Consider the following 72,089-nt stretch of genomic DNA (forward strand, 5'->3'; position numbering starts at 1 on the left):
AATGGTACCCACTAGTTCATCAGAGACATACAAATGGTACCCACTAGTTCATCAGAGACATACAAATGGTACCCACTAGTTCATCAGAGACATACAAATGGTACCCACTAGTTCATCAGAGACATACAAATGGTACCCACTAGTTCATCAGAGACATACAAATGGTACCCACTAGTTCATCAGACTCCGGGTAAGTAGAACAAAATGCCAGAATGTCGCAGTATCCCTTTAAATAACCAGCATTAAGTTAGGACTTGCCAGAGTAAAAGTGTTTTCAGTTTTTCCCAGCCTATACATTGTCCTGCTGTAAATCCCCAGTATTGTTATTATATAGGAGACTGAACAGCTTGAAGGAAGCCTGACAATAAGGCTAATCCAACAAACTTCATGAACTCTTGAGAGTCTTGTGGGCAAATACCTGTTGACTCTTGTCCTATAATACTGTTATTTTTCTAAATGGAAATAAGCCTAGGTCTACACATTAATTAGCCTGATCCCAGATCTGTTTATGCTCTATAGCCAAGTCCTATTGTCGTTGTCGTTGTCACGCATGGCAGTGACCCTAGCAGTTAGCAAGGCAGCAAACACAGGTCTGGGACCAGGCTTAATTGCACCCAAAAATAAGATGTTAGGAAGAATTGCAACCTTCCTCTTCCAGTACTAGGCCTACATTCGTTCAGACATGGCTGTGTTCTCGACCAGAACCAGGGTCAAACCATCTCAGGATTGTAGCCCTTTTCTCTGTCCTGGTGTCTGCTAGCTAGGCAGTGAGGGGTCTGACACAGGCCCAACAACTCCACCCCCGGGGATGAAGCCCAAACTCACCCATTTATGCTACTGCTAGCTGGTGATCAAGTAGCCTGGTCCCAGATCAGTTTCTTCTGTCTTGCCAACCACTATGGTCATTGTCATACGTGTGAGAATGACCATAGGAGTCGGCAAGACAGCAGAAACTGATCTGGGACCAGACTAGCGCTTGAGAAAAGAATGCGCACAAACACACACACACACCGACCCTCAGCTGCACAGAGCGAGGAACTCACTGAAAGAAGAACTAGTCATGTTCCTGAAAGTCTCTACTAACTCTGCTATTGGCTGCTGTTACATTTCTTCCAGCGCTGCATTCAGCTTGGGAAACGACTCGTACTTCGTCTCATGCTCATTGGGTGCATGGGCCCTAGACGTTTTCCCTATGTCGTGACGGTCTATGTTGACATGGTATATAATAACGGGCAGGACACCGTGGGAACAGCAGGAAGACTAAAGATTGAGAAAAAGAAACTCGGGTTCAGACCTTTTGTTGCTGCGTCAGCAAATTTTTCACTGTTGTGAAATGAAAATATTTGTATGATACAGAACCTTGACCCTAGACAGTTAGGCCTGGGTTGGTGAACATGTTGTATACAAAGTTGTCAAAGCAGGATTTGGGGTGGTTACAGTGCTCTGGAGATAGCATTACATCAATTAGTCCTGTTATTGCCAGGCAGAGGGCCCAAAATATTTAGGCTTACCAAACCACATTACAGAGAGAAGGAGACTAGGCGTCGTCTCAGGTTCCCCTGAAGTTGACATGCGGACATGACAGTTCCAAAATGTGAAACACTATAATTCTACCGTACCAAAACAAATCTAGGTTGGGTGCACCCTCACCTCGCGGTGCTGCGTGCTACGCCACTGCTTATAACTATAAGTTAAGTATAAACTATTAAGAAATCTAAGAAGTGTCAAATAAATGATATCCAGCTCAGGGCTCCAGCTATGTGTTTGGTTTGCTAACTTGCTAGCTAAGTGGCTAGCTGTCAAGATCAAGCTTCTTGGTTACAGCAGAGACATTCAATCCCGTTCTGGATCAAGATCCCGGTTGCATAAAATTGCTTTGTGCGTCAATAACAATTTAAAGCCGTGTCTGACAGACTAGTGGGACACAGTAATGGTTTAGGGTTGAGGAGGTCCTGGGCCATATCTGAGAGAATAGTGGGACACAGTAATGGTTTCATAAGCATGCAGCTGCCCCAGCCACTTACCATAAACACAAAGACCCACCCAGCAAGCCTATGCATGGCAGCCAAGGCAAAGAGGCCTGCTTTTTAGTGGGTTTACTTTCTATAAAGAAGGCCTACAGCCTGCAACAACAACAGCCCTGTATTCATGGGTTAGGAAACAACAGCACCATGGGTTAGGAAACAACAGCACCATGGGTTAGGAAACAACAGCCCTGTATCCATGGGTTAGGAAACAACAGCACCATGGGTTAGGAAACAACAGACCTGTATACATGGGTTAGGAAACAACAGCACCATGGGTTAGGAAACAACAGCCCTGTATTCATGGGTTAGGAAACAACAGCACCATGGGTTAGGAAACAACAGCACCATGGGTTAGGAAACAACAGCCCTGTATCCATGGGTTAGGAAACAACAGCACCATGGGTTAGGAAACAACAGCACCATGGGTTAGGAAACAACAGCCCTGTATACATGGGTTAGGAAACAACAGCCCTGTATACATGGGTTAGGAAACAACAGCCCTGTATACATGGGTTAGGAAACAACAGCACCATGGGTTAGGAAACAACAGCCCTGTATACATGGGTTAGGAAACAACAGCCCTGTATACATGGGTTAGGAAACAACAGCCCTGTATACATGGGTTAGGAAACAACAGCCCTGTATTCATGGGTTAGGAAACAACAGCACCATGGGTTAGGAAACAACAGCACCATGGGTTAGGAAACAACAGCCCTGTATACATGGGTTAGGAAACAACAGCACCATGGGTTAGGAAACAACAGCACCATGGGTTAGGAAACAACAGCCCTGTATACATGGGTTAGGAAACAACAGCACCATGGGTTAGGAAACAACAGCACCATGGGTTAGGAAACAACAGCACCATGGGTTAGGAAACAACAGCCCTGTATACATGGGTTAGGAAACAACAGCACCATGGGTTAGGAAACAACAGCACCATGGGTTAGGAAACAAAAGCTCTGTATTCATGGGTTAGGAAACAACAGCACCATGGGTTAGGAAACAACAGCACCATGGGTTAGGAAACAACATCCCTGTATTCATGGGTTAGAAACAACAGCACCATGGGTTAGGAAACAACAGCCCTGTATACATGGGTTAGGAAACAACAGCCCTGTATACATGGGTTAGGAAACAACAGCCCTGTATACATGGGTTAGGAAACAACAGCCCTGTATTCATGGGTTAGGAAACAACAGCACCATGGGTTAGGAAACAACAGCCCTGTATTCATGGGTTAGGAAACAACAGCACCATGGGTTAGGAAACAACAGCACCATGGGTTAGGAAACAACAGCCCTGTATTCATGGGTTAGGAAACAACAGCCCTGTATCCATGGGTTAGGAAACAACAGCCCTGTATCCATGGGTTAGGAAACAACAGCCCTGTATACATGGGTTAGGAAACAACAGCCCTGTATACATGGGTTAGAAACAACAGCACCATGGGTTAGGAAACAACAGCCCTGTATACATGGGTTAGGGAAACAACAGCACCATGGGTTAGGAAACAACAGCACCATGGGTTAGGAAACAACAGCACCATGGGTTAGGAAACAACAGCCCTGTATACATGGGTTAGGAAACAACAGCACCATGGGTTAGGAAACAACAGCACCATGGGTTAGGAAACAAAAGCTCTGTATTCATGGGTTAGGAAACAACAGCACCATGGGTTAGGAAACAACAGCACCATGGGTTAGGAAACAACATCCCTGTATTCATGGGTTAGGAAACAACAGCACCATGGGTTAGGAAACAACAGCCCTGTATACATGGGTTAGGAAACAACAGCCCTGTATACATGGGTTAGGAAACAACAGCCCTGTATACATGGGTTAGGAAACAACAGCCCTGTATTCATGGGTTAGGAAACAACAGCACCATGGGTTAGGAAACAACAGCCCTGTATTCATGGGTTAGGAAACAACAGCACCATGGGTTAGGAAACAACAGCACCATGGGTTAGGAAACAACAGCCCTGTATTCATGGGTTAGGAAACAACAGCCCTGTATCCATGGGTTAGGAAACAACAGCCCTGTATACATGGGTTAGGAAACAACAGCCCTGTATACATGGGTTAGGAAACAACAGCACCATGGGTTAGGAAACAACAGCCCTGTATTCATGGGTTAGGAAACAACAGCACCATGGGTTAGGAAACAACAGCACCATGGGTTAGGAAACAACAGCCCTGTATACATGGGTTAGGAAACAACAGCCCTGTATACATGGGTTAGGAAACAACAGCCCTGTATTCATGGGTTAGGAAACAACAGCACCATGGGTTAGGAAACAACAGCCCTGTATACATGGGTTAGGAAACAACAGCCCTGTATTCATGGGTTAGGAAACAACAGCACCATGGGTTAGGAAACAACAGCACCATGGGTTAGGAAACAGCACCATGGGTTAGGAAACAACAGCCCTGTGTCCATGGGTTAGGAAACAGCTACAATAGGTTGGTTGATGTCTATATAGGCCTACATGGTTCAGAAACAAGAGAATGGTGGAGGTCTTTAAACAAAATGTATTTCCAGGAACCCTGTCAACGTCCAGAGAGAGAAACGTCTACATGAATATGAATGTCCATTAAAGTAACAGGACCAACCTACACTGCAGGTAGCGCAGGCCTACTGAATGTCATGAGATAACAAGGGAAGAAGCCAGCATCCCAAATGGTACCCTATTCCCTATATAGTCCACCACTTTGGACCAGAGCCCCTCTACGGGCCCAAAAGTAGTGCACTAGAAAGAGAACAGGGTGCCATTTGGGACGCAGTCTAAAGAGAGTCACCTTTCTAGATGTTAGGCTTGTCAGCATTAGGCCACGACTCTTAGTGGTTAGGAGCCTTGTGGCAGTAACCGAAAGGTCGCTGGTTCTAATCCCCGAGCCGACTAGGTGAAAAATATGTCGACGTGCCCTTGAGCAAGTCACTTGACCCTAATTGCTCCTGTAAGTCGCTCTGGATAAGAGCGTCTGCTAAAATGACTAAAATGTAAAAATGTTAAATATCTAGTCCATGGGAAGGTGAGGTACTGTGAGCAATCTAGAGACACTCCCAGTCAACCTTTAACTGCTAACTATATTGTCACCGACCTACTTAGTAGCGTACATGGATAATTACTGCAGGAGTCATCTGTCTCTCAACATCCCGTCACTGCTGCCTCAGCAAAATGGAGCCTTATGACTTTAATAACTAACCACCACTGACAACATATTCTGACATCGAGTTGTGATACAGATCAAGAGGTGTACCACATGTTATAATTGATGACTCAAATGCTGGACTGCCTACCGTGAATGTTTCCCCTCTCTGGTTCCACTTCCTCAATTAATATTATAAAAGGCTTACTACCCAAATACGCCCAAGCAACCCACACAAACTATCTAGCCCCGGCTGTTTCCCAAGTCCCTCTGAAAGGGAAAGGAGCTTGGCAAGCTGGTTGGTGTTGCAGGAGCCCACAGAATGTTACACTCAGGCTACAGAGCAGACAAGTTTTAACCTTTGGGGAAAAGGCCACAAACTGCTAAATACTGTAATAACACAATGTGAATAGACCTGCTTCAAAAAAACTAGTTCGCGTAGCTAACTGCCTTCGAGACCGCCACTGCTAACTGCCTCCGAGACCGCCACTGCTAACTGCCTCCGAGACCTGCCTTCGAGACCGTCACTGCTAACTGCCTTCGAGACCGTCACTGCTAACTGCCTTCGAGACCGTCACTGCTAACTGCCTCCGAGACGCCTGCCTCTCGAGACCGTCACCGCTAACTGCCTCGAGACCGTCACCGCTAACTGCCTTCGAGACCTGCCTCCGAGACGTACGACTGCCTCCGAGACCGTCACTGCTAACTGCCTCCGAGACCGTCACTGCTAACTGCCTCCGAGACCGTCACTGCTAACTGCCTCCGAGACCTGCCTCCGAGACCGTCACCGCTAACTGCCTCCGAGACCGTCACTGCTAACTGCCTCCGAGACCGTCACTGCTAACTGCCTCCGAGACGCTGCCTCCGAGACGCTGCCTCCGAGACCGTCACTGCTAACTGCCTCCGAGACCGCCACTGCTAACTGCCTCCGAGACGTCACTGCTAACTGCCTCCGAGACCTGCCTCCGAGACCTGCCTCCGAGACCGCCACTGCTAACTGCCTCCGAGACCGCCACTGCTAACTGCCTCCGAGACTCTGCCTCGAGACCTGCCTCCGAGACCGTCACTGCTAACTGCCTCCGAGACCTGCCTCCGAGACCTGCCTCCGAGACCTGCCTCCGAGACCGTCACTGCTAACTGCCTCCGAGACCTGCCTCCGAGACCTGCCTCCGAGACCTGCCTCCGAGACCGTCACTGCTAACTGCCTCCGAGACCGTCACCGCTAACTGCCTCCGAGACCGTCACTGCTAACTGCCTCCGAGACCGTCACTGCTAACTGCCTCCGAGACCGTCACTGCTAACTGCCTCCGAGACCGTCACTGCTAACTGCCTTCGAGACCTGCCTCCGAGACCGTCACCGCTAACTGCCTCCGAGACCTGCCTCCGAGACCGTCACCGCTAACTGCCTCCGAGACCTGCCTCCGAGACCGTCACCGCTAACTGCCTCCGAGACCTGCCTTCGAGACCGTCACCGCTAACTGCCTTCGAGACCGTCACTGCTAACTGCCTCCGAGACCGTCACTGCTAACTGCCTCCGAGACCGTCACTGCTAACTGCCTCGAGACCTGCCTCCGAGACCGTCACCGCTAACTGCCTCCGAGACCGTCACTGCTAACTGCCTCCGAGACCTGCCTCCGAGACCGTCACCGCTAACTGCCTCCGAGACCGCCACTGCTAACTGCCTCCGAGACCGTCACTGCTAACTGCCTCCGAGACCGTCACTGCTAACTGCCTCCGAGACCGTCACTGCTAACTGCCTCCGAGACCGTCACTGCTAACTGCCTCCGAGACCGTCACTGCTAACTGCCTCCGAGACCGTCACTGCTAACTGCCTCCGAGACGTCACTGCTAACTGCCTCCGATCCCTCTCTCATCTGACAACTTTGATGTTGATCGGCAAAAAAAAAAAAGTACAGTATTCAGATACAGGGCAAAATATAAAAATGGTGTGATTCATACACATCATTGTTATAGAAAAAGTTGAATAGCAAGCTAACATCCTGTCGTTGACCACATTATGGGTCCAGGTTGGATTGGATAGCGTGTCAACCCGACCTACCTGAGAGGAACATTATGCACATTCTCTTATGGTAACAATAAGTTCTGAATAAGTGGAATGTTGACGTCTATAAAATGCAGCTTGATACACAATATGGACCAAAAATGTAGGTTCCTGCCACAGGATCTGCTTGCCAAACGATGGTAACAATGCGCCCAATTACAACAGCCGTTCAAAAGTTACCAACACCCCCCGTATCTCCCATAGTTGATTCTGGGTTGATTTGCTTGAAGGAACTGCAACCAGCAGTACACATGCTTGAAGGGGACTGCAACGCAGCAGTACACAGCCATGCTTTAAGGGACTGCAACGCAGCAGTACACAGCCATGCTTTAAGGGGACTGCAACGAAACAGATGAAGGACTGAACGTAAGCATAAGGGGACTGCAACGCAGCAGTACACAGCCGTGTTCAGACCGGATACATAAACGCAATTCCATGGTTTTGAGAACAGAAAGGCATCTCTCATAGCAGGACTTTCCAACGTCCCACCTCTATCTAGCAGACTGTTATAGTAGAGGCTAGTCGGTGGTAGTAGGTACCCTAGTTGTCATGTTCAGCCCATTAAAACGAGATACTACAGAGCCATGCTGTTTCCCAGGCCACGACACAACGTTCCTCGAAGGCAGTTAGTTAGTCAACACTTTTTAGTTTGAGAAAAAAACTGAACATTAAAAAAAAAGTGTTATTCGCAGTACAATACAGAACATTCAACCTCGCCTTTCTTTGACAGCTGTGTGAAAATGTTGCTACATTTCATCACATCAATTGTTAAAATTTTACAATGAGGCAATGTTAATCAAACATAGTTACCTCTCATGAACCTCTTCGCTAGTATGCCAGTTGTTTTTCTATGCTTACTAACTAGGCTGCATAACTGCCTAGACAAAGGGAGCAAGTAGAAAACTTTGTAGCTAACTTTTTCTTAAATAATAAACAGCTTCCTTCCTATGCTGTCAGACATAGTTACATAGCAAGCTTTATGGCGGAATAATGACTTGTTAAACCATACAACACGGCACGTTTCCTACTAGTTAGCTAGCTAGTTAACCTAGAATCTCCAAGCTGAAAAAGGTACAAGTGGTTAAACAGTGTTTTAACTCACGAGAATCAGGCTGCACATCTCGACGGTCCAATGCCTGCCTGACTCCCACACCAACTGACAGTTACAAATGCCAAATCATCTTCAAGTTTTTTGCAAAAACATAGCTACCGCAAGAAGGCAACCACTGAGCTCAAAGTTATGCGGGGACTGGGCACAACTACCAAACATCCACTTTCTACATTTGCACGCTGTGACAACATGCACTTTTGAACGAACCATTTATCACTAGTAGGGGTGGTCGGTCATATCACGAACAAGGTTTGTCTATATGACTATATCGTGAACTTGGTTGTCGCGCATTTAGCGATAAGTTATGTGGTTATGAACGTTTTGATACGGCCAATAATCAAAACTATGTCAAGATAGTGATAGATACTGTACCAGATTTTTTTACCAATCAACATAGCGCCCGCCTCACCTAAACTATGGTCTCATCCACACTGCAGTAATCGAAAGCACATAAAAAGAAGCAAGGTTTTAATGTTTGTAATAATTGTTGTCTGGTCATAAACAACTTTGTGAAAAACGAGGTCATATGTACAAGGGTGTAAACCATTATAAAGGACTGGTTAATAGCCATAGACATATTGCCAAAACTACTGAAATATGTTAGATACTTTTTTAGAGTGATTTTCTGAGCAAATAGTCTCACAGTGGTAGTTTTTTTTACAAGTATTTTCAAATGACCTAACAGCATAATGGGTTGGGATGATGTCACTGGAAAACCACCAGATATTTGCATAATGTTATGCAGTATATGTCAATAGAACACTTGTTTTGGTCCAGGAAAAGTTGCAAATGTGTTCCAATTTATTTTAGGGTTAACCGAATTTCACAACTAGACATGTTTCATTACTTATCCTAATTACCAGATTAGAATAGGAAGGTCTTGTGAATGACCAGTTTCTGCTGACCAGAATGATGAGATATGTCCTAATTAATGATTTATATATTACACTAGATTACCTCCAGGGAGCGCTGTTTTGAAGCCTCCATGCCTCCATCTTGGCACTCCCCCACCGTTGTAAAAAATATTTAGAAAACTATAGAAATGCATTCACAAATGTCTACATTTGTTTTTGCCACGTTTATTCAGTTATAGACACCTTAATGCATACTTTAAATTATATTATGTGAGCTAAACATTCAAATAAAATATATAAAAACATTTTCCTTAAAGTTTAATTTTTTGAAAGTACTAATGTTACTGTCCCCACTAAAACAAAAAAAATACTTAAATAAATGTAATTTTATCCTTGAAACATTTAAATGAAATACTGTAGAATTCCATTCATTCCTATGAAGGACTTATTATTATTATATTATAAGGACTGCTTCTACTGGGGAGTGACAATATGGCCGACTAATAGCTTTAAAGCGTGCCATTGGCCAATGCATAGCATCAGCAATCCAGGGTTTATATACATCATTGGTCCTCATGTAGAGCGAGTCATGGGTTAAGTCCAAAATGGCACCCTATTCCCTATGTAGTGCACTACTTTTGACCAGAGCCCATACTTTTGACAGGCAGATGTGTGGCGAGATGCCGGCGGAAGCTTTGAATAGGTCAGTAGCCAACAGAGTTATATGAGAAGAATGAAATTGCTACATTTATGTAGATATTATAAACCGAGTCAATGTGCGGGGGTACAGGTTATTCGAGGTAATTTGTACATGTAGGTAGGGGTAAAGTGACTATGCATAGATAATAAACAGAGAGTAGTAGCATTGTAAAAAAATGTAAATAGTATGGGTGGCCATTTGATTAAATGTTAGGCAGTCTTATGGCTTGGGGGTAGAAGCTGTTAAGGAGCCTTTTGGACCTAGACTTCGCGCTCCGGTACCGCTTGCCGTGCGGTAGCAGAGAGAACAGTCTATGACTTGGGTAACTGGAGTCTTTTTTGGCCTTCCTCTGACACTGCCTAGTATATAGGTCCTGGATGGCAGGAAGCTTGGCCCCAGTGATGTACTGGGCCGTACACACTACCCTCTGTAGCGCCTTACGGAAGGATACCGAGCAGTTGCCATACCAGGCGGTGATGCAACCGGTCAGGATGCTCTCGATGGTGCAGCTGTATAACTTTTTGAGGATCTGGGGACCCATGACAAATCTTTTCAGTCTCCCGAGGGGGAAAAGGTGTTGTCGTGCCCTCTTCACGACTGTCTTGGTGTGTTTGGACCATGATAGTTTGTTGGTAATGTGGACACCAAGGAACAGTGAAACTCTCGACCCGCTCCACTACAGCCCCGTCGATGTGAATGGGTGCGTGCGCGGCCCTCCTTTTCCTGTAGTCCACGATCAGCTCCTTTGTCTTACTCACATTGAGGGAGAGGTTGTTATCCTGGCACCACACTGCCAGGTCTCTGACCTCCTCCCTATAGGCTGTATCATCGATGTCGGTGATCAGGCCTTCCACCGTTGTGTCGTCAGCAAACTTAATGATGGTGTTGGAGTTGTGCTTGGCCACGCAGTCGTGGGTGAACAGAGAGTACAGGAGGGGACTAAGCACGCACCCCTGAGGGGCCCCCGTGTTGAGGATCAGCGTGGCAGATGTGTTGTTGCCTACCCTTACCACCTGGGGGCGGCCCGTCAGGAAGTCCAGGATCCAGTTGCAGAGGGAGGTGTTTATTCCCATGGTCCTTAGCTTAGTGATGAGCTTTGTGGGCGCTATGGTATTGAATGCTGAGCTGTAGTCAATGAATAGCATTCTCACATAGGTGTTCCTTTTGTCCAGGTGGGAAAGGACAGTGTGGAGTGCGATTGAGATTGCGTCATCTGTGGATCTGTTGGGGCGGTATGCGAATTGGAGTGGGTCTAGGGTTTCCGGGATGACGGTGTTGATGTGAGCCATGACCAGCCTTTCAAAGCACTTCATGGCTACCGAAGTGAGTGCTACGGGGCGGTAGTCATTTAGGCAGGTTACCTTTGCTTTCTTGGGCACAGGGACTATGGTGGTCTGCTTGAAACATGTAGGTATTACAGACTCGGTCAGGGAGAGGTTGAAAATGTCAGTGAAGACGCTTGCCAGTTGGTCCACGCATGCTCTGAGTACACGTCCTGGTAATCCATCTGGCCCCGCAGCCTTGTGAATGTTGACCTGTTTAAAGGTCTTACTCACATCGGCTACGGAGAGCGTGATCACACAGTCGTCTGGAACAGCTGGTGCTCTCATGCATGCTTCAGTGTTGCTTGCCTCGAAGCGAGCATAAAAGGCATTTAGCTCATCTGGTAGGCTCGCGTCACTGGGCAGCTCGCGGCTGGGTTTCCCTTTGTAGCAGTTAGTATAGGTAACATCTGAAACACAAACAGGTACTATGTTGAAGTTTGAACAAGTCAGACTAAACCTACCTAATTCCTAATTCTGTTCTCCCCGTCGACGACTGTTGGTGAGCAGGCAAGAGGTGAGGCTGGAGGTGAGGTCTTTGCCAGAGCCCGTCACCAAAGATACTGGTTGGTCACACACACACACACACGCATTACATTATCAATAGTGGTTATGATTAGCCTGGTGGAGCCAACCTGATCGCTGCGGTCACCTTTCTATTTCACTTCAAATATCATCAAATGTTACGTGAAATAGAATGGTGAACACAGCAATCAGGCTGGTTCTACCAGGCTAGGTTATGCCCTGGAGATTATATGCATCTTTAGAGAAATGGCAACGTTGCCATTACTGTTACTCGCAAAGTTAGTCAAAAATAGCTAGCAATGCTGATGTTAGCTAGCCAAATACAGTTGTCCCCTCAATCTTAGTTAGCTAGCTCTAAAGTTATACCGCATCTAAGGTCAATCTGGCGACATCACAATCATGACAAACGGGGGTAGGCTAATAATATTGAGATAGGCTAATAATGATTATCAAAATATACATAACCAGATACATAAGCAGCAGTCGTTTGTCTAGCTAGCAGTATACTCACCACCACTGGGGACCAACCAACTCCAGGAAGTAATGGTCCTAGCTCCAGAACCCCACACAGGAAGTAATGGTCCTAGCTCCAGAACCCCACGCAGGAAGTAATGGTCCTAGCTCCAGAACCCCTTGCAGGAAGTAATGGTCCTAGCTCCAGAACCCCTTGCAGGAAGTAATGGTCCTAGCTCCAGAACCCCTTGCAGGATGTAATGGTCCTAGCTCCAGAACCCCACGCAGGAAGTAATGGTCCTAGCTCCAGAACCCCATGCAGGAAGTAATGGTCCTAGCTCCAGAACCCCATGCAGGAAGTAATGGTGTGAGCTCCAGAAACCCTTGCAGGAAGTAATGGTCCTAGCTCCAGAACCCCATGCAGGGAGTAATGGTCCTAGCTCCAGAACCCCTTGCAGGAAGTAATGGTCCTAGCTCCAGAACCCCTTGCAGGAAGTAATGGTCCTAGCTCCAGAACCCCTTGCAGGATGTAATGGTCCTAGCTCCAGAACCCCTTGCAGGATGTAATGGTCCTAGCTCCAGAACCCCTTGCAGGATGTAATGGTCCTAGCTCCAGAACCCCACACAGGAAGTAATGGTCCTAGCTCCAGAACCCCATGCAGGAAGTAATGGTCCTAGCTCCAGAACCCCTTGCAGGAAGTAATGGTCCTAGCTCCAGAACCCCTTGCAGGATGTAATGGTCCTAGCTCCAGAACCCCACACAGGAAGCAATGGTCCTTGCTCCAGAACCCCACACAGGAAGTAATGGTCCTAGCTCCAGAACCCCATGCAGGAAGTAATGGTCCTAGCTCCAGAACCCAATGCAGATGTAATGGTCCTAGCTCCAGAACCCCATGCAGGAAGTAATGGTCCTAGCTCCAGAACCCCACACAGGAAGTAATGGTCCTAGCTCCAGAACCCCACGCAGGAAGTAATGGTCCTAGCTCCAGAACCCCATGCAGGAAGTAATGGTGTGAGCTCCAGAAACCCTTGCAGGAAGTAATGGTCCTAGCTCCAGAACCCCATGCAGGAAGTAATGGTCCTAGCTCCAGAACCCCATGCAGGGAGTAATGGTCCTAGCTCCAGAACCCCATGCAGGGAGTAATGGTCCTAGCTCCAGAACCCCACACAGGAAGTAATGGTCCTAGCTCCAGAACCCCATGAGGAAGTAATGGTCCTAGCTCCAGAACCCCATGCAGGGAGTAATGGTCCTAGCTCCAGAACCCCACACAGGAAGTAATGGTCCTAGCTCCAGAACCCCATGAGGAAGTAATGGTCCTAGCTCCAGAACCCCATGCAGGAAGTAATGGTCCTAGCTCCAGAACCCAATGCAGGGAGTAATGGTCCTAGCTCCAGAACCCAATGCAGGAAGTAATGGTCCTAGCTCCAGAACCCAATGCAGGAAGTAATGGTCCTAGCTCCAGAACCCCATGCAGGAAGTATCAGTCCTAGCTCCAGAACCCAATGCAGGGAGTAATGGTCCTAGCTCCAGAACCCCATACAGGAAGTAATGGTCCTAGCTCCAGAACCCTATGCAGGGGATTTGTGCAGCCAGGGAACTGTATGCATGCCATCTGGGTTTCTAATTAAATGGATAATTAATTAAAACATACAGTAGCCTATGTTTAATCTAAAAGCTCTCAAAAAAATACAACCCACCTCTCATTTAAACTTATTTGACATATAATTTCAATAAAACAAAAGCAAAAACAAAAATGTAGCCGGAAGTTCAGAAAACAAGTTGATACAATTCTACACTATTTCTTTCATGGTCATTCAAGTCATTTTGTGTCTGTCTTGGTGTCTGTCTTTGCTGTAACAAACATTTTATTGCATTGTAAGTAAATTTGTGGTTCAGGTTACAAACTTTGAATGCACTGTCCCTGGCTGAATTCACAAAACTGTCACAAATGTTCACTACCGTAGCGGGTATAGAGGTGCTAACTGAGGATTGTGTGTTGCAGTAACCCAACTACTGATAAAGGGCCCTTGCCCCTAGAACATCAAAGCTAAGTATAATCTATTTTGACAGTTATATTTATTACAAATCAAGACAAGGCATGCTACTACAGACAAGACAACATTTTAGTGAAAGAAAAACACTGACACCATCTGACAGAGTTGCAGAACTACATCCACATGACATCTGTTAATAATAATAATAATATGCCATTTAGCAGACGCTTTTATCCAAAGCGACTTACAGTCATGTGTGCATACATTTTTACGTATGGGTGGCACCGGGGGATCGAACCCACTACCCTGGCGTTACAAGCGCCGTGCTCTACCAATTGAGCTACAGAGGACCACTGTTCGGCAACTCTTTTTGCTGAGCGGAATCACCAATTAGCAGTTTTGACGATTGATCAAATAGGAAATGTACTAGCATCCAACTGTTATCGTGGAAACAGTTGACCATTTCCAAGCAGCTGATTATTTGTTCAACAGAACTGCATCCCAAATGGCACACTGTTCCCTATATAGTGCACTACTTTTCACCAGAGCCCTATGGGCCCTAGTCAAAAGTAGTGCACTACATAGGGAATATAGGGTGCCATTTGGGGGTCAGACAGTGACCTTTGAAAACTAATATGAGACCAGAAAACATGAAAGGGCCATCTGGTCTCCACAGACACCCATTTTTTTGACACAGCCACTAATCAGACATCTAGTTAATCCACAGCTCTTAACAGAGAGATTAGATAATTGAAACTTAAAGACTCCCAGGATAATGTAGTTAATTGAGCTTTAAAGACCCCCAGGATTATGTAGCTAATTGATCTTTAAAGACCTGCAGGATAATGTAACTAATTGAGCCTCAAAGAACTGCAGGATAATGTAACTAATTGAGCCTCAAAGACCTGTAGGATAATGTAACTAATTGAGCCTCAAAAACCTGCAGGATAATGTAACTAATTGAGCCTCAAAGACCTGCAGGATAATGTAACTAATTGAGCCTCAAAGACCTGCAGGATAATGTAGGGATCCTGTTTCAAAAGGGCCTACTGTCACCACTATGCTGAAGTATGTAGCCTACAGTATACTCAGGCTACGTCCCAAATGGCACCATATTCCCTATTTTGTGCTTTACCTTTTCACCAGAGCCTCATGGGCCCTGGTCAAAAGTAGTGCACTAAATAGGGACTAGGTGCCAATCTTTCCACAAACCCACTAAACCCTCTTGGCTTCCCTGCCCTACCGGGCGCTCCAAACGAAGCAGCTGCTGACTGGTGTCAATAACAAGTGTGTCAGTCCCCAGTGTGTCAGTCCCCAGTGTGTCAGTCCCCAGTGTGTCAGTCCCCAGTGTGTCAGTCCCTAGTGTGTCAGTCCCAAGTGTGTCAGTCCCCAGTGTGTCAGTCCCCAGTGTGTCAGTCCCAAGTGTGTCAGTCCCCAGTGTGTCAGTCCCCAGTGTGTCAGTCCCAAGTGTGTCAGTCCCCAGTGTGTCAGTCCCCAGTGTGTCAGTCCCCAGTGTGTCAGTCCCCAGTGTGTCAGTCCCCAGTGTGTCAGTCCCCAGTGTGTCAGTCCCCAGTGTGGTTCTTGGCCTAATCCCAAAAATCAACCCCCTAGACACGACACCCTTTGCACTTTTGAAGATCTGATATGATTTAGTGGGTCTAAGCAATACGGTGAAAACGTCCACCTAGCCAATCAGAGGGGTAGGTGGAGCTATTGCTAAACTGCTTCCACCTATCAAATCATCTCAGATCTCGTAAGGGTCCATTTGGGATTGGGCCTTGGATTGGCTCTGGGAGCCCAGGACTCAGGAGTAGAGATGGAGGCCATTTGGGATTGGGCCTTGGATTGGCTCTGGGAGCCCAGGACTCAGGAGTAGAGATGGAGGCCATTTGGGATTGGGCCTTGGATTGGCTCTGGGAGCCCAGGACTCAGGAGTAGAGATGGAGGCCATTTGGGATTGGGCCTTGGATTGGCTCTGGGAGCCCAGGACTCAGGAGTAGAGATGGAGGCCATTTGGGATTGGGCCTTGGGTTGGCTCTGGGAGCCCAGGACTCAGGAGTAGAGATGGAGGCCATTTGGGATTGGGCCTTGGATTGGCTCTGGGAGCCCAGGACTCAGGAGTAGAGATGGAGGCCATTTGGGATTGGGCCTTGGATTGGCTCTGGGAGCCCAGGACTCAGGAGTAGAGATGGAGGCCATTTTGGGGGAATGGAACAGAGGGTCAAAGGGGGGGGGGGTTCTGGAGCAATGCCCATCAACGTTGTTGGTTGTGGAGAACAAAGTGTACAGAAGTGTAGTGTCTATGCTTGATAGTTGTCTTCAGTGTGTTGTGACTAACTGACATTTTCAATGTCAAGAACAGTGGAGTCAGAGTCATTGGAAAAGGACTGTACTGTGTCTGCTACCAACAAGTGTGCAGCAAGTCAAATGGCTAATATTATATTATATTATATATTCCCAGCATTCATCTCATAATTTTTTAGCAAACATCACAAAGACATGATCAATACAGTAATGACTTGAGGTACCACTATGATCAAATACAGTAATGACTTGAGGTACCACTATGATCAAATACAGTAATGACTTGAGGTGCCACTATGATCAAATACAGTAATGACTTGAGGTACCACTATGATCAAATACAGTAATGACTTGAGGTACCACTATGATCAAATACAGTAATGACTTGAGGTGCCACTATGATCAAATACAGTAATGACTTGAGGTACCACTATGATCACATACAGTAATGACTTAAGGTACCACTATGATCAAATACAGTAATGACTTGAGGTACCACTATGATCACATACAGTAATGACTTGAGGTACCACTATGATCAAATACAGTAATGACTTGAGATACCACTATAATCAAATACAGTAATGACTTGAGGTACCACTATGATCAAATACAGTAATGACTTGAGGTACCACTATGATCAATACAGTAATGACTTGAGGTGCCACTATGATCACATACAGTAATGACTTGAGGTACCACTATGATCACATACAGTAATGACTTGAGGTACCACTATGATCAAATACAGTAATGACTTGAGGTACCACTATGATCAAATACAGTAATGACTTGAGGTACCACTATGATCACATACAGTAATGACTTGAGGTACCACTATGATCACATACAGTAATGACTTGAGGTACCACTATGATCACATACAGTAATGACTTGAGGTACCACCATTTGTTTATAGTTTCAGTGTGGCTGCATTTTTTGGTCAAGCCAGTCCTCCTCGCATACAATAAAATCCAGTACCGGTTTCTAAATTGCTTTTTGACACAGCATGAAATCATAACAGAAAACATGTCTTGTGAATGTGTTCATTGTATATTGAACAAAAAATATATAAAAACGCAACATGCAACAATTTCAAAGATTTTACTGAGTTACAGTTCATATAAGGAAATCAGTCAATTGAAATAAACTAATTAGGCCCTAATCTATGGATCTCACAAAGTAGGGGCATAGATCAGAACACCAGTCAGTATCTGGTGTGACCACCATTTGTTTCATGCTGCCATGACACATCTCCTTCGCATAGAGTTGATCAGGCTGTTGATTGTGGCCTGTGGAATGTTGTCCCAGTCCTCTTCAATGGCTGTGTGAAGTTGCTGGATATTGGCTGGAACGTACCGCCAAATTCTCTAAAACGGAGGTTGGAGGCAGCTTATGGTAGAGAAATGAACATTACATTCTCTGGCAACAGCTCTGGTGGACATTCCTGCAGTCAGCATGCCAATTGCACGCTCCCTCAAAACTTGAGACATCTGTGGTATTGTGTTGTGTGACAAAACTGCACATTTTAGAGTGGCCTTTTATTGTCCCCAGCACAAAGTGCACCTGTGTAATGATCATGCAGTTTAATCAGCTTCTTGATATGCCACACCTGGTCAGGTGGATGGATTATCTTGGCAAAGGAGAAATGCTCACTAACAGGGATGTTAACAAACTTGTGTGCAAAATTTGAGACAAATAAGGTTTTTGTGCATATGGACATTTCTGGGATATTTTATTTCAGATCATGAAACCAACACTTTACATATTTTTGTTCAGTGTACATTGAGATCCAGTGAAATGACCTTGAATTCATAAAGTACAATTTATAAAAACACATTTATAACTTTAAATTATTTATTTATGGTATAGTGTTGTATTGTATTTATTGAAAAATACAACTGGTCACAAAGTGTAAATATGTGTTTTATAAATAGTTTGATTGTTAATGTTGACTAGTTTGGCTGGTAACTTTAGGAGTGCTCTGTCCCTGGTGTGTGTCTGCCCTCTCGGTCTTCATGATAATAGTTCATATTCACTAGTTTGCCTTGTGGTGATGTGTTGGTGTTGTCCTGTGCCTCGGTCTTCTCCTTCTCCAGGTATGCCTGGACAGACCTCCACAGGGCTAAAGGGGCAATCCGCAGTTGAAAACAATAACAAAGCGGAATCCCCGCCTCTGTTTTGGTAAAAAGCTGAGAGATGGGCCTGGAGAAATGTAACCACTCTCAAATTCAGACAGAGCTATGGATGCAAGGACTGATCATCCAATGTAACAATTATAGCTTTAAGCATGTTTTAAAGCTAAAAGTGTTTGCTTAAATTTACAATGTTTACAAATACTGTAAAAGAAAACAAGCGATATTTGGGGTTGTGATGGGGTACGACAGTTGAACTAAGCTCATGAGGTATTACTAAGTTATATTCTACAAGAATCAATGAGTATACGGTGCATTCGGAAAGTATTCAGACCCCTTGACTTTTTCCACATTTTGTTACGTTACAGCCTTATTCTAAAATCGATTACATTGTTTTTATTCACCTCATCAATCTACACACAATACCCCATAATGACACAGCAAAAAAAAGGTTTTTAGAAATTTTTGGAAATGTATAATTTTTTAAAAACTGAAACATCACATTTACATAAGTATTCAGACCCTTTACTCAGTACTTTGTTGAAGCAACTTTGGCAGCGATTACAGCCTCGAGTCTTCTTGGGTATGACACTACAAGCTTGGCACACCTGTATTTGGGGAGTTTCTCCCATTCTTCTCTACAGATCCTCTCATGCTCTGTCAGGTTGGATGGGGAGCGTCGCTTCACAGCTATTTTCACGTCTCTCCAGAGATGTTCGATCGGGTTCAAGTCCGGGCTCTGGCTGGGCCACTCAAGGACATTCAGAGACTTGTCCCGAAGCCACTCCTGCGTAGTCTTGGCTGTGTGCTTAGGGTCGTTGTCCTGTTGGAAGGTGAACCTTCGCCCAAGTCTGAGGTCCTGAGCGCCATGGAGCAGGTTTTCATCAAGGATCTCTCTGTACTTTGCTCCGTTCATCTTTCCCTCAATCCTGATTAGTCTCCCAGTCCCTGCTGCTGAAAAACATCCCCACAGCATGATGTTGCCACCACCGTGCTTCACCGTGGGGATGGTATTGGCCAGGTGATGAGCGGTGCCTAGTTTCCTACAGATGTGACGCTTGGCATTCAGCCCAAAGAGTTCAACCTTGGTTTCATCAGACCAGAGAATCTTGTTTCTCATGGTCAGAATGCTTTCGGTGCCTTTTGGCAAACTCCAAGAGGGCTGTCATGTGCCTTTTACTGAGGAGTGGCTTCCGTCTGGCCACTCTACCATAAAGGCCTGATTGGTGGAGTGCTGCAGAGATGGTTGTCCTTCTGGAAGGTTCTCCCATCTCCACAAAGAAACTCTGGAGCTCTGTCAGAGTGACCATCGGGTTCTTGGTCACCTCCCTGACCTAGGCCTTTCCCCCTGTTCTTGTGGACCTTCAATGCTGCAGAAATGTTTTGGTACCCTTCCCCAGATCTGTGCCTTGACACAATCCTGTCTCGGAGCTCTACGGACAATTCCTTCGACCTCATGGCTTGGTTTTTGCTCTGACATGCACTGTCAACTGTGGGACCTTATATAGACAGGTGTGTGCCTTTCCAAATCATGTCCAATCAATTGAATTTACCACAGGTGGACTCCAATCAAGTTGTAGAAAACATCTCAAGGATGATCAATGGAAATAGGATGCACCTGAACTCAATTTCAAGTCTCATAGCAAAAGGGTCTGAATACTTATGTAAATAGGGTATTGGGTTTTTGGTACTAATTTGCAAACATTTCTAAAAACCTGTTTTCGTCATTATGGGGTATTGTGTGTAGGTTGATGAGGAAAAAATGTCATTCAATCCATTTTAGAATAAGGCTGTAACGTAACAAAATGTAGAAAAAGTGAAGGGGTCCGAATACTTTCTGCACTTAACGTCGGCAGGATACGTCGAGTTTCCTCGTAGGCCTATTTGGCGGAGAAACTGTGAAGCCAGCTGTACAGCCTATTGCCTGTTTCTGTTCAGGAGTCTTTTATTAAAGAATATGAAACAACGTTGTTTCCCTTATGTCCTTTTCATTAAATCATGCATAGCCTTTCTATATATGGGCAGAATATTATCTATAGGTTATAGCATACCGAATGTTGATCAGTTATGAAAAGAAAACATTTTTAATGTGGAAAGAATTGATCTGGTAAAAGGCCAACATTTGGACGTTCAATTAAGAAAGGCTGTCACATGACTATAGAAATTGAAACATTGTGTTTTTAGAGACACAAAGTAACAATAGCCTATGATTAATGGGTTAGGCTATACTGGCCTCTCACCGTCATTATCATGATCCACATCATTCCAATTAAATCAAGTCAATTATCAGCTTTGGTATTGACATCAGTGAGCAGGCTTTCCGAGTGAGGAGAGACACATGGGGTAGGCCTACCAACTGAAAACATTTACATTACATTTACGTCATTTAGCAGACGCTCTTATCCAGAGCCACTTACAAATTGACCAACTGACTTTGAAATTCGGACCACAGAAATCCAATGTTTATATAAAATGTCTGCCTTTCCCCCTTCATTTTAACAGTCTAATACGTCAATTGAATATAGGAAAACATCACCAAATCCATTTGGCCTATGACCGTTATTTAGTCTCATTATGATACGGAAAATGTAGGCTATTTCAAAAGAACAGAATACCATATTTAGAGTTGACTCTATAGGCTATTACAGTAAAGATCTACCCAGGTTCAACTTTAAGGCAAGGGCATCTTTTAAAACTATTTTGATACTCGCCTCATGTCTTTATAATATGAATGACAATGTAGTCCATTTTGTTTTGAAATCAGTATTTGTCCATCTTTCCCATTTGTTCCCATTTTCAATAAAATAATATACAGTGGGGAAAAAAAGTATTTAGTCAGCCACCAATTGTGCAAGTTCTCCAACTTAAAAAGATGAGAGAGGCCTGTAATTTTCATCATAGGTACACTTCAACTATGACAGACAAATTGAGGAAAAAAAATCCAGAAAATCACATTGTAGGATTTTTAATGAATTTTTTTGCAAATTATGGTGGAAAATAAGTATTTGGTCACCTACAAACAACCAAGATTTCTGGCTCTCACAGACCTGTAACTTCTTCTTTAAGAGGCTCCTCTGTCCTCCACTCGTTACCTGTATTAATGGCACCTGTTTGAACTTGTTATCAGTATAAAAGACACCTGTCCACAACCTCAAACAGTCACACTCCAAACTTCACTATGGCCAAGACCAAAGAGCTGTCAAAGGACACCAGAAACAAAATTGTAGACCTGCACCAGGCTGGGAAGACTGAATCTGCAATAGGTAAGCAGCTTGGTTTGAAGAAATCAACTGTGGGAGCAATTATTAGGAAATGGAAGACATACAAGACCACTGATAATCTCCCTCGATCTGGGGCTCCACGCAAGATCTCACCCCATGGGGTCAAAATGATCACAAGAACAGTGAGCAAAATTCCCAGAACCACACGGGGGGACCTAGTGAATGACCTGCAGAGAGCTGGGACCAAAGTAACAAAGCCTACCATCAGTAACACACTACGCCGCCAGGGACTCAAATCCTGCAGTGCTAGACGTGTCCCCCTGCTTAAGCCAGTACATGTCCAGGCCCGTCTGAAGTTTGCTAGAGTGCATTTGGATGATCCAGAAGAGGATTGGGAGAATGTCATATGGTCAGATGAAACCAAAATAGAACTTTTTGGTAAAAACTCAACTCGTCGTGTTTGGAGGACAAAGAATGCTGAGTTGCATCCAAAGAGCACCATACCTACTGTGAAGCATGGTGGTGGAAACATCATGTTTTGGGGCTGTTTTTCTGCAAAGGGACCAGGACGACTGATCCGTGTAAAGGAAAGAATGAATGGGGCCATGTATCGTGAGATTTTGAGTGAAAACCTCCTTCCATCAGCAAGGGCATTGAAGATGAAACGTGGCTGGGTCTTTCAGCATGACAATGATCCCAAACACACCGCCCGGGCAACGAAGGAGTGGCTTCGTAAGAAGCATTTCAAGGTCCTGGAGTGGCCTAGCCAGTCTCCAGATCTCAACCCCATAGAAAATCTTTGGAGGGGAGTTGAAAGTCTGTGTTGCCCAGCGACAGCCCCAAAACATCACTGCTCTAGAGGAGATCTGCATGGAGGAATGGGCCAAAATATCAATCAATCAATTTTATTTTATATAGCCCTTCTTACATCAGCTAATATCTCGAAGTGCTGTACAGAAACCCAGCCTAAAACCCCAAACAGCTAGTAATGCAGGTGTAGAAGCACGGTGGCTAGGAAAAACCAGCAACAGTGTGTGAAAACCTTGTGAAGACTTACAGAAAACTTACAGAAAATGTTTGACCTGTGTCATTGCCAACAAAGGGTATATAACAAAGTATTGAGAAACTTTTGTTATTGACCAAATACTTATTTTCCACCATAATTTGCAAATAAATTCATTAAAAATCCTACAATGTGATTTTCTGGAGAAAAAAAATCTCATTTTTGTCTATCATAGTTGACGTGTACCTATGATGAAAATTACAGGCCTCTCTCATCTTTTTAAGTGGGGGAACTTGCACAATTGGTGGCTGACTAAATACTTTTTTCCCCACTGTACATGAGAGATTCACCAGACTATAACATTGGAATGTTGTAAAGTGCTGCCCTACCCTGGCTGATGAGGACACTCAGGCCAGGGTTGCCATTTCTGCGGTTTTCTGGCTAAATTGGGCTACTTTGAAAACGATGTCGCGTGTGACAATGTATTGGTCGCAGGTTTTTGGGCTACTTCGACATTGCACCGCGGCCGCCATTTCGTTTCTCTTTAAAAAAATAAATAAAAAAATGTCACTGTGACCTGCTGCTGCTGACTATCATGCAGTGAGCAGGCTGTTACTGAGTGAGTGAGAAGACAGGCTATGTGCACACTGCCCACAAAATGAGGTGGAAACTGAGCTGCACTTCCTAACCTCCTGCCAAATGTATGACCATATTAGAGACACATATTTCCCTCAGATTACAGAGACCCACAAAGAATTTGAAAACAAACCCAATTTTGATAAACTCCCATATCTACTGGGTGAAAAACCACAGTGTGCCATCACAGCAGCAAGATTTGTGGCCTGTTGCCACAAGAAAAGGGCAACCAGTGAAGAACAAACACCATTGTAAATACAACCCATATTTATGTTTATTTATTTCCCCATTTGTACTTTAACTATTTGCACATTGTTACAACACTGTATATAGAAATAATATGACATTTGAAATGTCTTTATTCTTTTGAAACTTTTGTGAGTGTAATGTTTACTGTTCATTTTTTATTGTTTATTTCACTTTTGTTTATTATGTATTTAACTTGCTTTGGCAACGTTAACATATGTTTCCCATGCTAATAAAGCCCCTTGAATTGAATTGAATTGAGAGAGAGAGAGAGAGAGAGAGAGAGAGAGATAGTATCCCCTCCTCATGGTTACAGACCCAACAGCATTATATAGTATCCCCTCCTCATGGTTACAGACCCAACAGCATTATATAGTATCCCCTCCTCGTGGTTACAGACCCAACAGCATTATATAGTATCCCCTCCTCATGGTTACAGACCCAACAATATTATATAGTATCCCCTCCTCATGGTTACAGACCCAACAGCATTATATAGTATCCCCTCCTCATGGTTACAGACCCAACAGCATTATATAGTATCCCCTCCTCATGGTTACAGACCCAACAGCATTATATAGTATCCCCTCCTCATGGTTACAGACCCAACAGCATTATATAGTATCCCCTCCTCATGGTTACAGACCCAACAGCATTATATAGTATCCCCTCCTCATGGTTACAGACCCAACAACATTATATAGTATCCCATCCTCATGGTTACAGACCCAACAACATTATATAGTATCCCGTCCTCATGGTTACAGACCCAACAGCATTATATAGTATCCCCTCCTCGTGGTTACAGACCCAACAGCATTATATAGTATCCCCTCCTCATGGTTACAGACCCAACAACATTATATAGTATCCCATCCTCATGGTTACAGACCCAACAACATTATATAGTATCCCCTCCTCATGGTTACAGACCCAACAACATTATATAGTATCCCCTCCTCATGGTTACAGACCCAACAGCATTATATAGTATCCCCTCCTCATGGTTACAGACCCAACAGCATTATATAGTATCCCCTCCTCATGGTTACAGACCCAACAGCATTATATAGTATCCCCTCCTCATGGTTACAGACCCAACAGCATTATATAGTATCCCCTCCTCATGGTTACAGACCCAACAGCATTATATAGTATCCCGTCCTCATGGTTACAGACCCAACAGCATTATATAGTATCCCCTCCTCGTGGTTACAGACCCAACAGCATTATATAGTATCCCCTCCTCATGGTTACAGACCCAACAACATTATATAGTATCCCCTCCTCATGGTTACAGACCCAACAGCATTATATAGTATCCCCTCCTCGTGGTTACAGACCCAACAGCATTATATAGTATCCCCTCCTCATGGTTACAGACCCAACAACATTATATAGTATCCCCTCCTCATGGTTACAGACCCAACAGCATTATATAGTATCCCCTCCTCATGGTTACAGACCCAACAGCATTATATAGTATCCCCTCCTCATGGTTACAGACCCAACAGCATTATATAGTATCCCCTCCTCATGGTTACAGACCCAACAGCATTATATAGTATCCCCTCCTCATGGTTACAGACCCAACAGCATTATATAGTATCCCCTCCTCATGGTTACAGACCCAACAACATTATATAGTATCCCCTCCTCATGGTTACAGACCCAACAGCATTATATAGTATCCCCTCCTCATGGTTACAGACCCAACAACATGATATAGTATCCCCTCCTCATGGTTACAGACCCAACAGCATTATATAGTATCCCCTCCTCATGGTTACAGACCCAACAGCATTATATAGTATCCCCTCCTCATGGTTACAGACCCAACAGCATTATATAGTATCCCCTCCTCATGGTTACAGACCCAACAGCATTATATAGTATCCCCTCCTCATGGTTACAGACCCAACAGCATTATATAGTATCCCCTCCTCATGGTTACAGACCCAACAACATTATATAGTATCCCATCCTCATGGTTACAGACCCAACAACATTATATAGTATCCCGTCCTCATGGTTACAGACCCAACAGCATTATATAGTATCCCCTCCTCGTGGTTACAGACCCAACAGCATTATATAGTATCCCCTCCTCATGGTTACAGACCCAACAACATTATATAGTATCCCATCCTCATGGTTACAGACCCAACAACATTATATAGTATCCCCTCCTCATGGTTACAGACCCAACAACATTATATAGTATCCCCTCCTCATGGTTACAGACCCAACAGCATTATATAGTATCCCCTCCTCATGGTTACAGACCCAACAGCATTATATAGTATCCCCTCCTCGTGGTTACAGACCCAACAGCATTATATAGTATCCCCTCCTCATGGTTACAGACCCAACAACATTATATAGTATCCCCTCCTCATGGTTACAGACCCAACAGCATTATATAGTATCCCCTCCTCATGGTTACAGACCCAACAGCATTATATAGTATCCCCTCCTCATGGTTACAGACCCAACAGCATTATATAGTATCCCCTCCTCATGGTTACAGACCCAACAGCATTATATAGTATCCCCTCCTCGTGGTTACAGACCCAACAGCATTATATAGTATCCCCTCCTCATGGTTACAGACCCAACAGCATTATATAGTATCCCCTCCTCATGGTTACAGACCCAACAGCATTATATAGTATCCCCTCCTCATGGTTACAGACCCAACAGCATTATATAGTATCCCCTCCTCATGGTTACAGACCCAACAGCATTATATAGTATCCCCTCCTCATGGTTACAGACCCAACAGCATTATATAGTATCCCCTCCTCATGGTTACAGACCCAACAGCATTATATAGTATCCCCTCCTCATGGTTACAGACCCAACAGCATTATATAGTATCCCCTCCTCATGGTTACAGACCCAACAGCATGATATAGTATCCCCTCCTCATGGTTACAGACCAAACAACATTATATAGTATCCCCTCCTCATGGTTACAGACCCAACAGCATTATATAGTATCCCCTCCTCATGGTTACAGACCCAACAGCATTATATAGTATCCCCTCCTCATGGTTACAGACCCAACAGCATTATATAGTATCCCCTCCTCATGGTTACAGACCCAACAGCATTATATAGTATCCCCTCCTCATGGTTACAGACCCAACAACATTATATAGTATCCCCTCCTCATGGTTACAGACAAAACAACATTATATAGTATCCCCTCCTCATGGTTACAGACCCAACAACATTATATAGTATCCCCTCCTCATGGTTACAGACCCAACAGCATTATATAGTATCCCCTCCTCATGGTTACAGACACAACAGCATTATATAGTATCCCCTCCTCATGGTTACAGACCCAACAGCATTATATAGTATCCCCTCCTCATGGTTACAGACCCAACAACATTATATAGTATCCCCTCCTCATGGTTACAGACCCAACAACATTATATAGTATCCCCTCCTCATGGTTACAGACCCAACAGCATTATATAGTATCCCCTCCTCATGGTTACAGACCCAACAGCATTATATAGTATCCCCTCCTCATGGTTACAGACCCAACAACATTATATAGTATCCCCTCCTCATGGTTACAGACCCAACAGCATTATATAGTATCCCCTCCTCATAGCTACAGACCCAACAGCATTATATAGTATCCCCTCCTCATGGTTACAGACCCAACAGCATTATATAGTATCCCCTCTTCGTCAAGAAAAGCACATGAACTAATTATAATACACTAAGTAAGCAAAACAGTGAAATCATTCCAACATTGCCTAAAATGATTAATAAGATACTAATGAGATGGACCTATATAAGCAATATAACAATTGAGATGTACAAACTATGGCATAAGGGGACGACGAGCGGATAAGAGGCAATCCGTAATTTCGATTAAGATATTAATGAGCGAGCTGGGACGGACGGAGTCAATATAACTATTTGTTCAGCACTTTTGAAATGTACAGCGACAGAATTCAGAACATGGGCCGTTCTATTCTCCCTGTACACCAAGTCAGAACCGTAGGATAAATAAAGGGGGCATATAGGCAGACAATGAAAGATCTTACAATATTCGATGATTACATTTCTCTAAAACAGGCTATAGGCTAGATGTGCACCACCAAGTCAGAACAGTAGGCTACGTTATGAGGGGGGAAAAGGACCACATTATTAGGGTGAGGCACATGGGCTACTAACAGCTTACTACACAACATACACTTAGTATTACTTTCTTAGCTACAGTATACATATCTCCCTGGCATATTATATCATTTATGCAGCAGCATACAATACATTTTTGGACTCACCTTGTTGTGCTGTGCTCACTTGAACAGGAAGGTGGTGCGGCGGTCCGTCTTGTGGGCAAATTTTGTCATGAAAACTTTGTCATCAAAGTCTGGCATTCCCTGGATTTATGGTGCTTTCAATACAACTGGGAACTCAGGGGAAAAAAAACAGGTTGAATCATGACGTCAGTGATCTTCAGGTCGGAAAATCTAGATGTTCCCGACATGGAATTCCAAGTTGGATGACCTTTCAAAACTTATTTTCCCAGTCGGAGCTCCTTTTTTTCAGAGTTCCCAGTTGTCTTGAACTCATTGAAGTCTGAGATTTCCCAGTTCCAAGTTTCCAGTTGTTTTGAATACCGCATAAATTATGCTGGATTAACAGCATGGCCAATGTATTCAACCTTTTCTGGCCCTTGGTGTTGCGTGTGAATGTTTATCCTTTTAAACTGGAAAAGAGACAGATGTTTTAAATCCTTAAACCCAGACTTGGACCACACACCCTCTACACCGAATAGCAGGCAGGGGAAGCAAAATAGTGATTGTTTTGCAACTCTTGCAGTTAGCCACTGATTCCTTCCAAACCACTCATTGTTGAGTTTGTGATTTCCGACTTGTTGTGTAATGTTTATGGCCGATGAGCACCGATACGTTTGATCTATAATTTATCTTCATATGACAAGGATTGAAAAGGATTCGCCAGTAGATTGTTGACGTGATTCATGATGATGACTGCTTGTCTAGCTTGCTAGCTAAGATTTTGAAAGTATGATGTTGACATGATCAGTCCAATCAAAGCTACGGTAGATATAATGTGATTTGACATCATTTTATCTGTGACAAATGACCTTGAGTCTTCTTGGATGGGCACTTCTAATGTAAATCTATGGCAGCACCCAAGGGGACATGAACTGCCTAGCTCTCCCTGTAGATTATGCGGTGACGTAGTGTCCCCGTGAGTGACAGAACACTGAGCCAATCACAGGGCAACTAGAGAACATTACCAACCCCTACGCTCCGTATTTTCCGCTGGCTGCCCCACCACCACAGAAAGCACTGAGCTAGGCTGAAACACCTGCATTTTGGAGCTGCCTTACTCAAAAAAGCAAGAAAGAGACCATGTTTGTATGCAGCTTTATTCACTGATATGTGACACTAATTAATGCCAAAATAACATGCAAAATGGGCAACAGGTGGGGCTCAAAACAGGTGGGGCTCTGAATGACGGGTGGGGCTCTGAATGACGGGTGGGGCTCTGAATGACGGGTGGGGCTCTGAATGACGGGTGGGGCTCTGAATGACGGGTGGGGCTCTGAATGACGGGTGAATGACTGCCTCTGGTTATGACGCTGTCCTGAAAGACTTGGCGAAGACCAACAATGGAGTGGAGGGTTGGTATCGAACATTTTCGGCTAATCTTGGCGCTACCCACCTAGGGCTGTGGCGGTCATGACTTTTTATAGCTACTGTTTACAGGCCTCCTGGGCCATATACAGCGTTCCTCTCTGAGTTTCCTGAATTCCTATCAGACCTTGTAGTCATAGCAGATCATATTCTAATTTTTGGTGATTTTAATATTCACATGGAGAAGTCCACAGACCCACTCCAAAAGTCTTTCGGAGCCATTATCGACTCAGTGGGTTTTGTCCAACATGTCTCTGGACCTACTCACTGCCACAGTCATACTCTGGACCTAGTTTTGTCCCATGGAATAAATGTTGTAGATCTTAATGTTTTTCCACAAAATCCTGGACTATCGGACCACCATTTTATTACATTTGCAATCGCAACAAATAATCTGCTCAGACCCCAACCAAGGAGCATCAAAAGTCGTGCTATAAATTCTCAAACAACACAAAAATTCATTGATGCCCTTCCAGACTCCTTCTGCCTACCCAAGGACGTCAGAGGACAAAAATCAGTTAACCACTTAACTGAGGAACTCAATTTAACCTTGCGCAATACCCTAGATGCAGTTGCACCCCTAAAAACGAAAAACATTTGTCATAAGAAACTAGCTCCCTGGTATACAGAAAATACCCGAGCTTTGAAGCAAGCTTCCAGGAAATTGGAACGGAAATGGCGCCACACCAAACTGGAAGTCTTCCGACTAGCTTGGAAAGACAGTACCGTGCAGTACCGAAGAGCCCTCACTGCTGCTCGATCATCCTACTTTTCCAACTTAATTGAGGAAAATAAGAACAATCCAAAATTTCTTTTTGATACTGTTGCAAAGCTAACTAAAAAGCAGCATTCCCCAAGAGAGGATGGCTTTCACTTCAGCAGTGATAAATTCATGAACTTCTTTGAGGAAAAGATCATGACCATTAGAAAGCAAATTACGGACTCCTCTTTGAATCTGCGTATTCCTCCAGGGCTTAGCTGTCCTGGATCTGCACAGCTCTGCGAGGGCCTGGGATCGGGAGAGACACTTAAGTGTTTTAGTACTATATCTCTTGACACAATGATGAAAATAATCATGGCCTCTAAACCTTCAAGCTGCATACTGGATCCTATTCCTACTAAACTGCTGAAGGAGCTGCTTCCTGTGCTTGGCCCTCCTATGTTGAACATAATAAACAGCTCTCTATCCACCGGATGTGTACCAAACTCACTAAAAGTGGCAGTGATAAAGCCTCTCTTGAAAAAGCCAAACCTTGACCCGGAAAATATAAAAAACTATCGGCCTATATCGAATCTTCCATTCCTCTCAAAAATTTTAGAAAAAGCTGTTGCGCAGCAACTCACTGCCTTTCTGAAGACAAACAATGTATACGAAATGCTTCAGTCTGGTTTTAGACCCCATCATAGCACTGAGACTGCACTTGTGAAGGTGGTAAATGACCTTTTAATGGCGTCAGACCGAGGCTCTGCATCTGTCCTCGTGCTACTAGACCTTAGTGCTGCCTTTGACACCATCGATCACCACATTCTTTTGGAGAGACTGGAAACCCAAATTGGTCTACACGGACAAGTTCTGGCCTGGTTTAGATCCTACCTGTCGGAAAGATATCAGTTTGTCTCTGTGAATGGTCTGTCCTCCGACAAATCAACTGTACATTTCGGTGTTCCTCAAGGTTCCGTTTTAGGACCACTATTGTTTTCACTATATATTTTACCTCTTGGGGATGTTATTCGAAAACATAATGTTAACTTTCACTGCTATGCGGATGACACACAGCTGTACATTTCAATGAAACATGGTGAAGCCCCCAAAATTGCCCTCGCTAGAAGCCTGTGTTTCAGACATAAGGAAGTGGATGGCTGAAAACTTTTACTTTTAAACTCGGACAAAACAGAGATGCTTGTTCTAGGTCCCAAGAAACAAAGAGATCTTCTGTTAAATCTGACAATTCATCTAGATGGTTGTAAAGTCGTCTCAAATAAAACTGTGAAGGACCTCGGTGTTACTCTTGACCCTGATCTCTCTTTTGACGAACATATCAAGACTGTTTCAAGGACAGCTTTTTTCCATCTACGTAACATTGCAAAAATCAGAAATTTTCTGTCCAAAAATGATGCAGAAAAATTAATCCATGCATTTGTTACTTCTAGGTTAGACTACTGCAATGCTCTATTTTCCGGCTACCCGGATAAAGCACTAAATAAACTTCAGTTAGTGCTAAATACGGCTGCTAGAATCCTGACTAGAACCAAGAAATTTGATCATATTACTCCAGTGCTAGCTTCCCTACACTGGCTTCCTGTTAAGGCAAGGGCTGATTTCAAGGTTTTACTGTTAACCTATAAAGCGTTACATGGGCTTGCTCCTACCTATCTTTCCGAGTTGGTCCTGCCGTACATACCAATACGTACGCTACGGTCACAAGACGCAGGCCTCCTAATTGTCCCTAGAATTTCTAAGCAAACAGCGGGAGGCAGGGCTTTCTCCTATAGATCTCCATTTTTATGGAACAGTCTGCCTACCCATGTGAGAGACGCAGACTCGGTCTCAACCTTTAAGTCTTTACTGAAGACTTATCTCTTCAGTAGGTCATATGATTGAGTGTAGTCTGGCCCAGGAGTGTGAAGGTGAACGGAAAGGCTGGAGCAACGAACAGCCCTTGCTGTCTCTGCCGGGCCGGTTCCCCTCTCCACTGGGGTTCTCTGCCTCTAACCCTGTTGCAGGGGCTGAGTCACTGGCTTGCTGGTGCTCTTTCATGCCGTCCCTGGGAGGGGTGCGTCACTTGAGTGGGTTGAGTTACTGACGTGATCTTCCTGTCTGGGTTGGCGCCCCCCTTGGTTTGTGCTGTGGTGGAGACCTCTGTGGGCTATACTCGGCCTTGTCTCAGGATTGTAAGTTGGTGGTTGGGGATATCCCTCTAGTGGTGCGGGGGCTGTGCTTTGGCGGAGTGGGTGGGGTTATATCCTTCCTGTTTGGCCCTGTCCGGGGTTTCTTCGGATGGGGCCACAGTGTCTCCGGACCGCTCCTGTCTCAGCCTCCAGTATTTATGCTGCAGTAGTTTATGTGTCGGGGGGCTGGGGTTAGTTGGTTATACCTGGAGTACTTCTCCTGTCTTATCCAGTGTCCTGTGTGAATTTAAGTATGCTCTCTCTCTAATTCTCTCGTTCTCTCTTTCTCTCTGAGAACCTGAGCCCCTAGGACCATACGTCAGGACTACCGGGCATGATGACACCTTGCTGTCCCCAGTCCGCCTGGCCTTGCTGCTATTCCAGTTTCAACTGTTCTGCCTGCGGCTACGAAACCCCCTACCTGTCCCAGACCTGCTGTTTTCAACTCTTTAATGATCGGCTATGAAAAGCCAACTGAGAGACCTGAGCCCCAGGACCATACGTCGGGACTACCGGCCGTGGTGACTCCTTGCTGTCCCCAGTCCGCCTGGCCTTGCTGCTATTCCAGTTTCAACTGTTCTGCCTGCGGTTATGGAACCCCTACCTGTCCCAGACCTGCTGTTTTCAACTCTTAATGATCGGCTATGAAAAGCCAACTGAGATTTATTCCTGATTATTATTTGACCATGCTTGTCACTTATGAACATTTTTGAACATCTTGGCATGGTTCTGTTATAATCTCCACCCGGCACAGCCAGAAGAGGACTGGCCACCCCTCATAGCCTGGTTCCTCTCTAGGTTTCTTCCTAGGCTTTCGCCTTTCTAGGGAGTTTTTCCTAGCCACCGTGCTTCTACACCTGCATTACTAGCTGTTTGGGGTTTTAGGCTGGGTTTCTGTACAGCACTTCGAGATATTAGCTGATGTAAGAAGGGCTATATAAAATAAAATTGATTGATTGATTGATTCTTCTGCCGGTGATTGGTCAAGCAAATAACTGCCTGTCTCACAGTAATTGACCGTTAATTAACATAAACACATTTAGCATCTCCTGGCTTCCACACATAGCCTACAATTTATATAGTCCTAGGGTACAATTTTCTGCCCATATGAACAAATGTATATAGGCCATGCCATACAATTTTCTGCCCATTTGAATGAATTTATATATGGGCGATAACAATATTTATAGCCATACATGACTTCATGAAAAGCAGTAAACATACACATTTAATAAGACTCATGAACACAATCATGCAATAGTTGACATACACAACATTGTTTCACGCAATAGGCTACAGCTGGCGTCAACGCTTCCCCAGCGCTTCACATCTTCCCCCCCCTGGGAAACTCGACGTATTGTAGCCGTCACGCAGAGGAAAGAGTAGCGGAGGAAGGACTTCACTTCTGCTGCAGTGTTCGCTGTAAAATGTTACGCGTTGTGGCTGTGCTTCAGTTCTGGGGTTGTGTTCTGTGCTTCGGTTCTGGGGTTGTGTTCTGTGCTTCGGTTCTGGGGTTGTGTTCTGTGCTTCAGTTCTGGGGTTGTGTTCTGTGCTTCGGTTCTGGGGTTGTGTTCTGTGCTTCAGTTCTGGGGTTGTGTTCTGTGCTTCGGTTCTGGGGTTGTGTTCTGTGGTTCAGTTGTGTTCTCTCCTTGTGCCTCGGCCTCTGCCCTCTCTGTGTCCATGTATGCCTGGACAGACCTCCACAGGGCTCGGATGTTCCCCTCTCGAACCCCCGACGCCCCTCTCCTCTCTATTAGCTCCAGGAAGAAGGTGTCCTCTGAGAAGATGGGCTTGGTGAACACCTGGAGCAGGTATCTGTTTAGAGGGAATGAGAAGAGAGGAAAACATAGGTTAGATATATTGGGTAGCCTCGACCTCAGTCAGTCATTAAAAAGGACGCTGGGTGTTTCACTTCCTTGAAGGTAATGGCACCATAGTCTCACCGAGACCAAGATTTTGATCATCAATAGAAAATATTTCAAAAAGGAGATGTTGGTGTAGTTTTGAGACTAATGATTGGTCTCTATACTCTGTGTGTTGTGTTGAAGCAGAGCAGGAGACATACTGCGGTCTCATCAGAGGTGAAATAAAGTACTATATTGAAAACCATGACAGTCCATGAGGCACACTAGCATTTGACACCTATAGGCTAGCTATTGAATCTGGTACCTTTTCCTCTGTGTGTCTGTAGTCTGACAGGAGGCGTCAGTCTGGGCCTGGCGCAGGTCTGTGTCCAGGAGGATGCCATGCTGAGACAGCATCTGGGGTCGTAACCTGCGTCCTCCATCTCCCGCTGCTTACCCACCTGCCATAGGACAGACACAGGGGTCAATGAGCACAGTGGTAGTAGACATTACGCTTTGACTTCCTGCCACAGGACAGACACACGGGGTCAATGAGCACAGTGGTAGTGGACATTACGCTTGACTTCCTGCCACAGGACAGACACAGGGTCAATGAGCACAGTGGTAGTAGACATAACGCTTGACTTCCTGCCATAGGACAGACACAGGGGTCAATGAGCACAGTGGTAGTAGACATTACGCTTGACTTCCTGCCATAGGACAGACACAGGGGTCAATGAGCACAGTGGTAGTAGACATTACGCTTGACTTCCTGCCACAGGACAGACACAGGGGTCAATGAGCACAGTGGTAGTAGACATAACGCTTGACTTCCTGCCACAGGACAGACACAGGGGTCAATGAGCACAGTGGTAGTAGACATTACGCTTGACTTCCTGCCACAGGACAGACACCGGGGTCAATGAGCACAGTGGTAGTGGACATTACGCTTGACTTCCTGCCATAGGACAGACACAGGGGTCAATGAGCACAGTGGTAGTAGACATTACGCTTGACTTCCTGCCACAGGACAGACACCGGGGTCAATGAGCACAGTGGTAGTGGACATTACGCTTGACTTCCTGCCATAGGACAGACACAGGGGTCAATGAGCACAGTGGTAGTGGACATTACGCTTGACTTCCTGCCACAGGACAGACACAGGGGTCAATGAGCACAGTGGTAGTAGACATAACGCTTGACTTCCTGCCATAGGACAGACACAGGGGTCAATGAGCACAGTGGTAGTAGACATTACGCTTGACTTCCTGCCATAGGACAGACACAGGGGTCAATGAGCACAGTGGTAGTAGACATTACGCTTGACTTCCTGCCACAGGACAGACACAGGGGTCAATGAGCACAGTGGTAGTAGACATAACGCTTGACTTCCTGCCACAGGACAGACACAGGGGTCAATGAGCACAGTGGTAGTAGACATAACGCTTGACTTCCTGCCCGACTAGGATGCGCAGGCGTTGCATCAACCAATGGTCGCGTGCCACGTCATCCATTGTGCAGTCGGGCGTCAGATGGCTACGTCATATGATGTGGTTTAGCTGATATGTTAAATACCTATCAAGGTGCTGTAAGATCTGGCATGTGTTACAGGAGGGGGTCGCAGTTCCGGAGCGACCCACTAGGTGTCATCCTCCGACAACCTTAGGCACCTCCTCATTCACAGTCTGGACTAATCAGTATCCTATTGGTGTCACCTGTGTCTACCTGTTCACCTGTGTCTACCTGTTCACCTGTGTCTACCTGTTCACCTGTGTCTACCTGTTCACCTGTGTCTACCTGTTCACCTGTGTCTCCCTGTTCACCTGTGTCTCCCTGTTCACCTGGGTCTACCTGTTCACCTGGGTCTACCTGTTCACCTGTGTCTACCTGTTCACCTGTGTCTACCTGTTCACCTGTGTCTACCTGTTCACCTGTGTCTCCCTGTTCACCTGTGTATTTACACCCTCACTTCCCTGTGTTCCCTTGCTCAGTTTTCTCTGCTAGTTTCTCGATGCCAAAACAGTACTAATCAGTGTCTGATCGCGAGACGTATGTACAGGTGCTTGAGAAGTGTTCTCCCTGTTTTCATTGTCGTTGTCAGTCGTAGTTAGTATTTCGTACGTTTGCCGTCGGCCTGTTTTTGGAGACCAATTTGCTCCTCCTTTATTTTAATGGTGACAAGTCCGTTATTTTGTACCCTGGCTTTGGGACCACCAGTAAAGATCCTTGTTTCACCATCTCTGCCTACTGCCTACGGTCTATCCTGCACCGCACCTGGGTCACACCTCTCACCGACCCTTACTGCCTACTGCCTACTGTCTATCCTGCACCGCACCTGGGTCACACCTCTCACCGACCCTTACTGCCTACTGCCTACTGTCTATCCTGCACCGCACCTGGGTCACACCTCTCACCGACCCTTACTGCCTACTGTCTTTCCTGCACTGCACCTGGGTCACACCTCTCACCGACCCTTACTGCCTACTGCCTACTGTCTATCCTGCACCGCACCTGGGTCACACCTCTCACCGACCCTTACAGGCATGTGTCTGCAATGTAGTCGGGAGGAACTCCAACAACAACAACAACAACAACAACATACTAATAGTGTTGAAACGTGCTACAACTTCCTACTTCCACAAAACAACTTAACAGTAGATACACGGCAGGGCTACAGATGGCTGCTTGGGTTCATGCATTTGAATGATACAAATGTACTGCATGGGTCATCTCACACAGGCATTTCAGTCACAAGTGAGAGAGTGACAGAGTGACATGATTGACAGTGTGACATGATTGACAGTGTGACATGATTGACAGAGTGACATGATTGACAGAGTGACATGATTGACAGAGTGACATGATTGACAGAGTGACATGATTGACAGAGTGACATGATTCAGTGTGACATGATTGAGAAAGTGACATGCGTGAGTGAAGGAGATTTCTATTATGAAAAGCGCTATAAAAAAGTTTAATAAATGATTTATAATTATTAGGTGCAATCAATCTGGTAATAGCTCCACCTTGCCCTCTGATAGGCTGGGTGGAAGTTTTCACCATATTGCTTCTACCAATCCAATCCTCTCAGATCTTCACAAGTGCATAGGGTCTAGGGGTCCATTTGGGATGAGCCATTGAGTGAGTGAGCGCTATGGTGACCGAGTGAGACAAACCTCCGTGTAGTAGGCAGGCGGCGGAGAGAAGAAGTGGACTCCCGCCTGACCCAGGGTCTGTGCTGTGGACACTATGTCCTGTGTGTACAAGCCAATGTGCTGGATCCCTGGTCCTCTGTGCTGCTCCAGGAAGGTATCCACCTGGTTCCTGCCTGAAACAGACACCATTCAGGCACACAGACAGAGATAGACAAGATTCAGGTCTTGGCAGGTGGTAATTCATTAAAATAAATAAAAAATAGGTGATGGGTAAATGCATAGGCTCTTTCTGTCCATCCATCGATTCCTCACAGCATCTCTCCTAACTAGAGGTTGACATGAGAACAGGACTCCAGCGGGGTGTTGCGGGTCCAGGACTCCAGCGGGGGTGTTGCGGGTCCAGGACTCCAGCGGGGGTGTTGCGGGTCCAGGACTCCAGCGGGGGTGTTGCGGGGGTGTTGCGGGTCCAGGACTCCAGCGGGGGTGTTGCGGGTCCAGGACTCCAGCGGGGGGTGTTGCGGGTCCAGGACTCCAGCGGGGGTGTTGCGGGTCCAGGACTCCAGCGGGGGGTGTTGCGGGTCCAGGACTCCAGCGGGGGTGTTGCGGGTCCCGTGGGATTCTGGCAGGAATGGGAGTGATGTTCTAGATTGATGTTTGGGACAGGATCAACAGTCTACAGGAACCGGCAGTACAGGAATAGTTATGAACTTTGCAGAGGGTCGCTGGTTCAAGCCCAGGTAGAGGGACGGAAGCAACACTGTTACACGGAGACCGGGACAAGCGGCTTGAAATCGGCACAGCTGCTCTACTCCCAACAACTTTACCATCAAGCCCAATTGTTCGCGTATTTAACTAAACCCGCACCGTCTGAGGTGAAGAGTGAAACAAAAATCGATTGACTTGCGCTGTACTTGCCGCTCAGGTGTTATCCAACTATAGGTCATTGGCGCCCGGGGAACAGTGACAGGACAGGAATGAATTTTCCCTCCCATGTCAACCTCTACTCCTAACCTCCTCAAACCCCGTTAAAGAAGAGGGGAGGGACCTTTGACCTTCTCTTTCAAAACAGGTTAGTGAAGGCAAAGAGAGGATTTGAGGAACCGTGGAAAGACAAATAATAGCCATGAGCGGTATAACCCTTTGAAGGTAATGACCTTGTTCAGGCAGCGACTCTGCAATGACAAACTTGCAGTCCGGTTCTTTCTTATCTGTGAAGGGAAGCTTGATTCCTGTTTCACTGCATTTCCAGTACTCCATGGCTGTGAGACGCAGTCCAATGCCCTCCTGGTTCAGAACATAGCCCTCGTCCACATCCTCATTCCTGCTCAGGGAAACAGATAGGTAATCAATTTCTTTATTGTCCCAGGTGGGACATTTGTAAACAGACAAAACAACAACCCTTACAGAAAGAGCATCTATTTTTCTTCATTGTTGATCCCATAGAAATCCTATTAAATTAGTATTAAAATGCCTAATTCTACGGTTTATCCTTATAGCGTAGCCTGGGCACCAAACTGGTTTGTGCCATCATTCCACTCCTTGTCATATGTTTGGCTTTATGACACACGGAGTGGCATCGCAGAACTAACAGGTCTGGTGCCCAACCCAAACAACCGTTCTATACTCACAATAACTTACAGTACATTCGGAGCACATTCACTGCATCAGATTGTATTGAGATGCATGATCAATAATCATCTAACAATTCATCATTTTCAATTGTAGAACCATAAAAAAAAAGGCCCACTTAACCTGTCAATGAAGAACCTCTGAAAGCCAAAGTGCCTCTCATACCACCTCATCACTTGAGGTGTGCACCGTCTTGGGCAAGCGTAGGTGATGTGATCAAAGTGAGTGATTGGACAAGAGTCTGTACTCTTAGCCAATGGTGTGCAATTGTCCGTCACGTTTTCAACCTCCTGAAAGCCGGGTAAGAAGTCCCCCTTGTATTTACTCGTGTCAATGAGCGTGTGGTTCACATTTCCCATGATTGACTTGACGACAGAGTAGGTGACAAGCCCCTTCTCGTCACACACCTCTGTAGGGGGCACCAGGAAATCGCAGCCAAGGTTGCGAAGGGACTTGAATGACCTCTCCACATCCTCTACTTCGAAACAGACGTTAGACGCGGTATCAACGGAATAGTGTGGGTGGACATCGTAGAGACATGTCGAATCCTTATCGTTCTTTTCCCCGGTTTGAATGTTGTCAGTCCATCCCGGTTCCGATTCTGAAGGAGAATTCCCTCTCTTGCTCGATAGCGTTTCTCCATTCAATTGAAGAGGGGACAGGTTTGGTCTTTCATTGACGACGAAAACTGCCGCTCCTTTCCTGAAAGCCAACTGTTTTGACTTCTCCGTCAGCCTCGCAACAAATAAATTAAACTTAAATTTAGAAACAAGTTCATACGCTATTTTATCCACGTTTGTAACGTGGAGTGAAATGTGATGCAACCGGCTCAAGTGGGCTGCCATTTTGTTATGACGTCAAATTGGGGGGGGTGTGTCACCGAAAAGAAAAATACTTTCAATATAATAATATGCCATTTAGCAGACGCTTTTATCCAGAGCGACTTACAGTCACGTGTGCATACATTTTTACGTATGGGTGGCACCGGGGATCGAACCCACTACCCTGGAGTTACAAGCGCCATGCTTTACCAATTGAGCTACAGAGGACCACAATATGGTCCAGCTGAGACATCATCTCTCAGAGCAGTCATCCCTCAGGGTCTCTATGCCCGATAGGGTCCAGCTGAGACATCATCTCTCAGAGCAGTCATCCCTCAGGGTCTCTATGCCCGATAGGGTCCACCTGAGACGTCATCTCTCAGAGCAGTCATCCCTCAGGGTCTCTATGCCCGATAGGGTCCAGCTGAGACATCATCTCTCAGAGCAGTCATCCCTCAGGGTCTCTATGCCCGATAGGGTCCACCTGAGACGTCATCTCTCAGAGCAGTCATCCCTCAGGGTCTCTATGCCCGATAGGGTCCACCTGAGACGTCATCTCTCAGAGGAGTCATCCCTCAGGGTCTCTATGCCCGATAGGGTCCAACTGAGACATCATCTCTCAGAGGAGTCATCCCTCAGGGTCTCTATGCCCGATAGGGTCCAACTGAGACATCATCTCTCAGAGGAGTCATCCCTCAGGGTCACTATGCTGCCCCCTACTGGTAGGTCATCTCTCAGTGCATCTACGAGGAGAAGTGGGGATTTCGAAAGGAGTCTTTTAATACTAGAAGTGCTGGAATTCCATAACCACTGGAACCGCGATGACATGATATTTACATTTTTATTATTTCAAATATTAAATAATAAATAATACATTGTAAAATTTAGGATTTTTTAAATAAGTGAAGGTAGCTAACGTTTGCTCGCATTTACATTTACGAAAAACGTAACGTTCCATACATGGCTGCCTGTAGGTAGAGTTCCATACATGGCTGCCTGTAGGTAGAGTTCCATACATGGCTGCCTGGAGGTAGAGTTCCATACATGGCTGCCTGTAGGTAGAGTTCCATACATGGCTGCCTGGAGGTAGAGTTCCATACATGGCTGCCTGTAGGTAGAGTTCCATACATGGCTGCCTGTAGGTAGAGTTCCATACATGGCTGCCTGTAGGTAGAGTTCCATACATGGCTGCCTGGAGGTAGAGTTCCATACATGGCTGCCTGTAGGTAGAGTTCCATACATGGCTGCCTGTAGGTAGAGTTCCAACATGGCTGCCTGTAGGTAGAGTTCCATACATGGCTGCCTGGAGGTAGAGTTCCATACATGGCTGCCTGGAGGTAGAGTTCCATACATGGCTGCCTGGAGGTAGAGTTCCATACATGGCTGCCTGGAGGTAGAGTTCCATACATGGCTGCCTGTAGGTAGAGTTCCATACATGGCTGCCTGTAGGTAGAGTTCCATACATGGCTGCCTGTAGGTAGAGTTCCATACATGGCTGCCTGGAGGTAGAGTTCCATACATGGCTGCCTGTAGGTAGAGTTCCATACATGGCTGCCTGGAGGTAGAGTTCCATACATGGCTGCCTGGAGGTAGAGTTCCATACATGGCTGCCTGGAGGTAGAGTTCCATACATGGCTGCCTGTAGGTAGAGTTCCAACATGGCTGCCTGTAGGTAGAGTTCCATACATGGCTGCCTGGAGGTAGAGTTCCATACATGGCTGCCTGGAGGTAGAGTTCCATACATGGCTGCCTGGAGGTAGAGTTCCATACATGGCTGCCTGTAGGTAGAGTTCCATACATGGCTGCCTGTAGGTAGAGTTCCATACATGGCTGCCTGGAGGTAGAGTTCCATACATGGCTGCCTGGAGGTAGAGTTCCATACATGGCTGCCTGTAGGTAGAGTTCCATACATGGCTGCCTGGAGGTAGAGTTCCATACATGGCTGCCTGTAGGTAGAGTTCCATACATGGCTGCCTGGAGGTAGAGTTCCATACATGGCTGCCTGTAGGTAGAGTTCCATACATGGCTGCCTGTAGGTAGAGTTCCATACATGGCTGCCTGGAGGTAGAGTTCCATACATGGCTGCCTGGAGGTGAGAGTTCCATACATGGCTGCCTGGAGGTAGAGTTCCATACATGGCTGCCTGTAGGTAGAGTTCCATACATGGCTGCCTGTAGGTAGAGTTCCATACATGGCTGCCTGTAGGTAGAGTTCCATACATGGCTGCCTGGAGGTAAAGTTCCATACATGGCTGCCTGTAGGTAGAGTTCCATACATGGCTGCCTGTAGGTAGAGTTCCATACATGGCTGCCTGTAGGTAGAGTTCCATACATGGCTGCCTGTAGGTAGAGTTCCATACATGGCTGCCTGTAGGTAAAGTTCCATACATGGCTGCCTGGAGGTAGAGTTCCATACATGGCTGCCTGTAGGTAGAGTTCCATACATGGCTGCCTGGAGGTAGAGTTCCATACATGGCTGCCTGTAGGTAGAGTTCCATACATGGCTGCCTGGAGGTAAAGTTCCATACATGGCTGCCTGTAGGTAGAGTTCCATACATGGCTGCCTGGAGGTAGAGTTCCATACATGGCTGCCTGTAGGTAGAGTTCCATACATGGCTGCCTGGAGGTAGAGTTCCATACATGGCTGCCTGTAGGTAGAGTTCCATACATGGCTGCCTGGAGGTAGAGTTCCATACATGGCTGCCTGGAGGTAGAGTTCCATACATGGCTGCCTGTAGGTAGAGTTCCATACATGGCTGCCTGGAGGTAGAGTTCCATACATGGCTGCCTGGAGGTAGAGTTCCATACATGGCTGCCTGGAGGTAGAGTTCCATACATGGCTGCCTGGAGGTAGAGTTCCATACATGGCTGCCTGTAGGTAAAGTTCCATACATGGCTGCCTGTAGGTAGAGTTCCATACATGGCTGCCTGTAGGTAAAGTTCCATACATGGCTGCCTGGAGGTAGAGTTCCATACATGGCTGCCTGTAGGTAGAGTTCCATACATGGCTGCCTGTAGGTAGAGTTCCATACATGGCTGCCTGGAGGTAGAGTTCCACACATGGCTGCCTGTAGGTAGAGTTCCATACATGGCTGCCTGGAGGTAGAGTTCCATACATGGCTGCCTGTAGGTAGAGTTCCATACATGGCTGCCTGTAGGTAGAGTTCCATACATGGCTGCCTGGAGGTAGAGTTCCATACATGGCTGCCTGTAGGTAGAGTTCCATACATGGCTGCCTGTAGGTAGAGTTCCATACATGGCTGCCTGGAGGTAGAGTTCCATACATGGCTGCCTGTAGGTAGAGTTCCATACATGGCTGCCTGTAGGTAGAGTTCCATACATGGCTGCCTGTAGGTAGAGTTCCATACATGGCTGCCTGTAGGTAGAGTTCCATACATGGCTGCCTGTAGGTAGAGTTTGTGATGTCACGAGAGGCTGTGTCCTGGAGGGACGTTACATCCCCCTGAGATGGCTGCAAACCCAGACAGCTATGGCTCCATCTGCTGGTATGGTCGGGAACTCCAACCCTCTATGGCCAATCTTCCCACGCAGCTGAAACCAATCAGGAGCTGATGAGCTGAAGGTTTGTTGAAGGGAAGAGACACGGTCTCCAAGCTGGGCTCTCTGGAGGACAAGAGTGCTGCACGTCCACTTCCATGAGGAATATAAGGATTTGGAGATACTTACCTTTGGGAAATACTCACCTTTGGATATATGCACCTGTGGAAATACGTGTGGGACATTTGGAAGGACGTTTTGCTGGGTTGGCCACTAGCTGCAACGTGGAATACAGTAAGGCTGGGGAAAAGTTATTTGAGCGAGGGAGAGTTATGATTTTGGATGTGGAAGAGACATCCCTGAACTGTTAACCCTTAAGAGCCACCCGAGAACAGAATTGTGTTATAATTTCGTTAGTTTCCCAAGACCTTTAATAAAATCCTTGTTTTGGTTGAACCTGGTCTCCTTGCACTACTTGAGCAATCCCGCTGAAAGCTGTGTAGCCTCTCGTGACATCACAGATGGTGGAGAATACGGGCACGCTCAAGCGTTAATAGTGCATGTCAGAGGAGGATACCGAAGGTTTGATCACCCAGTTTTCCAAGTTGGCCGTAGGCTCCCCGCCCCGACTGAAATGGAGGACATATTGAAAGCCCTTGTTGCTGGCCAGCAAGCCCAGATGCAAGCAAACGTGGCTCTCTTGGAGGAGCAAAAGAAAGCCAACCTTCTGAAGGCAGAGGAATTGCAGTTGCAGAGACAGAGGGTTGTCCAAAATACCCGCCCAATAAAGGCAAGTGACTTTATATCTAAGATGGGAGCTACCGATGACATTGAGGCATACCTGCATGCATTTGAGGCCACGGCCACTAGGGAAGCCTGGCCCAAGCAACAGTGGGTTGGTCTGTTAGCCCCCTTTCTAACCGGGGAATCGCTGAATGCTGTCCGGGACCTGGGCCCTGACCAGGTTACTGACTATGATGCCCTGAAGTCTGAGATCCTCAGCAGATATGGACTCACAAAGTTTGGTATGGCCCAGCGCTTTCACAGTTGGACCTTCCAACCAGACCAACCTCCTCGGGCGCAGATGCATGAACTTGTCCGAATCGCAAGGAAATGGCTGGATCCGCAGAGGAATACAGCAGCGGCGGTGGTGGAGGCCGTTGTGGTGGATCGTTACCTCACGCGCCCTGCCTTATGAGGCAAAACGGTTCATCAGTCAACAGGCCTTGACCACGGCTGATCTGACCGTGGAAGCTGTGGAAAAGTACCAGGCCACAGCGGAGATGCTGAATGCTTCCCGAAAAGACCCCAGGAGTGCGGCCCCACCACAAATGGGAAGAACCCGTCCAAAGGACCCCAAGGTCTCGAACCCAGCCACGTCAGGACTTATCCCGGCTCCAGGGGGAGCCAGAAACCAGACGGGTCCAAGAAGAGTACACCAGGAGGGGGAACTCGACAGTGTTACCGGTGTGGGGAGATGGGACATATCTCCTGGCAGTGTGGGAAACCAGCCGATGAACCTATGCCCACTGCGGAGTCCTCCAGCTCAGCACCCACACACCGTTTTGCCTCGCTCTTGGGAGTCGTAGATGGCGGCCCAGATCGACCCCCACCTGCCCGGTAACTGTGAATCACCATGATGTGGAGGCCTTACTGGATTCTGGTAGCCGGGCCACCCTGGTGCGTAAGGATTTGGTGGGCCCAACGTGTCTGACCCTGGGGAAAGTCCTCCCAGTTTCCTGTGTCCATGGGGACACCAGAGAATACCCCATTACTGAACTTACAATGACCAGCACACGGGGAACCATACACACGCACGGCGGGGGTGGTTGATTCCCTCCCGTCCCTGTCCTAATTGGACGAGACTGCCCAGCCTTTTACCCACTCTGGAGAGAGTCTCAGGAGAGGATAACCCGAGTACCTCGGAAACGGAGAGGCAAGACTCATCCTGGGAAGGCTCCGGTGCAATCCTCCGAGTTACTCACTCCCGCCCGGGCTCTGATAGGGATGGCAGGTGCCCAGACCGACACCGAGACTGGTCCGGATACGGGAGAAGAGAACGCAGCCCAGGAAAGTGCTCCGTTCTCCAGTGAAGAAGACGTCCCAGGCACCCAAGAGCTTCCCCCTCTCACAGGCCAGTATGGTACGGCTCAATTACAAGATCCTACTCTTGCAAATGCCTTAAGAAATGTGCAGGTATTAGAAGGTGTAGTGTTAGGTGATAAGACAACCCCTACTTACCCCCATTTCGAGTAAACCGGGGGGTTAGTATATCAGATAGTCAAGAAAAATGAGGAAGTGCATGAACAGCTCCTCGTGCCACAGCCCTATCGGGCCACAGTACTCAACCTAGCCCACACACACCCGCTAGGGGCCCACTTGGGGGTAGAGAAGACTAAGGAAAGAATCATGCAACGTTTCTTTTGGCCAGGAGTACACAAAGAGATAGAGAACTACTGCCGTAGTTGCCCTGAGTGTCAGCAGGTTGCGCCAAAGCCCACATATAGAAACCCGCTCATTCCCTTGCCCATTATCGAAACTCCTTTTGAGAGGATTGGATTAGACATAGTCGGGCCCTTACCGAAAAGTGCCAGGGGACATCAATACATTCTGGTCATTCTGGACTATGCGTCCCGGTACCCGGAGGCCATTCCGCTGAGGAAGGCTACATCCAGACAAATCGCCAAGGAGCTGTTCCGTCTCTCAACTAGTCTGGGAATCCCAAAAGAGATATTGACGGACCAAGGGACTCCATTCATGTCCAGGGTGATGAAAGAACTCTGTGCTTTACTGAAAATCAAACAGCTGAGAACCTCGGTCTACCACCCCCAGACAGATGGCCTAGTCGAACGTTTTAACAAAACACTAAAATCCATGCTGCGGAAGCGGTAGGGGAAGATGGGCGCAACTGGGATCAGCTGTTACCATACATATTATTTGCGGTGAGAGAGGTACCTCAGTCTTCTACTGGTTTTTCACCCTTTGAGCTCTTGCTTTCCTACAGACCCAGAGGACTGCTCGACATCGCCAAGGAGGCCTGGGAGGAGCAGCCATGCCAACAGCGGACACTGATCGACCATGTAGGGGCTATGAGGGAGAGAATGAAGGCCATCTATCCCATGATGCGGGAACACATGGAGGCCAGTCAGCGGCAACAGCAAGCCTCCTACAACAGATCTGCTCAGCCCAGGGAGTTTAAGCCGGGGGGACAGAGTGCTGGTCCTGGTGCCAACCGTTGAGTGCAAATTCCTGGCAACCTGGCAAGGACCATATGAGGTCATTGAACGCATGGGAGAAGTAAACTACAAGGTGAGGCAACCAGATAAAAGGAAAACTGAGCAGATTTATCATGTTAACCTTTTAAAGAAGTGGCACGCCAGAGAGGCGCTGTTCAGCTCTCTACCCCCCACAGAGACCCAGGAACCGGCGCGAGAAGAGGTTCAGCTGGGTCCAAATCTGTCCCCACATCAACGACAGATGGCCCTGGAACTCGTGGAGCAGAACCAGGATGTCTTCTCCTCCCTGCCCGGTCACACAGAGGTGGTCCAACATGAGATCCGCACCATGCCTGGCCGAACGGTAAACCAGCGCCCGTACCGCGTGCCAGAGGCTCGTAAAGTGGTTATACAGAAGGAGGTAAGGAAGATGCGGGGAGTTGGGAGTAATCGAAGAGTCCCACAGTGCCTGGGCAAGTCCCATCGTACTAGTTCCCAAGCCAGACGGTTCAGTACGATTTTGTAATGACTATCGAAAGTTGAATGAAGTGTCTGAATTTGATGCATACCCAATGCCTCGTGTCGATGATTTAATAGACTCCTTGGGGCATGCTCGTTTCCTAACCACTCTTGATCTCACAAAAGGCTACTGGCAGGTGCCCTTGACCCCGGCGTCTAAGGAGAAGACAGCCTTTGCCACCCCGGAGGGGCTCTACCAGTATACCCGACTTCCGTTTGGTCTCCACGGGGCACCTGCCACGTTCCAACGCCTGATGGATCGAGTCCTTGCGCCCCACAAGAGGTACGCAGCGGCTTATTTGGATGATGTTGTTATACAAAGTCAGGATTGGGCCAGCCACCTACCCCGGGTACAAGCGGTGCTGGATTCGCTCAGGGAAGCAGGGCTCACGGCAAACCCGAAGAAGTGCAAGGTGGCCTTCAGTGAGACAAACTACCTGGGGTACACCATTGGGCGGGGGTTGGTCAAACCACAGGAAGCCAAACTGCGGGCCATACAGGACTGGCCGCAGCCCATCAACAAGAAGCAAGTAAGGTCATTTTTGGGCCTCGCTGGCTACTATAGACGCTTTATTGCAGATTTTGCTACCATAGCTGCACCGTTGACGGAGCTGACGACCAAACGCCACTCACGAATGGTGAAGTGGAACCCTGCGGCGGAGGCGGCTTTCCTCAACCTGAAGCGAGCACTCTGCTCCAGTCCGATCCTGGTGGCACCAGACTTCAAGAAGGAATTCATTGTCCAAGCGGATGCTTCGGAGGTGGGTCTGGGTGCTGTCCTCACCCAGGCACATGACGGGGAAGAACATCCCATTCTCTACCTAAGCAGAAAGTTACTTCCAAGAGAGAAGAACTATTCAACGGTGGAGAAAGAATGTCTGGCTGTAGTCTGGGCCCTGGAGTCCCTTCGGTTCTATCTCCTGGGCTGACGTTTCATGGTGGTATCTGATCACGCCCCTCTGCAGTGGATGGCCAAGAACAAGGAATCAAACAGTAGAGTAACCAGATGGTTTTTGAGCTTGCAACCGTTTAACTTTTCTGTTGTCCACAGGGCTGGCAAGCACCACGGAAATGCGGACGCCCTCTCCCGGCGTGATGCCTTCTTCGCTGCCTTTACCCCGACGAGGACGTCGGTCCCGAGGAGGGGATGTGTGATGTCACGAGAGGCTGTGTCCTGGAGGGACGTTACATCCCCCTGAGATGGCTGCAAACCCAGACAGCTATGGCTCCATCTGCTGGTATGGTCGGGAACTCCAACCCTCTATGGCCAATCTTCCCACGCAGCTGAAACCAATCAGGAGCTGATGAGCTGAAGGTTTGTTGAAGGGAAGAGACACGGTCTCCAAGCTGGGCTCTCTGGAGGACAAGAGTGCTGCACGTCCACTTCCATGAGGAATATAAGGATTTGGAGATACTTACCTTTGGGAAATACTCACCTTTGGATATATGCACCTGTGGAAATACGTGTGGGACATTTGGAAGGACGTTTTGCTGGGTTGGCCACTAGCTGCAACGTGGAATACAGTAAGGCTGGGGAAAAGTTATTTGAGCGAGGGAGAGTTATGATTTTGGATGTGGAAGAGACATCCCTGAACTGTTAACCCTTAAGAGCCACCAGAGAACAGAATTGTGTTATAATTTCGTTAGTTTCCCAAGACCTTTAATAAAATCCTTGTTTTGGTTGAACCTGGTCTCCTTGCACTACTTGAGCAATCCCGCTGAAAGCTGTGTAGCCTCTCGTGACATCACAAGTTCCATACATGGCTGCCTGTAGGTAGAGTTCCATACATGGCTGCCTGGAGGTAGAGTTCCATACATGGCTGCCTGTAGGTAGAGTTCCATACATGGCTGCCTGTAGGTAGAGTTCCATACATGGCTGCCTGGAGGTAGAGTTCCATACATGGCTGCCTGTAGGTAGAGTTCCATACATGGCTGCCTGGAGGTAGAGTTCCATACATGGCTGCCTGTAGGTAGAGTTCCATACATGGCTGCCTGTAGGTAGAGTTCCATACATGGCTGCCTGTAGGTAGAGTTCCATACATGGCTGCCTGTAGGTAGAGTTCCATACATGGCTGCCTGGAGGTAGAGTTCCATACATGGCTGCCTGTAGGTAGAGTTCCATACATGGCTGCCTGTAGGTAGAGTTCCATACATGGCTGCCTGTAGGTAGAGTTCCATACATGGCTGCCTGTAGGTAGAGTTCCATACATGGCTGCCTGTAGGTAGAGTTCCATACATGGCTGCCTGGAGGTAGAGTTCCATACATGGCTGCCTGGAGGTAGAGTTCCATACATGGCTGCCTGTAGGTAGAGTTCCATACATGGCTGCCTGTAGGTAGAGTTCCATACATGGCTGCCTGTAGGTAGAGTTCCATACATGGCTGCCTGGAGGTAGAGTTCCATACATGGCTGCCTGTAGGTAGAGTTCCATACATGGTTACCTGTAGGTAGAGTTCCATACATGGCTGCCTGTAGGTAGAGTTCCATACATGGCTGCCTGGAGGTAGAGTTCAAAGACAGCTCACAGTGAGTGAATATAATTTTTTTTTGCCCAACTGAAATGTCCAATCCTTTCGAAATCCCCACTTTTCCTGAGAGATGCACTGCACTCAGTAAGGGGCAGCATAGAGACCCTGAGGGATGACTCCTCTGAGAGATGATGTCTCAGCTGGACCCTATTGGGTATAGAGACCCTGAGGGATGACTGCTCTGAGAGATGATGTCTCAGCTGGACCCTATTGGGTATAGAGACCCTGAGGGATGACTGCTCTGAGAGATGATGTCTCAGCTGGACCCTATTGGGTATAGAGACCCTGAGGGATGACTGCTCTGAGAGATGATGTCTCAGCTGGACCCTATTGGGTATAGAGACCCTGAGGGATGACTGCTCTGAGAGATGATGTCTCAGCTGGACCCTATTGGGTATAGAGACCCTGAGGGATGACTGCTCTGAGAGATGATGTCTCAGCTGGACCCTATTGGGTATAGAGACCCTGAGGGATGACTGCTCTGAGAGATGATGTCTCAGCTGGACCCTATTGGGTATAGAGACCCTGAGGGATGACTGCTCTGAGAGATGACGTCTCAGCTGGACCCTATTGGGTATAGAGACCCTGAGGGATGACTGCTCTGAGAGATGATGTCTCAGCTGGACCCTATTGGGTATAGAGACCCTGAGGGATGACTGCTCTGAGAGATGATGTCTCAGCTGGACCCTATTGGGTATAGAGACCCTGAGGGATGACTGCTCTGAGAGATGATGTCTCAGCTGGACCCTATTGGGTATAGAGACCCTGAGGGATGACTGCTCTGAGAGATGACGTCTCAGCTGGACCCTATTGGGTATAGAGACCCTGAGGGATGACTGCTCTGAGAGATGATGTCTCAGCTGGACCCTATTGGGTATAGAGACCCTGAGGGATGACTGCTCTGAGAGATGACGTCTCAGCTGGACCCTATTGGGTATAGAGACCCTGAGGGATGACTGCTCTGAGAGATGATGTCTCAGCTGGACCCTATTGGGTATAGAGACCCTGAGGGATGACTGCTCTGAGAGATGATGTCTCAGCTGGACCCTATTGGGTATAGAGACCCTGAGGGATGACTGCTCTGAGAGATGATGTCTCAGCTGGACCCTATTGGGTATAGAGACCCTGAGGGATGACTGCTCTGAGAGATGATGTCTCAGCTGGACCCTATTGGGTATAGAGACCCTGAGGGATGACTGCTCTGAGAGATGATGTCTCAGTTGGACCCTATTGGGTATAGAGACCCTGAGGGATGACTGCTCTGAGAGATGATGTCTCAGTTGGACCCTATTGGGTATAGAGACCCTGAGGGATGACTGCTCTGAGAGATGATGTCTCAGCTGGACCCTATTGGGTATAGAGACCCTGAGGGATGACTCCTCTGAGAGATGATGTCTCAGCTGGACCCTATTGGGTATAGAGACCCTGAGGGATGACTGCTCTGAGAGATGATGTCTCAGTTGGACCCTATTGGGTATAGAGACCCTGAGGGATGACTCCTCTGAGAGATGATGTCTCAGTTGGACCCTATTGGGTATAGAGACCCTGAGGGATGCAAATGAAAATTATTTTCTCTAATGAAAATGAAGCAAAGGAGAGCAGAACGGCCTTGTCAAGAGGTCTGACCCTTTAGAATATTTAATAATATATGCCATTTAGCAGAAGCTTGCAATTTATGCATCAATCACACCTACAGTGTAACGCCTCGGTCACACTGATAGCGTCGTTCCGTTTTGGTACACCAGAAGTACATTCATTTCCAATGGAACGCTGCGTTTGCCTTGCAGCATTGCGTTGCAGAGGCAGTTGCAGTGCGTTCTGTGTGGTGCATACATTGGATTAATCGAACGTATGCATCAAATTGTATGTGTAGACGGCTTGACAGTAATGGTAGCAGAAGGTCAATGTGGAACTTATGTTGCACACATATCCCAGATGATGCTGTGTACCATTTTGCAATGAAAGCTGTAGGTGTGTTCGAGGCGTTTCATGCATTGTGATGTCACGAGAGGCTGTGTCCTGGAGGGACGTTACATCCCCCTGAGGTGGCTGCAAACCCAGACAGCTATGGCTCCATCTGCTGGTATGGTCGGGAACTCCACCCCTCTATGGCCAATCTTCCCACGCAGCTGAAACAAATGAGGAGCTGATGAGCTGAAGGTTTGGGAAGGGAAGAGACACTGAGGGAGTGGGTGGGGGGTGAAGAGACACAGTCTCCAACCTGGGCTCTCTGGAGGACAAGAGTGCTGCTCGTCCACTTCCATGAGGAATATAAGGATTTGGAGATACTTACCTTTGGGAAATACTCACCTTTGGATATATGCACCTGTGGAAATACGTGAGGGACATTTGGAAGGACTTTTTGCTGGGTTGGCCACTAGCTGCAACGTGGACTACAGTAAGGCTGGGGAAAAGTTATCTGAGCGAGTGAGAATTATGATTTTGGATGTGGAAGAGACATCCCTGAACTGTTAACCCTTAAAGAGCCACAAGAGAACAGAATTTTGTTATATTTTCGTTAATTTCCCAAGACCTATAATAAAATCCTTGTTTTGTTTGAACCTTGTCTCCTTGCACTACTTGAGCAATCCCGCTGAAAGCTGTGTAGCCTCTCGTGACGTCACAGCATGCATACATTTTACGATAGGATGGTCCTGGGAATTGAACTCACAATCCTGGGTCGTGTTCCCCTTGCTCAGACGTTGCACTGCATCAACCAACGGTTGCGTGCCACGTCACCGACTGTGTGTTGGGCACCAGATTGCTATAACAATCAATCAATAAATTTTATTTTATATAGCCCTTCTTACATCAGCTAATATCTCGAAGTGCTGTACAGAAACCCAGCCTAAAACCCCAAACAGCTAGTAATGCAGGTGTAAAAGCACGGTGGCTAGGAAAAACTCCCTAGAAAGGCGAAAACCTAGGAAGAAACCTAGAGAGGAACCAGGCTATGAGGGTGGCCAGTCCTCTTCTGGCTGTGCCGGGTGAAGATTATAACAGAACCATGCCAAGATGTTCAAAAATGTTCATAAGTGACAAGCATGGTCAAATAATAATCAGGAATAAATCTCAGTTGGCTTTTCATAGCCGATCATTAAGAGTTGAAAACAGCAGGTCTGGGACAGGTAGGGGTTCCATAACCGCAGGCAGAACAGTTGAAACTGGAATAGCAGCAAGGCCAGGCGGACTGGGGACAGCAAGGAGTCACCACGGCCGGTAGTCCCGACGTATGGTCCTAGGGCTCAGGTCTCTCAGTTGGCTTTTCATAGCCGATCATTAAGAGTTGAAAACAGCAGGTCTGGGACAGGTAGGGGTTTCGTAACCGCAGGCAGAACAGTTGAAACTGGAATAGCAGCAAGGCCAGGCGGACTGGGGACAGCAAGGTGTCATCATGCCCGGTAGTCCTGACGTATGGTCCTAGGGCTCAGGTTCTCAGAGAGAAAGAGAGAACGAGAGAATTAGAGAGAGCATACTTAAATTCACACAGGACACTAGATAAGACAGGAGAAGTACTCCAGGTATAACCAACTAACCCCAGCCCCCCGACACATAAACTACTGCAGCATAAATACTGGAGGCTGAGACAGGAGCGGTCCGGAGACACTGTGGCCCCATCCGAAGAAACCCCGGACAGGGCCAAACAGGAAGGATATAACCCCACCCACTCTGCCAAAGCACAGCCCCGCACCACTAGAGGGATATCCTCAACCACCAACTTACAATCCTGAGACAAGGCCGAGTATAGCCCACAGAGGTCTCCACCACAGCACAAACCAAGGGGGGGCGCCAACCCAGACAGGAAGATCACGTCAGTAACTCAACCCACTCAAGTGACGCACCCCTCCCAGGGACGGCATGAAAGAGCACCAGCAAGCCAGTGACTCAGCCCCTGCAACAGGGTTAGAGGCAGAGAACCCCAGTGGAGAGGGGAACCGGCCCGGCAGAGACAGCAAGGGCTGTTCGTTATTCCAGAGCCTTTCCGTTCACCTTCACACTCCTGGGCCAGACTACACTCAATCATATGACCTACTGAAGAGATAAGTCTTCAGTAAAGACTTAAAGGTTGAGACCGAGTCTGCGTCTCTCACATGGGTAGGCAGACTGTTCCATAAAAATGGAGATCTATAGGGAGAAAGCCCTGCCTCCCGCTGTTTGCTTAGAAATTCTAGGGACAATTAGGAGGCCTGCGTCTTGCGACCGTAGCGTACGTATTGGTATGTACGGCAGGACCAACTCGGAAAGATAGGTAGGAGCAAGCCCATGTAACGCTTTATAGGTTAACAGTAAAACCTTGAAATCAGCCCTTGCCTTAACAGGAAGCCAGTGTAGGGAAGCTAGCACTGGAGTAATATGATCAAATTTCTTGGTTCTAGTCAGGATTCTAGCAGCCGTATTTAGCACTAACTGAAGTTTATTTAGTGCTTTATCCGGGTAGCCGGAAAATAGAGCATTGCAGTAGTCTAACCTAGAAGTAACAAATGCATGGATTAATTTTTCTGCATCATTTTTGGACAGAAAATTTCTAATTTTTGCAATGTTACGTAGATGGAAAAAGCTGTCCTTGAAACAGTCTTGATATGTTCGTCAAAAAGAGAGATCAGGGTCAAGAGTAACGCCGAGGTCCTTCACAGTTTTATTTGAGACGACTTTACAACCATCAAGGTGAATTGTCAGATTTAACAGAAGATCTCTTTGTTTCTTGGGACCTAGAACAAGCATCTCTGTTTTGTCCGAGTTTAAAAGTAAAAAGTTTTCAGCCATCCACTTCCTAATGTCTGAAACACAGGCTTCTAGCGAGGGCAATTTTGGGGCTTCACCATGTTTCATTGAAATGTACAGCTGTGTGTCATCCGCATAGCAGTGAAAGTTAACATTATGTTTTCGAATAACATCCCCGAGAGGTAAAATATATAGTGAAAACAATAGTGGTCCTAAAACGGAACCTTGAGGAACACCGAAATGTACAGTTGATTTGTCGGAGGACAGACCATTTACAGAGACAAACTGATATCTTTCCGACAGGTAAGATCTAAACCAGGCCAGAACTTGTCCGTGTAGACCAATTTGGGTTTCCAGTCTCTCCAAAAGAATGTGGTGATCGATGGTGTCAAAGGCAGCACTAAGGTCTAGTAGCACGAGGGACAGATGCAGAGCCTCGGTCTGACGCCATTAAAAGGTCATTTACCACCTTCACAAGTGCAGTCTCAGTGCTATGATGGGGTCTAAAACCAGACTGAAGCATTTCGTATACATTGTTTGTCTTCAGAAAGGCAGTGAGTTGCTGCGCAACAGCTTTTTCTAAAATTTTTGAGAGGAATGGAAGATTCGATATAGGCCGATAGTTTTTATATTTTCCGGGTCAAGGTTTGGCTTTTTCAAGAGAGGCTTTATCACTGCCACTTTTAGTGAGTTTGGTACACATCCGGTGGATAGAGAGCTGTTTATTATGTTCAACATAGGAGGGCCAAGCACAGGAAGCAGCTCCTTCAGCAGTTTAGTAGGAATAGGATCCAGTATGCAGCTTGAAGGTTTAGAGGCCATGATTATTTTCATCATTGTGTCAGGAGATATAGTACTAAAACACTTAAGTGTCTCTCCCGATCCCAGGCCCTCGCAGAGCTGTGCAGATCCAGGACAGCTAAGCCCTGGAGGAATACGCAGATTCAAAGAGGAGTCCGTAATTTGCTTTCTAATGGTCATGATCTTTTCCTCAAAGAAGTTCATGAATTTATTACTGCTGAAGTGAAAGCCATCCTCTCTTGGGGAATGCTGCTTTTTAGTTAGCTTTGCAACAGTATCAAAAAGAAATTTTGGATTATTCTTATTTTCCTCGATTAAGTTGGAAAAGTAGGATGATCGAGCAGCAGTGAGGGCTCTTCGGTACTGCACGGTACTGTCTTTCCAAGCTAGTCGGAAGACTTCCAGTTTGGTGTGGCGCCATTTCCGTTCCAATTTCCTGGAAGCTTGCTTCAAAGCTCGGGTATTTTCTGTATACCAGGGAGCTAGTATAACAGGTTTAAGCTGATAGCTAAAATACCTATCCAGGTGCTGTAAGATCTGGCATGCGTTCAGCAACGCCTGGGCAGAAGAACACACCCTTTGTGTTGCAGTGCCACGCTCTACCAACTGAACCATAATGCTGTCAGTAATGAAGCCCTGTGTCTCAATAGTCTATTAGTGGCTTCCTCCCCTCATCTCCTTTTCTTGATCAAAACAGGTGAAGGGAAAGTACGCGAAACGTCAGACTATTGAGGTACACCCCTAATGTGTGGTCAATAGACTGATCACCTCTCGATCACACCACTCCAACGTTCAGCTGCACACATCAACTCAATCACACCACTCCAACGTTCAGCTGCACACATCAACTCAATCACACCACTCCAACGTTCAGCTGCACACATCAACTCAATCACACCACTCCAACGTTCAGCTGCACACATCAACTCAATCACACCACTCCAACGTTCAGCTGCACACATCAACTCAATCACACCACTCCAACGTTCAGCTGCACACATCAACTCAATCACACCACTCCAACGTTCAGCTGCACACATCAACTCAATCACACCACTCCAACGTTCAGCTGCACACATCAACTCAATCACACCACTCCAACGTTCAGCTGCACACATCAACTCAATCACACCACTCCAACGTTCAGCTGCACACATCAAATGGGACTAAAAGAATGACAGAAGTACAAAAACAGTCTTTACAAAACATCAGATCTGGATCTTAAGTTCAAAGTTTGTGTAAAAGAAAAAGGAATCTGACACAACGGCATCAATGTCCTGGGGCGTGTATTCACTAGAGATCAAACCGAACCAAACGGAATGAAACCGGGACGGACCTACCAGAATTTGACCTACCTGAATAGAAACTCTCGTTTTCATTGCAAAACATTTACCGTTTGGAGTGAACGGCTTCTGTTGCAAAACGTTTTGCTACAGTGTGACTAATAAACACACCCCTTGGACCCCAGTCCTGTTGTAGGTAGGTACTGTCCAATAGGAACAATCTATAGTCAATGGTCAAATTCCTATCCGACTACATTGCAGACGCTTTCCAGATCTCACAACGCCTGGATAGGTTTGTAAAATATCCGCTTTCCAGATCTTACAGCGCCTGGATAGATATGCCAAATATCAGCTGATTAGGGACCAGATCTTACAGCGCCTGGATAGATATGCCAAATATCAGCTGATTAGGGACCAGATCTTACAGCGCCTGGATAGATATGTCAAATATCAGCTGGTTAGGGATCAGATCTTACAGCGCCTGGATAGATATGCCAAATATCAGCTGATTAGGGACCAGATCTTACAGCGCCTGGATAGATATGCCAAATATCAGCTCACCAGTGACCACATCAAATACTGTAAAACAGCAATCTGATGCCCGACTGCACAGTCGATGACGTGGCACACAACCATTGGTTGATGCAATGCAACGCCTGCACATCCATTTGGGCAGGAACTCGACCACCACTTCCTTCTAAACCAGCCAATCAGAGCTCTGCCCCATTCTTGGAGCATGCAGGTCCCTAGTCTAGCCAGGTGGACCCTATTTTGCATAGAGACCCCTGTGAGCTATCCCAGATAGACAGTCCAGCTCCTGGTCAGGACGACCCCTGTGAGCTATCCCAGATAGACAGCCCAGCTCCTGGTCAGGACGACCCCCTGTGAGCTATCCCAGATAGACAGTCCAGCTCCTGGTCAGGACGACCCCTGTGAGCTATCCCAGATAGACAGCCCAGCTCCTGGTCAGGACGACCCCTGTGAGCTATCCCAGATAGACAGCCCAGCTCCTGGTCAGGACGACCCCTTGTGAGCTATCCCAGATAGACAGCCCAGCTCCTGGTCAGGACGACCCTTTTAACAAGGCACACCTGTTAATTGAAATGCATTCCAGGTGACTACCTCGTGAAACTGGTTGAGAGAATGTCAAGAGTGTTCAAAGCTGTCGTCAAGGCCAAAGGGTGGCTATTTGAAGAATCTCAAATATAAAATGTATTTTGATTTGTTTAACACTTTATTGGTTACTACATGATTCCATATGTGTTATTTCATAGTTTTGATGTCTTCACTGTTATTCTACAATGTAGAAAATAGTACAAATAAGAAAAACCCTTGAATGAGTAGGTGTGTCCAAACTTTTGACTGGTACTGTATATATGATTTATTAGCTAACCCCACCTGCCCTGAATGACGGGTCGCCACTTGGGCAGATGTGCATTTTGAAGAGGCACAGTGACTCTTTTAGAAAAACGTTTACTTGCAAGAATATTGACATTTCCCAGAGAGGAAGAGGCAAAGTGAGAGGATTTATTTGCCCGTGTCAGTTAAGCCCTTTTTTGTATGGAGGTCTATAAAAGAGTGTCGAATTACCTGAGGCTTATTTGATCTAATATTAGTTTTGTAAGGTTTAGGCTGCACGTGACATTCTGGCAACTTTGAGAAAAACGTAGGGGGTTTTCTCATTTGAGAAAAAAGACCGTCCACCGTCCTCTCTCCTCTGTCCTCTGTCCTCTGTGACCCGGGAACCGATAAGTGGTTGAGTGGTCAAGAAGTGTGTCAGCTCGTTAGTAGACAAATGGAAGAGTGTCCTCCCGTCCTCGATAGCCACCTTTCATCGAGGATACTCACGTGTAACCAGCAGGAGGTGAGCAAATCTAATTGATAAAAGGCCGTAGTTGTGCCTGTTGTTCACACGCGTATCCAGTGATGGGAAAAGTACCCAATTGTCATACTAGAGTATAAGTAAAGATACCTTAATAGCACATGACTCAAGTAAAAGTGAAAAGTCACCCAGTAAAATACTACTTGAGTAAAAGTCTAAAAGTATCTGGTTTTAAATGTACTTAAGTACAGTTGGGGACAAAGTACTCTATTGTCATACTTGAGTAAAAGTAACAGGTAAAAGTAAATGGTACACATCTAATTCCTGATATTAAGCAAAGTAGACTGCACTACTCCAACACTCAGACATAATTTACTAACGCAGTATTTGTATTTAGTGAGTCCGCCAGATCAGAGGCAGTAGGGATGACAACGTTATATTGGTTTCTCAAATGACTGCGTCGCCTGGTTCACCAACTACTTCTCAGATAGAGTTCAATGTGTCAAATCGGAGGGCCTGTTGTCTGGACCTACGGCAGTCTCTATGGGGGTGCCACAGGGTTCAATTCTTGGGCCGACTCTATTCTCTGTGTATATCAATGATGTCGCTCTTGCTGCTGGTGACTCTCAGATCCACCTCTACGCAGACGACACCATTTTGTATACATCTGGCCCTTCATTGGACTCTGTGTTAACAAACCTCCAAACGAGCTTCAATTCCATACAACACTCCTTCAGTAGCCTCCAACTGCTCTTAAACACTAGTAAAACTAAATGCATGCTCTTCAACCGAACGCTGCTTGCACCCGCACACCCGACTAGAATCACTACTCTGACGGGTCTGACCTAGAGTATGTGGACAACTACAAATATCTAGGTGTCTGGTTAGACTGTAAACTCTCCTTCCAGACTCACATTAAGAATCTCCAATCCAAAGTTAAATCTAGAATCGGTTTCCTATTTCGCAACAAAGCCTCCTTCACTCATGCTGCCAAACATGCCCTCGTAAAACTGACTATCCTACCGATCCTTGACTTCGGCGATGTCATTTACAAAATAGCCTCCAACACTCTACTCAGCAAATTGGATGTAGTCTATCACAGTGCCATCCGTTTTGTCTCCAAAGCCCCATATAATACCCACCACTGTGACCTGTACGCTCTTGTTGGCTGGTCCTCACTACATGTTCGTCGCCAAACCCACTGGCTCCAGGCCATCTATAAATCACTGCTAGGCAAATCCCCGCCTTATCTTAGCTCATTGGTCACCATAGCAACACCCACCCGTAGTCTGCGCTCCAGCAGGTATATCTCACTGGTCATCCCCAAAGCCAACACCTCCTTTGGCCGCCATTCCTTCCAGTTCTCTGCTGCCAATGACTGGAACAAATTGCAAAAATCTCTGAAGCTGGAGACACTTATCTCCCTCACTAACTTTAAGCATCAGTTGTCAGAGCACCTTACCGATCACTGCACCTGTACACAGCCCATCTGAAATTAGCCCGCCCAACTACCTCATCCCTATATTGTTATTTATTTTGCTCATTTGTACCCCAGTATCAATCAATCAATCAATTTTATTTTATATAGCCCTTCTTACATCAGCTAATATCTCGAAGTGCTGTACAGAAACCCAGCCTAAAACCCCAAAACAGCTAGTAATGCAGGTGTAGAAGCACGGTGGCTAGGAAAAACTCCCTAGAAAGGCGAAAACCTAGGAAGAAACCTAGAGAGGAACCAGGCTATGAGGGGTGGCCAGTCCTCTTCTGGCTGTGCCGGGTGAAGATTATAACAGAACCATGCCAAGATGTTCAAAAATGTTCATAAGTGACAAGCATGGTCAAATAATAATCAGGAATAAATCTCAGTTGGCTTTTCATAGCCGATCATTAAGAGTTGAAAACAGCAGGTCTGGGACAGGTAGGGGTTCCATAACCGCAGGCAGAACAGTTGAAACTGGAATAGCAGCAAGGCCAGGCGGACTGGGGACAGCAAGGAGTCACCACGGCCGGTAGTCCCGACGTATGGTCCTAGGGCTCAGGTCTCTCAGTTGGCTTTTCATAGCCGATCATTAGGAGTTGAAAACAGCAGGTCTGGGACAGGTAGGGGTTTCGTAACCGCAGGCAGAACAGTTGAAACTGGAATAGCAGCAAGGCCAGGCGGACTGGGGACAGCTAGGCAGACTGCACATCATCTCTTGCACATCTATCATTCCAGTGTTAATACTAATTGTAATTATTTTGCACTATAGCCTATTTTATTGCCTTACCTCCATAACTTGCTACATTTGCACACACTGTATATATATGTATTTCTGTTGTATTTTTGACTTTGTTTTGTTTACCCCATATGTAACTCTGTGTTGTTGTTTTTATCGCACTGCTTTGCTTTATCTTGGCCAGGTCGCAGTTGTAAATGAGAACTTGTTCTCAACTGGTTTACCTGGTTAAATAAAGGTTAAATAAAATAAAAATAAATAAAATAAATAAATAAATTGATATGTGTGTGAATTGGACCATATTGCTGTCCTGCCTGAGCATTCGAAATGTAACAAGTACTTTTGTGTGTCAGGGAAAATGTATGGGAGTAGAAAGTACATATTTTCTTTAGGAATGTAGTGGGGTAAAAGTAAAAGTTGTAAAAAATATAAATAGTAAAGTAAATTACAGATACACTGTACACAATTACAGATCAATCTTCTTCTTCATCTCTGTCTGACTACAACCAAAAAAGGTGTATTGCCGCCACCTACTGGGTGGGGGTGAAAACTGAAACACTTTAACGCAGAATAAAATGAAGACTGGGGGAAAGGTGAAAAAAAACATACTCATAATATCTATGTACTACTCCTTCAGTCAGATTAAAATGTATTTCCCCTCGATCTCCGTCGCCGCCAATAAAATCACAGGCGATGTTTTTTATGGATAGGCGTTCGGAGAGGAGAGACCCTTCTGAGCTTCTCATCCAATGGGTTTTGAGGAGGAACTTTCTCTTCTCACCCCCGTCTCGAAATCCATTGGATGACAAAACTAGAAGTCCCGCCCCTCTGACCTTCTCCTCCAATGGGGTTTTGAGTAGGAGGCGTGGAGAGAGGACACGAGGAGTCAGCAAATGAGATTCTCCATCGAGTCTTTTCGGAGAGCCGTTCATTTGGCTCATAAACGGCTCTTTGTTCATAAGGCCTAGTGCTTTTAAAAAATGTAGCTACCGAAAACAGTGGAGAGAAAAAAAAGCAAATCTCTAGTGTAAAGCCAAAAAAAGTTTCCTGACATCATATGTCAGATCGTGAGATATGACTTCAAATACATTTTATCTGACCAAATTATTAGATGTCCTGCAAAAAAATGAAGGAACAAATTAAACGCACTGCAAAACTGGAGCTAAATAAACAGCAGTAACAGTATGCAAATCAGGGAGCCATATGAACGGCTCTTTCACAGATGCGAGTCAGTTCCCGACGTTCACCAAAAAGATCCGTTCAAAAAAGAACCGATCGTTGGCGAACTATTCACCACTAACCATGGAGTCCGGCGGATTGACAACATGATATAAAGAGCGAAGCGGAAGGGGGCTTTACACTATAACGGTCCCTTTTTTGTACATTTATTTTTCATTTTTCAGAGTGTACCGTGGGGTAAAGAAAAACAATGTGAGAGAAAAAGGTTTGAAATCCACTGGAAGAACCGACTAGGAAGGTTCGATAGAACGAAGAGGAGGCGGGACTGGGCAGCTCGACCGACTCAGGTTTGTTGTGGTTCTGGACCAGGGAGGAAAAGTACACAGGGAAAGATAAGATTAATCAATTAGTTAGTTAGCTAATGACCGATTGATAGATGATAAAGACAATGTTCTTCATTATTGAGTACAATAGGATTACCTGGCTAGTAGCTAACGTTAGCTAATATTAAGAGTTGATAGATTGGCAAATAGGCAAAGCTAGCTAGCAGGCTAGCCGTTAGCTAACTAGCAAGAGTAGCTAACTTCGAATAATATCCTTTTAAAAACTGGACGTTGGGGATATTTCAATATTTCACCCCGACACAGACGGTAAAAAACATGGCTGTCCGTTTCAAACCCCAACAGGTGGTGCCTCCATAACAAAAGCGAACTAGTTAGTTTCGATCTAGCTAACGTCGATGAACGCTGGCTAGCTGGCTTGGGGGGGTTTGAGATGCTTGCCAATGTACAATGTTTACTCAAGGAACTCAACTCTGTGGTGGGCCCCGTAGCTACTAGGTAGCTAGCTAGCATTTCCTGAGTTGTGAGTGTACGAAACATTAAATTGTTATCATTAAGCTTAAAAAAAAAAAAACACGGAATGAAATGCGGAGAAAAGTGTCGTCTTTCCAAACACTTCTATTCTCTCATTGTCTGTTCAGCTAAGGGTTTACCCTAACCCATTTTTAATGTATAATTTTTTTTCCCTAAAGGAGCCCTTTCCTTTCTACCTGATCCATGATGACGGAGGTGGGAGTGAAGTGGTCCTGCGACTACTGCACCTATGAGAACTGGCCGTCCGCTGTTAAGTGCACCATGTGCCGTGCACAGCGTCCCATCAGCCCCATCATCACAGAGGAGCCCTACAATAGCAGCCCCAGCAGGCTTAGTCTGGAGCCTGACTGTGGGTGGCAGGACCCTCCGAGCACCGAGGCAAACTGTGGTAGCCTCCTGATCTGCCCAGACTCCAGTGCCAGGCCCCGTGTCAAGCCCCTCAACATGGCTGACACTAGCTCCAAGTGGTCCTGTCAGATGTGCACCTACCTGAACTGGCCCCGCGCCATCCGCTGTACCCAGTGTCTGTGTCAGTGCCTGCAGAGGACCCCCTGCAGCCCCACAGAGGCCCCCCAGACATCAGGCTCCAACGCGGGCTACCGCCCGGCCCCGGCCCCATCTCCTCCCCCCATGGACCCCTGTACAGAGGAGTACAACGACCGGAACAGACTCAACACCCGAGGAGGTGGCGGCGGCGGAGGCTGTGGCGGCAGCAGTAGCACCGGGCAGCACTGGACTTGCACGGCCTGTACTTACCAGAACTGTCCCAAGACCAGGAAGTGCGTCGTCTGCGACCACCCCCAGCCTCAACCTAACAACCAGGAGGCTATTCCTATAGAGCTGGCTGGGCAGTCCGAGGAGGCTCCCTCCTCCGTATCCTCAATCGTCAACGAACAGGAAAGAGACAGGGCCAGATGGAGAGGGAGTGGGGGGAGCTGCAGTGGGGGGCTGAGCAGGGGACAGAATGGGGGGCTGGGACAGAGGATGACCTCTCCACCCACCTCCAAGAGGGAGGCGGAGGTAAAGATGGACTTCCAGAGGATTGAGCTGGCGGCCGGGGCGATGAGCAGCAGACCGGAGCAGCGTCACCATCCGGAGAAGATCGACTTCAAGAAGATGAAGCAGATTAAGAACAGGATGAGGAAAAGTGACTGGCTGTTCCTCAATGCTTGTGCAGGTGAGTGACTGGTTATTATAGGATAGGAGTTAGTTAGGAGGCCTTTATGTACAGTAACACTGTCTGTGAATGGACATTACACAGAAACAAGATCGGGAGAAAATGTATGGAACACTCTCATTCCTGGCCAAGCTGCAGTAGTTACCCTGGTTGTCACTAACTGGCCAAGCTGCAGTAGTTACCCTGGTTGTCACTAACTGGCCAAGCTGCAGTAGTTACCCTGGTTGTCACTAACTGGCCAAGCTGCAGTAGTTACCCTGGTTGTCACTAACTGGCCAAGCTGTAGTAGTTACCCTGGTTGTCACTAACTGGCCAAGCTGCAGTAGTTACCCTGGTTGTCACTAACTGGCCAAGCTGCAGTAGTTACCCTGGTTGTCACTAACTGGCCAAGCTGTAGTAGTTACCCTGGTTGTCACTAACTGGCCAAGCTGTAGTAGTTACCCTGGTTGTCACTAACTGGCCAAGCTGTAGTAGTTACCCTGGTTGTCACTAACTGGCCAAGCTGCAGTAGTTACCCTGGTTGTCACTAACTGGCCAAGCTGTAGTAGTTACCCTGGTTGTCACTAACTGGCCAAGCTGTAGTAGTTACCCTGGTTGTCACTAACTGGCCAAGCTGTAGTAGTTACCCTGGTTGTCACTAACTTGCCAAGCTGTAGTAGTTACCCTGGTTGTCACTAACTGGCCAAGCTGTAGTAGTTACCCTGGTTGTCACTAAATAACCAAGCTGCAGTAGTTACCCTGGTTGTCACTAACTGGCCAAGCTGTAGTAGTTACCCTGGTTGTCACTAACTGGCCAAGCTGCAGTAGTTACCCTGGTTGTCACTAACTGGCCAAGCTGCAGTAGTTACCCTGGTTGTCACTAACTGGCCAAGCTGTAGTAGTTACCCTGGTTGTCACTAACTGGCCAAGCTGTAGTAGTTACCCTGGTTGTCACTAACTGGCCAAGCTGTAGTAGTTACCCTGGTTGTCACTAACTGGCCAAGCTGTAGTAGTTACCCTGGTTGTCACTAACTGGCCAAGCTGTAGTAGTTACCCTGGTTGTCACTAAGTTACCAAGCTGCAGTAGTTACCCTGGTTGTCACTAACTGGCCAAGCTGCAGTAGTTACCCTGGTTGTCACTAACTGGCCAAGCTGCAGTAGTTACCCTGGTTGTCACTAACTGGCCAAGCTGCAGTAGTTACCCTGGTTGTCACTAACTGGCCAAGCTGCAGTAGTTACCCTGGTTGTCACTAACTGGCCAAGCTGCAGTAGTTACCCTGGTTGTCACTAACTGGCCAAGTTGCAGTAGTTACCCTGGTTGTCACTAACTGGCCAAGTTGCAGTAGTTACCCTGGTTGTCACTAAATTACCAAGCTGCAGTAGTTACCCTGGTTGTCACTAACTGGCCAAGCTGCAGTAGTTACCCTGGTTGTCACTAACTGGCCAAGCTGTAGTAGTTACCCTGGTTGTCACTAACTGGCCAAGCTGTAGTAGTTACCCTGGTTGTTACTAACTGGCCAAGCTGTAGTAGTTACCCTGGTTGTCACTAACTGGCCAAGCTGCAGTAGTTACCCTGGTTGTCACTAACTGGCCAAGCTGTAGTAGTTACCCTGGTTGTCACTAACTGGCCAAGCTGTAGTAGTTACCCTGGTTGTCACTAACTGGCCAAGCTGCAGTAGTTACCCTGGTTGTCACTAACTGACCAAGCTGCAGTAGTTCACCCTGGCTGGTGACCTCACTACCATGGTTACAGGGCTGGTGACCTCACTACCATGGTTACAGGGCTGGTGACCTCACTCTGTAAAGGCAGAGGTTTGCGTAGAGCGTGTTTCAGGACTGAAAGCCATCTTTCTGTTCTCAGCGTTTTCTGTGATCATTGTTGCCATTTATTTAGTGTACAATATTAAACTTTAAAGCTGAAACTGTGAGCTTTCTCTCTGAGTCAGATTAGGCTATAAGGAATGCACTTGAGTAGAGATGGGTTTTGTTGATACACAAGGTGTTTGTTGGAGGAATGACCATCTAGAAGGACAATAGACTTGTTACAGTCAGTGGCACAGCAGCTGTGTTGTACAGTGAGTGCTGATTTTGTACGTTTGCCCACTGACAAAGACATGATCAGTCTATCATTTTAATGGTAGGTTTATTTGAACAGTGAGAGACAGAATAACAACAAAAAAATCCAGAAAACGCATGTCAAAAATGTTATAAATTGATTTGCATTTTAATTAGGGAAATAAGTATTTGACCCCCTCTCAATCAGAAAGATTTCTGGCTCCCAGGTGTCTTTTATACAGGTAACGAGCTGAGATTAGGAGCACACTCTTAAAGGTTTCCGTTTTGTACAATTTTCTTTCAGGTTTTTGCTAATGAAAAACACTTAAAAAAATAAAGTAAATAGAAAAACAAAAAAAAATCATGACCACTATGTCGGTTTTTGGGTGTAGTTATCCTTTCCTTTAAGCGTGCCCCAGCCTGAGCTGTTGTTTGGTTGGAGATGTTTCTGTAGCGCTCATGTGATGGCAAAGTTTGCAAAACAAATGGCCACTGGATCGATACAAATAACCATGATATCATTCTGCCAGGTAAGCATAGGCTACTTTTGTAGTTAACGTTTCATTAAGAAGGTTTTTGGGAAAGCCCTTTCCATCTCTACCAGAAGAAGGTTATCATTAGCATCATCGCTAACGGCTACACAACGTGTAAACCTACACGCGCACCCCACACACAGGTTTTCCTGTGCCGTTGCAGGAAAATACAAATCACTGATGCATTTAGTTAATTTCTTATGATTAACAGAATCTTCGAATAAGTTCAATACATTTAGTTGATTTCCTACTACGTTCAATACATTTCAGAATATTATTGAATTCCGTTTTAATGTCTGGATTCTGTGGTTCTGTCCGCAACGCAGATTTTATAGGGAGAGGGAGAGATCGCTATCTCTCTCTCCCTCCCTCCCCTGGCTGTGTGTCCAGAAACTCCTGTTTCTCCTGGGGGTACAGAGTGTGATCCAGAGGACAGTCTCCTCAGCTGGCTCTCCTGGGGGACAGTGTGATCCAGAGGACAGTCTCCTCTAGCTGGCTCTCCTGGGGGACAGTGTGATCCAGAGGACAGTCTCCTCTAGCTGGCTCTCCTGGGGGACAGTGTGATCCAGAGGACCGTCTCCTCAGCTGGCTCTCCTGGGGGACAGAGTGTGATCCAGAGGACAGTCTCCTCTAGCTGGCTCTCCTGGGGGACAGAGTGTGATCCAGAGGACAGTCTCCTCAGCTGGCTCTCCTGGGGGACAGAGTGTGATCCAGAGGACAGTCTCCTTTAGCTGGCTCTCCTGGGGGACAGAGTGTGATCCAGAGGACAGTCTCCTCTAGCTGGCTCTCCTGGGGGACAGAGTGTGATCCAGAGGACAGTCTCCTCTAGCTGGCTCTCCTGGGGGACAGAGTGTGATCCAGAGGACAGTCTCCTCTAGCTGGCTCTCCTGGGGGACAGAGTGTGATCCAGAGGACAGTCTCCTCTAGCTGGCTCTCCTGGGGGACAGAGTGTGATCCAGAGGACAGTCTCCTCTAGCTGGCTCTCCTGGGGGACAGAGTGTGATCCAGAGGACAGTCTCCTCTAGCTGGCTCTCCTGGGGGACAGAGTGTGATCCAGAGGACAGTCTCCTCTAGCTGGCTCTCCTGGGGGACAGAGTGTGATCCAGAGGACAGTCTCCTCTAGCTGGCTCTCCTGGGGGACAGCGTGTGATCCAGAGGACAGTCTCCTCTAGCTGGCTCTCCTGGGGGACAGAGTGTGATCCAGAGGACAGTCTCCTCTAGCTGGCTCTCCTGGGGGACAGAGTGTGATCCAGAGGACAGTCTCCTCTAGCTGGCTCTCCTGGGGGACAGAGTGTGATCCAGAGGACAGTCTCCTCTAGCTGGCTCTCCTGGGGGACAGAGTGTGATCCAGGGGGACAGGCTCCTTTAGCTGGCTTCTTGTCAACATGGCTTATAAACACGGAGTGAAAATCACCAATCAAAATGAACGTTCTACCACAGGCAACGTGGTATTTTTGGAAAGCATATTTGATTCTGAGTTCCGGCATATAAAGCTTGTATGTGATAACTACTTCGAATTTGTTCCAAAAACACTTCGCTGGCGCTAAAGAGGGAGGCTCGCTGGGCTGGTGCTAAAGAGGGAGGCTCGCTGGGCTGGCGCTAAAGAGGGAGGCTCGCTGGGCTGGCGCTAAAAAGGGAGGCTCGCTGGGCTGGCGCTAAAGAGGAGGCTCGCTGGGCTGGCGCTAAAGAGGGAGGCTCGCTGGGCTGGCGCTAAGAGGAGGCTCGCTGGGCTGGCGCTAAAGAGGGAGGCTCGCTGGGCCGGCGCTAAAGAGGGAGGCTCGCTGGGCCGGCGCTAAAGAGGGAGGCTCGCTGGGCCGGCGCTAAAGAGGGAGGCTCGCTGGGCCGGCGCTAAAGAGGGAGGCTCGCTGGGCCGGCGCTAAAGAGGGAGGCTCGCTGGGCCGGGCGCTAAAGAGGGAGGCTCGCTGGGCCGGGCGCTAAAGAGGGAGGCTCGCTGGGCCGGCGCTAAAGAGGGAGGCTCGCTGGGCCGGCGCTAAAGAGGGAGGCTCGCTGGGCCGGCGCTAAAGAGGGAGGCTCGCTGGGCTGGTGCTAGCACGTGCCCAGATCAAACGCACCTCTGGAACGCCCATTAAGGTGTTTACACGTCCTAATAATTCTAAAGATTGCTCAGAAAACCAGGTGTTTTAATCGATGTATGCTTACTTCCATTATGACCTTAGCAGATTAAAGATAAGCAGAGGAAGGTGTTTACATGACTAATGCATAATCTGCCTACTGCCATAATCAGTTTAATATTGAATTTATTAGTGTGCATGTAAACGTACTCACTGATGCTTCTTAACCTGCTTAGTGCTGACTGCTCTGCTGGGCCAAGCAGTCGGCTACCCACCCAGTCAGCCACCGAGCCACCCAGTCACCCACCCAGCCAGTCAGCCACCCAGTCAGCCACCGAGCCACCCAGTCAGCCACCCAGTCAGCCACCCAGTCAGCCACCCAGTCAGCCACCCAGTCAGCCACCCAGTCAGCCACCCAGTCACCCACCCAGTCACCCACCCAGTCACCCACCCAGTCAGCCACCGAGCCACCCAGTCACCCACCCAGTCACCCACCCAGTCACCCACCCAGTCAGCCACCCACCCAGTCACCCAGTCACCCACCGACACGTCACGAGCCACCCAGTCCCCAGTCACCCAACAGCACGAGCCACCCAGTCACACCCAGTCACCACCAGTCACCACCCAGTCACCCACCCAGTCAGCCACCGTCAGCCCCCAGTCACCACCAGTCGCCACCCAGTCAGCCACCGAGCCACCCAGTCAGCCACCCAGTCAGCCACCGAGCCACCCAGTCACCCACCCAGTCACCCACCCAGTCACCCACCCAGTCACCCACCCAGTCACCCACCCAGTCACCCACCCAGTCACCCACCCAGTCACCCACCCAGTCAGCCACCCAGTCAGCCACCCAGTCAGCCACCCAGTCACCCACCCAGTCAGCCACCCAGTCAGCCACCGAGCCACCCAGTCAGCCACCCAGTCAGCCACCCAGTCAGCCACCCAGTCAGCCACCCAGTCAGCCACCCAGTCAGCCACCCAGTCAGCCACCCAGTCAGCCACCCAGTCAGCCACCGAGCCACCCAGCCACCCACCCAGTCAGCCACGAGCCACCCAGTCACCCACCCAGTCACCCACCCAGTCACCCACCCAGTCAGCCACCCAGTCAGCCACCCAGTCAGCCACCCAGTCAGCCACCCAGTCAGCCACCGAGTCACCCACCCAGTCACCCACCCAGTCAGCCACCGAGTCACCCAGTCACCCACCCAGTCACCCACCCAGTCAGCCACCGAGCCACCCAGCCACCCACCCAGTCAGCCACGAGCCACCCAGTCACCCACCCAGTCACCCACCCAGTCAGTCACCCACCCAGTCAGCCACCCACCCAGTCACCCACCCAGTCACCCACCCAGCCACCCACCCAGTCAGCCACCCAGTCACCCACCTAGTCAGCCACCCAGCCACCCACCCAGTCACCCACCCAGTCAGCCACCCAGCCACCCACCCAGTCACCCACCCAGTCACCCACCCAGTCAGCCACCCAGCCACCCACCCAGTCACCCACCCAGTCAGCCACCCAGCCACCCACCCAGTCAGCCACCCAGCCACCCACCCAGTCAGCCACCCAGCCACCCAGCCAGCCACCCACCCAGTCAGCCAGCCACCCACCCAGTCAGCCACCCAGCCACCCACCCAGCCACCCACCCAGTCACCCACCCAGTCACCCACCCACCCAGCCACCCACCAAGTCAGCCACCCAGTCACCCACCCAGTCAGTCACCCACCCAGTCAGTCACCCACCCAGTCAGTCACCCACCCAGTCAGTCACCCACCCAGTCAGTCACCCACCCAGTCAGCCACCCACCCAGTCAGCCACCCAGTCACCCACTGAGCCACCCAGTCACCCACCCAGTCAGCCACCCAGTCACCCACCCAGTCAGCCACCCACCCAGTCAGCCACCCACTGAGCCACCCAGTCACCCACCCAGTCAGCCACCCACCCAGCCACCCAGCCACCCACCCAGTCAGCCACCCAGTCACCCACCCAGTCAGCCACCCAGTCACCCACCCAGTCAGCCAGTCAGCCACCCACCCAGTCAGCCACCCAGTCACCCACTGAGCCACCCAGTCACCCACCCAGTCAGCCAACCACCCAGCCACCCACCCAGTCACCCACCCAGCCACCCACCCAGTCACCCACCCAGTCACCCACCCAGTCACCCACCCAGTCACCCACCCAGTCACCCACCCAGTCAGCCACCCAGTCAGCCACCGAGCCACCCAGTCACCCACCCAGTCACCCACCCAGTCACCCACCCAGTCACCCACCCAGTCAGCACCCAGTCACCCACCCAGTCAGCCACCCAGTCACCCACCCAGTCACCCACCCAGTCAGCCACCCAGTCAGCCACCCAGTCACCCACCCAGTCAGCCACCGAGTCACCCAGTCACCCACCCAGTCACCCACCCAGTCAGCCACCGAGCCACCCAGCCACCCACCCAGTCAGCCACGAGCCACCCAGTCACCCACCCAGTCACCCACCCAGTCAGCCACGAGCCACCCAGTCACCCACCCAGTCACCCACCCAGTCAGTCACCCACCCAGTCAGCCACCCACCCAGTCACCCACCCAGTCAGCCACCCAGCCACCCACCCAGTCAGCCACCCAGTCACCCACCTAGTCAGCCACCCACCCAGTCACCCACCCAGTCACCCACCCAGTCAGCCACCCAGCCACCCACCCAGTCACCCACCCAGTCAGCCACCCAGCCACCCACCCAGTCACCCACCCAGTCACCCACCCAGTCAGCCACCCAGCCACCCACCCAGTCAGCCACCCAGTCACCCACCCAGTCAGCCACCACCCAGCCACCCACCCAGTCACCCACCCAGTCACCCACCCAGTCACCCACCCAGTCACCCACCCAGTCACCCACCCAGTCAGCCACCCACCCAGCCACCCACCCAGTCAGCCCACCCAGTCACCCACCCAGTCACCCACCCAGTCAGTCACCCACCCAGTCAGTCACCCACCCAGTCAGCCACCCAGTCACCCACTGAGCCACCCAGTCACCCACCCAGTCAGCCACCCAGTCACCCACCCAGTCAGCCACCCACCCAGTCAGCCACCCAGTCACCCACTGAGCCACCCAGTCACCCACCCAGTCAGCCACCCACCCAGCCACCCACCCAGTCAGCCACCCAGCCACCCACCCAGTCAGCCACCCAGTCACCCACCCAGTCACCCACCCAGTCAGTCACCCACCCAGTCAGCCACCCACCCAGTCAGCCACCCACCCAGTCACCCACTGAGCCACCCAGTCACCCACCCAGTCAGCCACCCACCCAGCCACCCACCCAGTCAGTCCCACCCAGTCAGCCACCCAGTCAGCCACCCACCCAGCCACCCACCCAGTCACCCACCCAGTCACCCACCCAGTCACCCACCCAGTCACCCACCCAGTCAGTCACCCACCCAGTCAGTCACCCACCCAGTCAGTCACCCACCCAGTCAGCCACCCACCCAGTCAGCCACCCACCCAGTCAGCCACCCACCCAGTCAGCCACCCAGTCACCCACCCACCCAGTCACCCACCCAGTCAGTCACCCACCCAGTCAGTCACCCACCCAGTCAGTCACCCACCCAGTCAGCCACCCACCCAGTCAGTCACCCACCCAGTCAGTCACCCACCCAGTCAGCCACCCACCCAGTCAGCCACCCACCCAGTCAGCCACCAGTCAGCCACTGAGCCACCCAGTCACCCACCCGTCACCAGTCAGTCACCCAGTCAGCCACCCAGTCACCCACCCAGTCAGCCACCCAGTCACCCAGCCAGTCAGTCACCCAGTCAGCCAGTCACCCAGTCACCCAGCCGTCCTAGCAGGCAGTAAAAATAG

General features: G+C 47.8%; 2 protein-coding genes and 1 pseudogene across 2 annotated transcripts; 1 reads left to right on the forward strand and 2 right to left on the reverse strand.

The window, feature by feature from the left end:
- Positions 1–8,527, reverse strand: part of LOC123480984 — a 39,245-nt pseudogene extending 30,718 nt beyond the window's left edge.
- A 24,805-nt stretch (positions 8,528–33,332) lies between these two features.
- Positions 33,333–39,804, reverse strand: LOC123487385 (4-hydroxyphenylpyruvate dioxygenase-like protein). The gene is given in 6 exon segments (XM_045218613.1): positions 33,333–34,146; positions 34,501–34,594; positions 34,597–34,636; positions 37,352–37,503; positions 38,485–38,651; positions 39,083–39,804. Coding segments are annotated over 6 exon segments (1,410 nt in total). The 3' UTR covers positions 33,333–33,911.
- A 21,865-nt stretch (positions 39,805–61,669) lies between these two features.
- LOC123487386 (ubiquitin thioesterase ZRANB1-like) lies at positions 61,670–63,621 on the forward strand. The gene is made up of 2 exons (XM_045218614.1): positions 61,670–61,908; positions 62,595–63,621. Exon 2 carries the CDS (start codon positions 62,620–62,622, stop codon positions 63,619–63,621), a length of 1,002 nt encoding a protein of 333 aa, XP_045074549.1. The 5' UTR covers positions 61,670–61,908; positions 62,595–62,619.
- Positions 63,622–72,089: the final 8,468 nt, after the last annotated feature.

Source organism: Coregonus clupeaformis, unplaced genomic scaffold (assembly GCF_020615455.1).
Source record: "Coregonus clupeaformis isolate EN_2021a unplaced genomic scaffold, ASM2061545v1 scaf1683, whole genome shotgun sequence".
In the NCBI taxonomy this organism is placed as follows: Eukaryota; Metazoa; Chordata; class Actinopteri; order Salmoniformes; family Salmonidae; genus Coregonus; species Coregonus clupeaformis.

Coding starts and splice junctions, on each gene's coding strand:
- LOC123487386 (XM_045218614.1), top strand. CDS start 62,620: ATGATGACGGAGGTGGGAGTGAAGTGGTCCTGCGACTACTGCACCTAT.